Genomic DNA, 69,783 nt, shown 5'->3' with positions numbered 1-69,783 from the left:
TATTTCAGAACCTAGTCGGGTTCTAGCTTGCACAGTCGCCTGATCTTCTTTATGTGAGCGCATCAGAGAGAGGCAGTATGATGATCCTCATTTACTTGTCCTTAAGGACACGGTGCGGCATGGTAATGCTAAACAGGTTGCTGTGGGGAGAGATAGAGTTCTGCGAATGCAGGGTCGTATTTGTGTGCCTAATGTGGATAGGCTTCGTGAATTAATTCTTGAAGATGCACACAGTTCCAGGTACCGCCAAAATGTATCAAGATTTGCGGTAACATTATTGGTGGAGGAGAATGAAAAAGGATTTAGTTGCTTATGTAGCTCGGTGTCTGAATTGTCAGCAAGTTAAGTATGAGCATTAGAGACCTGGTGGTTTGCTTCAGAAGTTAGAAATCCCTGAGTGGAAGTGGGAGTGTATCACTATGGATTTTGTTGTTGGGCTCCCACGGACTTAAAGAAAATTTGACGCAGTTTGGGTCATTGTGGACAGGTTGATCAAGTCAGCACATTTCATTCCAGTGGCAGTTACCTATTCTTCGGAGAGGTTAGTTGAAATTTACATTCGTGAGATTGTCCACCTTCACAGGGTGATTATTTTAGATCGAGGTACGCAGTTTACCTCACATTTCTGGAGGGCTGTACAGTGTGAGTTAGGCACGCGGGTGGAGTTGAATACAACATTTCATCCACAGACAGACGGACAGTCAGAGCGCACTATTCAGATATTGAAAAATATGCTTCGCGCTTGTGTTATAGACTTTGGAGCTTCTTGGGATCATTTCTTGCCACTTGCGGAGTTTGCTTATAATAATAGCTACCAGTCGAGCATTCAGATGGCTCCATATGAGGCATTATAGGGAAGGCGATGCCGATCGCCAGTTGGTTGGTTTGAACCGGGAGAGGCTCGATTGTTGGGTACCGATTTGGTACAGGATGCCTTGGACAAGGTCAAGATTATTCAGGATCGACTTCGCACAGCTCAGTCCAGACAGAAGAGGTTTGCCGACCGTAGAGTTCTTGAGGTTGCATTCATGGTCGGAGAGAGAGTGTTACTTCGGGTATCACCCATGCAGGGTGTAATGAGGTTCGGAAAGAAGGGCAAGTTTAGCCCTAGGTATATCGGACCTTTTGAGATTCTGGAGAGAGTGGGAGAGGTGGCTTACAGGCTTGCGTTGCCACCTAGTTTAGCAGCTGTTCATCCGGTATTCCGTGTGTCCATGCTTCGAAAGTATCACGGCAATCCGTCCCATGTGTTATATTTCAACTCTGTCCAGTTGGACAAGGATTTGACTTACGAGGAGGAGCCGATGGCAATTCTAGCCCGACAAGTTCGCCAGTTGAGATCAAAGAGTTACCCTTCAGTTCGAGTGCAGTGGAGAGGTCAGCCTATTGAGGCAGCTACTTGGGAGTTCGAGTCCGATATACGGAGTAGATATCCCCACCTTTTCACCAGCCCAGGTACTTTTCTATGTCCGTTCGAGGACGAACGGTTATTTTAGAAGTGGAGAATGTGATGACCCAAAAGGTCATCTTATATTTTAGAACTCGAAACTACACTTTTAAGCAGTAAAAAAACTCATTTTTACCCTTCTCGATTTGCGTGCGCAGTCTGGACAGGTTTCCAGAAGGCTTTTATGTTGAAACCTAATGAAAATAAGAACTTTTATCTTAAATGTTGATTTTAGTTGACTTCGGTCAATATTTTTGGTAAACAGGCCTGGATCCGTGCTTTGACGGTCCCGGTAGGTCCGTATCGAATTATGGGACCTGGGCGTATGCCCGGAATTAAATTCGGAGGTCCCTAGCTTGAGCTATGAATTTTTGATGAAAATTAAAAGTCTGAAAATTATTTATTTTTAAGAATTGATTGATATTTGGCATTGTTAGTATCAGGTCCGTATTTTGGTTCCGGAGCCCGGTACAAGCTCATTATGATATTTAAGACTTGTCTGTGAAATTTGATGAGAAACGGAGTTGATTTGACGTGATTCGGACGTCCAGTTGAGAAGATATGAGTTTTAAAGTGTTCTTGAGAATTTCATTTGATTTGGTGCTAAATTCGTAGTTCTAGGTGTTATTTTGGCGATTTGATCGCGCAAGCAAGTCTGTATGATGTTTTTAGACTTGTGGGCATGTTCGGTTTGGAGCCCCGAGGGCTCGAGTGAGTTTCAGATAGGCTACAGAGTAAGATTTGGCTTGGAAAACACTCCTGGTGCATCTGATATTATTGCAGGCCTCTTATCTCTCATTTGCAAGATCAGGCATCGCAATTGCGACCTCTGAGAGGTTCGCATTTGCGAGTTTTTCATTGCAAATGCGAAGAGAAGCTGGGCCAATAGATTTCGCAATTGCGAGTTTTCTTTTGCAATTGCGAAGGGAGTCGGGGAAGGGCAGTGATCGCAAATGCGATCATTTAGTCGCATTTGCGAAGATGGGTTGGGACTGGGATTCTCGCATTTGCGATGGTTCAATGTTCGCAATTGCGAACAAATGGTTTGCATTTGCGAAGGCAGTAGAGATGCGAGGAGTTCGCATTTGCGATACTTTTCTCGCATTTGCGGGCTTCGCAATTGCGAAGCCCAGGTCGCAAATGCGACATCTGCAGCTGATCAAAATGACTTTTGGACGAGAATTTTCATTCATTTCCCAAATTTTCAAGACCTAAAACACAAGAGGCGATTTTTCCAAAGACCATTTCTTCCCCAAATCATAGGTACGTGATTCTAAACTGGTTTCTTTCAATTTTTCACTATATTTTACAAGATTTCAACCTAAAATATAAGGTTTTCATGGTAGAATTAGGGGTTTTGGGTGTAAACTAGGGATTTCAAAATTTGGGGATTTAGGCCTCGAATTGAGGTCGGATTCCAAAACCAATTGTATATCCAGGCTCGAGGGAGAATGGGTAAATGGATTTTGGTCCGAACCTCGAGTTTGGACCAAGCGGGCCCGGGGTCGATTTTTGACTTTTGTTGGGAAAACTGTAATTTTGCATTAAAGTTGATTCCTTTAGCGATAATTGATGATATTAAACTAATTATGATTAGATACGAGTGGGTTGGAGGTGAATTCTAAAGGGAAAGCGATACTTGAGTAGTGAGCGGCTTGCGAAATTGAGGTAAGTGTTGTGTCTAACTTTGGCTTGAGGGAATAGGTATTGTGTGAGTATTTGCTACGTGTTTTGTTATTGAATACGATGTATAGTTGAGGTGACGAGCATCTATACGTTGTGGTCTAGTCATCGCATGTGAAATTCCATTCTTGCAAATTTATAGTCTTAAATCTTGTTATCCATGCTTATTGTTGTTGTTGAAATGTTGGGAGACTTGTATCCGATTCCACCAAGGTCTATAAAATTGTGAATATTGATTCGAGGTTGAGATGTTAAATTGTGAAAGTAATCATTGATGAAATATTGATTTCTTTGTGAGACTTCTCTCTATCCGTTGTTATTGATTCTGTGAATTGTGAGGAAGAGTGTATAGCACGAAGGGTGATTCCGTGCATGATTTATTTATATTGTGAGGAAGAATGTAAAGCCCGAAGGGTGATGCCGTGCATGATTTATATTTATTGTGAGTAAGAGTGTAAAGCACGAAGGGTGATGCCGTGCATGATTTATTTATATTGTGAGGAAGCGTGTAAAGCACGAAGGGTGATGTTGTGCATGATTTATTTATATTGTGAGGAAGAGAGTAAAAGCACGAAGGGTGATGCCGTGCAGTTTTCTTTGCTGTCTTAATTGCTCAATTCGTTTAAGGATTTCCGGTTTAATTCTGTCTTTTCAGTTAATACAGTTTTATGATATTTCGCACTTATTGTATTTTATCTTAGTTAATTATTGTTAATTACTGAATGGAAATAAGGAATTGGTTAATGATTCTATAACGTTGGCTTGCCTAGCAAGTGAAATGTTAGGCGCCATCACGGTCCCCGTCGGTGGGAAAGTTTGGGTCGTGACAATAAATCCCAGCCAACCGTTCTGAAGAATAATTAGTACCGACTGGAATAAAATGCGCAGATTTGGTCAACCGATCTACTATCACCCAAACAACATCAAACTTTCTCATAGTCCGTGGGAGCCCAACTACGAAGTCCATGGTAATACGCTACCACTTCCTCTCCGGAATTTTAAGTCTCTAAAGCAATCCTTCTGGCCTCTGATGTTCATACTTTACCTATTGACAATTTAGACACCGAGCTACAAATCCAACTATATCTTTCTTCATTCACCTCCATCAATAGTGTTGCCTCAAATCCCGATACATCTTCGCGGTGCCTGGATGAATAGAGTTCTGTGAACTGTGAGTTTCCTGGAGAATCAGCTCACGCAAACCATCTACATTAGGCACACATAGCCTACCCTGCATCCGTAATACACCGTCATCTCCAATAGTGACTTCCTTGGCATCATCGTGCTGAACCGTGTCCTTAAGGACAAGCAAATAGGGATCATCATATTGGCGCTCCCTCATGCGATCATATAAAGAAGACCGAGAAACCACACAAGCCAAAACTCGATTCGGCTCGAAAACATCCAATCTAACAAACTGGTTGGCCAAGGCCTGAACATCCATGGCTAAAGGTCTCTCTGCTACCGGTAAGTATGCTAAGCTGCCCAAACTATCTGCCTTACGACTCAAGGCATCGGCCACCACATTGGCCTTTCCGGGATGATAGAGAATGGTAATGTCATAATCCTTAAGCAACTCTAACCACCTCCGCTGCCGCAAATTAAGATCCTTCTGTTTAAACAAATGTTGTAGACTCCGATGGGCGGTATATACCTCACACTGGACACCGTACAAGTAATGCCGCCAAATTTTTAAGGCATGAACAATAGCTGCTAACTCAAGATCGTGGACTGGATAATTCTTCTCATGTACCTTTAACTGTCTTGATGCATAGGCAATCACTCTCGCGTCACAATACAGAGTATAAGACTCTGAACCTGTAGGAAACACCAATACTAGAGTTGTAGTCAAAGTTGTCTTGAGCTTCTGAAAGCTCTCTTCACATTCATCCGACCACCTGAATGGAGCACCCTTCTGGGTCAATTTAGTCATAGGCGATGAAATAGATGAGAAACCCTCCACGAAGCGACGATAATAATCGGCCAAGCCGAGAAAACTCTGAATCTCTATAACTGAAGATGGTCTGGGCCAATTCTGAACTGCCTCTATTTTCTTCGGATCCACCTTAATTCCTTCACTGGACACTATATATCCCAAGAATGCCATCGAACTAAGCCAGAACTCACACTTAGAGAATTTGGCATAAAGTCTCTCCTCTCTCAGCCTCTGTAATACAATACCTAAGAGTTGTGCATGCTCCTTATGGCTACGTGAGTACACCGAAATATCATCAATAAATACCACTACAAATATATCAAGATACGGCTGGAACACACTATTCATCAAATGCATAAATGCTGCTGGGGCATTGGTTAGCCCAAAAGACATCATAAGAAATTCATAGTGGCCATAACGAGTTCTGAATGTCGTCTTTAGAATATTCGAATCCCGAATTTTCAACTGGTGATTCCTCATAATTATATTTATTCATTTGCTATGCTTCCGGATTTTTTCGTAAAAGCGCACTTCGGGGCCATCAAGGTCGAGACCAGAAAGTCAGACCTTTTCAAAGTAAAACGGAAGGATAACGAGATGCTCAGAGAGTTCGTGTCCCGGTTTCAAATGGAACGAATGGACCTGCCACCGGTCGCTGATGATTGGGTTGTTCAGGCTTTCACCCAAGGGCTCAATGTTCAAAGCTCGGTGGCTTAAAAACAGTTGAAATAAAACATGATAGAATATCCGGCCGTTACTTATGACGACGTGAATAACCGGTATCAATCGAAGATCAGTGGAAGATGATCAACTCGGGGCCCCTTCGGGGTGTGTTTATCCTGTCAGAACCATCGATAGGGTCAAGAGAGACATCGATCGTAAATCGAGACCAAACAGGGATCAATATTAGTCGTATAATGGAGACCGAAGAAGCACTGGGTCCAGGAAGAACTCTATGAGAAAAAAAATGAGAAGTGATCGAGGTCAGAGCAATCGGGGACTCATGAGCAAAAACAGTTTCGACAGGCCCATCGGGCCTAAAGAAATACCGAGGCTTTCAGAATACAACTTTAATGTCGATGTTACCGCCATTATATCAGCTATCGGACGCATCAAAGATACCAAATGGCCACGACCTCTACAATCTGATCCAACCTAAAGGGACCCTAACCAGATGTGTAAATATTACGGCACTTACGGCCACAGAATGGAAGATTGCCTACAGTTGAGAGAGGAAGTAGCCCGACTATTCAATAACGGGCATCTTCGAGAATTCTTGAGCAACCAAGCCAAGAATCATTTCAGGAATAAGGATTCTAACAAAGAGACAGAACAAGAAAAACCTCAACACGTCATTAACCTGATCATCGGTGGGGTCGATATCCCTCAAGGGCCGATGTTGAAGCGCACCAAAGTGTCCATCACAAGGGAGAAACGAACTCGAGAGTAAGTACCAGAAGGAACCCTGTCTTTCAATGACGAGGACGCAGAAGGGATCGTGCATCCCCACAATGATGTACTGGGAATATCTGCACTCATAAATAAAATTCGAGTTAAGCGTGTGTTAATTGATCCAGGTAGCTCGACCAACATCATCCGATCGAGGGTCATAGAGTAACTCGGTCTACAAGATCAAATCGTGCCTGCAGTCCAAGTTCTAAACTGATTCAACATGGCATGTGAAACCACTAAGGGTGAGATAACATTACCGGTGAACACCAGCGGGACTATCCGCGAAACTAAGTTTTATGTGATCGAAGGAGACATGAGGTACAACGCTTTGTTCGGGATGCCATGGATCCACAACATGAGAGCAATACCCTTGATGTTGCACCAGGTGCTGAAATTCCCAACTCCTAGTGGAATCAAAACAGTTTATGGGGAACAACCGGCCGCTAAGAAAATGTTCGCGGTCGATGAAGTGATCCCAACATCCACAATCTCAACATCGGAGGATCCGAACCAGATGGTCAAAAATGGGGCCAAATAGAAATCACTGATACCGGCCTCGATAGAATTAGAGGAACAAAGGGTAGACGAGGGTGATGACTACGGGGTCCCCAGATCTTTCATAGCCCCCGATGACTCTGACGCTACAAAATCATTGGTCGAAGAATTGGAACAAGTCATATTGAGTGAACACCTACCCAATCAAAAGGTATACCTGGGCACGGGGTTAAGCTCTGAGCTCAGGAAAAAACTCATTCAATTTCTTATAGCTAATGAAGATTATTTCGCTTTTTCCCACCTTGATATGGCAGGGATCCCGCCGGAGATAACTACTCACAAACTGAGCCTACCCAAAGTTCCATCCGGTCAAGCAGAAGAGGAGATCCCAATCCATGGTAAAACATGCTTTCATCAAGGACGAGGTATATAAACTCCTTAAAATAGGGTCCATTCGGGAGGTTAAACACACAGATTGGTTAGCAAACGTAATAGTAGTCCCTAAAAAAGGGAACAAATTAAGAATGTGTGTAGACTATAAGGATTTGAATAAGGCATGTCCCAAGGACTCTTTCCCTTTGCCCAACATCGATGCCACGACCGGCCACGAGATCCACAATTTTCTCGATGCCTACTCCGGGTACAACCAAATACGGATGATCCCAGGTGATCAGGAAAAAACCTCCCTCATCACTAAATACGACACATATTGCTATAACGTCATGCCATTCAGGTTAAAAAATGCCAGTTCCACTTATCAACACCTAGTAAACCGGATGTTCAAGAAACAAATAGGAAAATCAATGGAGGTTTACATTGATGATATGTTGGTTAAGTCCCTGCGAGAAGAGGACCATTTAAAATATTTGCAGGAAACCTTAAGCATATTGAAGAAATACAATATGAAGCTGAACCCGAAGAAATGTGCGTTTGGTGTTGGGTCAGGTAAATTCCTCGGATTCATGGTATTTAACCGAGGAATCGAGATCAACCCCGACAAAATCAAAGTCATCGAAGATATCACGATTGTGGACAACGTGAAGGCCGTGAAACGATTAACCGGGCGCATAGACACTTTGGGGCGATTCATCTCAAGGTCCTCCGACAAAAGCCACCGGTTCTTCACACTATTGAAGAACAAGAATAACTTCTCATGGACCCCGGAGTGCCAACGGGCCTTGGAGGAACTCAAGCAGTATCTATCGAGCCCACCACTACTTCACACGCTGAAGATAAACGAACAACTATACTTGTACTTGGTAGTATCAGAGATATCAGTAAGTGGAGTCCTGGTCCGGTAAGATCAAGGTACGCAATTTCTAATTTACTATGTTAGCAGGACCCTAGGTGAGGCCGAAACTAGGTACCCTCACCTAGAAAAGTTGGCGCTCGCTTTGCTAAGCGCCTCTAGAAAACTAAAACCATACTTCTAGTGTCACCCTATATATGTCGTGACTACTTACCCATTGAGGAATGTTATGCATAAGCCCGAGCTCTCGGGCCGGTTAGCCAAATGGACCGTGGAAATCAATGGGTACGATTTTGAATATCGACCCCGAACCGCCATTAAATCTCAAATTTTTGCAGACTTTGTGGCTGACTTTATGCCAGCCCACATCCCCGAGGTCAAAATAGAGTTATTAATCAACTCAGGGACCTCATTAGGGATATGGACCCTCTTTACGGATGGCGCCTCGAACACAAAAGGGTCAGGACTTGGTATCCTATTGAAGCCACCGACAGGAAATATAGTTAGACAATCTATTAGGATTGTGAAATTGACTAACAACGAAGCCAAATATGAGGCCATGATTGCAGGTCTCGAACTAACCAAAAGCTTGGGGTAGAGGTGATCGAAGCCAAGTGCGACTCCCTTATTGCGGTGAACCAAGTTAATGGGACGTTCGAGGTCAGAGAAGAACGAATGCAAAAGTACCTGGATAAGTTGCAGGTAACATTACATCGGTTCAAAGAATGGACTTTTCAACACGTACCCCGGGAACAAAACAGTGAGCCCGATGCCCTCGCTAACTTAAGATCATCATTCGAAGACGACGAGTTTAACTCATGGGCAGTCGTACAACTTATGAGATATGTAACGAAAGAAGGTCATGCCGAGATTAATTCGATGAGCCTAACTTGGGACTGGAGAAACAAATATATAGAGTATTCGAAGATCGAAAAATTGCCCTCGGATTTGAAGGACTCGAGGACCTTGCGTATAAAGGCAGCCCGGTTCAGCCTGTCCGAAGATGGAACCCTGTTCAGAAGAACATTCGATGACCCACTCGCAATATGTCTAGGACCAGGGGATATCAAGTATATTTTGAGGGAAATCCATGAAGGTACATGTGGAAATCATTCAGTCACCGAATCATTGGTTCGAAAAGTAATCAGAGCCGGCTATTACTAGATTGATATGGAAAAGGATGCGAAAGAGTTCGTACAAAAATGTGATGAATGTCAAAGATAGGCTCCAATGATTCATTAGCACGGGGAGCTGTAACATTCAGTTTTGTCACCATGGCCGTTCATGAAGTGGGGATGGATATTTTTGCCCCCTTCCATGGGCACCTGGTAAGGCTCAATTTATATTGTTTATGACTGACTATTTTTTTAAGTGGGTGGAAGCCCAGGCATATGAAAAGGTCATGGAGAAAGAAGTCATCGATTTCATTTGGGACCATATCATATGCCGCTTTGGAATGCCGACCGAGATAGTGTGCAATAATGGAAAACAATTCATTGGTAGCAAAGTAAGTAAGTTTCTCGAATATCATAAGATCAAAAGGATCCTATCAACACCTACCACCCTAGTGGGAACATACATGCAAAATCGACTAACAAAACCATATTCCAAAACCTCAAAAAGAGGTAAGCTGACACCAATGGAAAATGGAAGGAAATCCTACTCGAAGTCTTATGGGCATACCGAACGACCTCGAAGTCCAGTACCGGGGCCACCTCGTTCTCACTGGTCTACGACGCCGAAGCTCTAATACCGGTCAAAGTCGGAGAACCAAGTCTTAGGTTCTGATATGCAACCGAGGAATCAAATGACGAGGCTATGAACACAAGCCTAGATCTATTGGATGAAAGGCTCGAAACAGCCCTTGTCCGGTTGGCTGCCCAAAAGTAGCGGATCAAGAGATATTACAATCAAAGGGCCAACCTTCCACACTTCAATGTCAGGGACTTGGTACTAAGGAAGGTTACGCTAAACACCCGAAACCCGAACGAAGGGATGTTGGGACTGAACTGGGAAGGCCCTTATCAAATTATCGAGATCACCGATAAATGATCGTACAAACTCGGGACAATGAACGGTGAGCAACTACCGAACATCTGGAATATAGCTCACTTGAAGCGATACTACTATTATGGTATGACCCCATTCATTTCCTTTTATTTATTTGCATTAAAAACTAACACATGCAGGCAATCATCAAAGAACGATACAATCTTTAGGCTTGAAAGCACTCGTTGCACTCTTTTTCCCTTGAACTGTTTTTGTCCCAAATGGGTTTTCCAGCAAGGTTTTTAACGGGACAATAGTAAATCGTGCTAACTTAGAATTGAAGGCCGATTATGAGCCGGTATCGAAGATTACAACAACAGTACTCGAGGCCTCTATATGCTCGACCCTGAACACCGGGGGGCATCACCCTCGGTTAATGACTTTAGCAAGAAAAGAAACTTTATGATTGAATGGTCTCATCACGATCAATAAGATTTACTATAAGGGCCAAACGGTCACATGAGACGTGCCCGCATAGACTACTCGAGCCCTGACACAAAACTTGTACACATGTGTAACTATTACGTACAAGAATAAAAAGAAGTTTCTACCTTGCGAATAAACATCTTATCCTTTAAGAATTTCTCTTTTTTTGAAGTAATTTCTTACATTCGATCCCCTAAAGGTATTAAGCCCAAGGGACGCCTTTATCTGGGTTCAAACAATCACTCACAATCGGGGGCTATTGTCCAAAATCAAACTCAGATGGCTCGGGCTATCGGAGCTCGAGGGCACAAGACCTATTAGGCAAACTCCCGTGCCTTATAGGCTACGACCACCGCCATTCAGGGACTGCTATCTTAGGCAAGCCCAGATAACTCGGGAATCGGGATAACAATCCCACTAGGCAACACCCGAACTAAAGGCTACGGCCATATTAAAATGGCTCGGAGACTTCCGATACCCATAGCAAAAAACAAGGTTTTCAAAATTTCATAACTGGTTCTAAAGGCTACCTTCGGCAAACTATATCTAAAAAATCATTAAGTATTCTAGGGAAAAATTTTCTGGTCATACCGAACCCCTACCATGCCTTAAATAAAATAATGTTAAAGGCAAGGTCCGAACATGACCTAACCATTTTATGCTAAGGCATTTCGATCTTTGAAAACATAAATAATAAAGCAAAGGAAACTATTTTATGCTAAGTCATTTCGATCCTTGCAAACATAAAGAATAAAGCGAAGGAAAACAAAATTCTTAAACTGTCGAAGGGAAAAACAAGCCTTGTATATTATATATTCTTTACAAAGGCTAGGTAGACTTAACAAAAATACAAAAGTACACAAGAAAAACAAGAAAGCAAAAAATTTCTACAAAGGCATCTAAACAGCCTGGTCTTCTCCGCTCCCAAGTCTATCGGAACCCTCAAAGTCTTCTTCTTCTTCTTCTTCTTCTGGGTAGGTCAACTTCTTGGCCTCGGCCTCGAGCCCCTTAGCGGTTTCGATCTAGGCTGATAGATCGAAACCCCGATCATGAATCTCCTCGAGCGCCTCTCTTCGCGACTGCCACTTCTCATAATTAACAATGTCCTTCAAACGGTCCTGGGCCGCCTCAGCATCAGCCTTATATTGGGCCACTATCTTTTCGGCGTCGGTTTTAACCACCACGGCCGCTGACTTGTCCGTTTCAAGTTCGTTGGCCATAATTTTTTGAACAGAGGCAACCGAACTTAGTCGATGCTGGAGCTCTTAAACCTTTTTGGCCCGCACCTCGGTCTTTTCCTTTGTTGCTCGAAGCTGGACCTCAACCGAAGTTAGTTGAGCCCGAGCAGCCTTTTTTCCAAGGCCAGACGATCCATCCTGCCTCTCCATTCGTCGGTCTCGGCCTTGACAATGTCCATCTCAACCCGAAGTTGGGCGACCTGGTCAATTTTCTGTTGGACTTATGAATTCCGATGATTAGTCACTGATCCTAGATCATCGTTACTAACTTGAAATATTTTTACCTGCTCGATCAGATCGGCATGCTCCTTCCGAGCCACCTCGAGTTCAGCTCGGAGGCTCTTAGCCTCCCCCTCACACTGCTCACTAAGAAGTTTGCAGGAATCTCTCATATCAGTGAGCCCTCGAACCTCGGCCTCAAACTATTTCAGTTCATCCCGGTATCGGAGAAAAGTCTTGTGGTGAAGCACCGAGGCCTACAAACACAAAGAGAAAATGTTAGAGTTATCTACAAAATATCCTAAGTACAAATTGAGAACCATTGAGGAATATTTAAAGTTACTTTGTTTAACGCCTGTTGCGCTTCGTTGAACAGATAGGGTGCATCCACCTCATTCATCTTGTCCTGATCATTCTCGGTCACCAGACACCGAAGATAATTAGCCACCCTTACAGGGGCAGAGAGGATTCAGGAGTCTTCTGAAAGGGAGAAAGTGATGAATCTCTTCCGGCCAGGATCCACACGCGGGGTAGGGAATCGATTAACCAGTTTGGGACTCGAGGAAGGTCCGCCTTCTCACTAAGATGGGATTTTTCTCGGTATCGCTAAATCACCTAACCCGGTGACATCCTCCGTGGAAGTAGAGTCCACTCTATAAAATAAGTCGCGGAACGGATCGTCCGCTCCGAGGACTCCCTCGTTGGGATGTTCTTTCACCGTCCGAGCCTCATTGTACATGGACTCAATGAACGAAGGTGACTCGGTGATCTCTATCCAACCGAGAGCTTCCTTCGGTGCACTGCCCATGTCCCGGGAAGCTTCGGTATCGGCCTTCTCCTCAACCTCCCTAGCTCGATGAAGATCGACATCGTCTCCCTCGGGTTTAGAGGCCCCTTGCCCTTCGAGTCGTGTCGACACTCAGGCCACCCGATTGAAGGTTTCTTCCTCTTGTTCCTCTTCGGGTTCATCCCTCAGCTGATAAAGAGAACTCGAAGGTGGTGCTCGAGCGTTGGTTCTTTCTTTGGACTTACGCACCAGCCTTCTCTTTGCCTTTTTCTTCTCCGAGCTCGGAGAACTCGGGGCTCTTTTTATTTTCTTCTCTTCACCCTGTCTCGGAGTAGGGGGCTCGGTGCGGACATCATCACTACCAGATGGGGGCCTCATTTGGACGTCCTTGGATAAACCTACAAAAGGGAATAAAGCAAGTGAGAATTTTGCATAAGGAAAACCAAATATTACCCATGAAGAAGATCTCACCATGTGATCGGGCCTCCCATCGGCCCTTTGAAAGCTCGCACCACGAGCGCTCAGAATAGGGCCTTTGTGATACGATGCCCTCGACCCACTCCTTGAGTGGAGGAACTGCATTCGAGACCCGAGCAACAGCTGCACCACCACTGAACACCGATAAGAAGGAAGGAAAAAAGGTGATAAATTAAAATTTTGGAAGCTAAATTATACTTACGTGACATGTTCCACTTCTCTAGGAACGACAAATGCTTGGCTGGGATCAAGTTTGAGGTCCTCGCTCGGACGAAACGGACTAGCCAACCTTGATCCATATCCTCGTCGATACTCGAGAACGGGGCCTTAATGGCCCAACGGGCGAGCTTGATCAGTCCTACCTGTAGAGTCGAGGACTGTACAAACGCATGAGGTGGTCGATGGTGAAAGGGTGCCCTTCGATCTTGCTTACAAAGAAGCGAAGGAGGATTACGATCCTCTAAAAAAAGGTAGATTTGACCGAGGGTTATCTTATATCTTTTGCAAAAGTCGATGATAACCGGGTCCAAGGGACCCAACGTGAAGGGATAAGTGTAAACACTTAAAAATCCCTCAACGTGGCTGGTGATGACTTCATCAGGTTCGGGAACCACCACATGTTTGTCAACCCAGTTACAATCCTTCTTGACTTCGAAGAGAATATCCTCGGTGATCGAGCAGATGTACCTCGTGACCTCCTCACACCGGCCTGGTACGGATGGGGGCTTTTTGACTTTAAAATCAGCATTGACCCCCCCACCCGGGATGAACATTTTTAGAGGAGGTTCCGGTGCTGGTTCCTCGGCAGCAGTACGTGAAGCGGTCTCTTTGGTAGCCGGACGCGAGGTAGAAGGCTTTTTGGGGAATAGTTTTGGAAGTTTTCGCCATTTCTTTATAGAGAAGAAATAAGGAAAAATAAAGAGTACACTCGGAGGTTTGAGAAAAAGATGAATGAGAGTTCTTATCAAAGATCTCAAAGTAAATAGAATATAAGTGCTTGGAAGTATTGAAATTTCTTAGGAACGAGGGCAGAAAATTTGAATGTAAAGTTTGAATGAACAAGTGAGGGGGTATTTATAGTTTCCAGCAACGGTTCACATATGGAAGTGGCCGACTAGCAACTGCCGAGCATTTAATGCTATTAAGACTTGACTGACAAGACGTTTCGACTGTTTTGTTGTTTCTGTCATGTGGTGCCGAAGAAAGAATCAAAAGGTCATTTCATTTCTCGTTGTCTACTCTCCAAAAAATGAGGGGACTATCTGTATATGGCCGGAATCGAGCTCGCCTACGACATGACAGGTTAGGCTCGGAATATGATAACCAAAGACTGAAGATCGACCCCGAGTCCCACCGAGCTAGAACTCGGGGTCACAACGTCTGTCTTCAAGAACATTAAGTTCATAATCTCAGAGTCGACCTTAGCCCCGATCGAGCTCGAAGAAACATTGTTATCATAACCAACATAAGACCGAAATATGCATGACCGGTCGGATATTATGGCAAAAATCTCGGCACGAATCAATAAGGAACCAGCAATCGGCGAATCCAGAGATCTTTTACCTTTTATAAAATTGTACCTAAACTATGACTCCTCTACTATATAAAGGGGGGTCTGATGATTTATTGGACACAATATAACACGCATCCCAAAGCAATACATTATTACTCTCTTTAAGTTCTTACTACTCTATTTGAAGCTCTCATTTCTTCTGTCTTGATATCGATCGAGGTACCTAGTTCGAGGGTGGATAATTCCCCAGGGCTAATACTGTTCAGTTTGTGTGATTTGTATTTACTTTTCTATTACTTATTTCAATTGCAATCTAATTTATCGTTTTGTATCAAGTTAAATCACGTGTCCTTAACACCACTTACAAATTCAATTGTTATCTGATTTTGAGGGTAAACAAGTATCACCAACAATAAAGATGAAAAAATTTCATAAAACAAATATTACTAACGAGCCATTATGAAAATGAACATTAGTTTAAAAGTAAAAAGTAATGCTAAAATAAGTTATACTAATAAGTATTAATTACATGACTAAAAACAAAAACTAATATATGTATTTTCACGGTCTAAACAAATACAAAACCAAAAAAGAATATCTAATACTATTGTCGTTAGTGTTGAATGTAATTTCTTTTGTTAGTATTACTATTGATTTGGTTTTGGTTTGTGCTTTATTTGAGTTGCTGACATATATAAGGGAAAGTGGAGATAAAACTTGCTTGTTGGGTCACCATCGAACTTATCTGGCATTGCATAAAAATTTATTAACCTTGCTCACTTTAGGATAAACTTCAGACATTGCGTCTAAAATTTCAAAAATTTGCGTATGAAGTAAGAAATTTCCGATAGTTTTTGCGTCTAAAGTTCTCCTCGTGACAATATAAACTTAACACATGAAGTTACATAATTCTAATAATATTCTCGTCTGAAGTTCTCCTCTCGGTTGCCAAATATTTGCATGCACTTAATAACGAATTAGTCTAAATAGCAAAAATTATACTTAAGATGCACTTAAGACTAATTAGTCTAAAGTGTAGCTAAATTTTCACGGGCCGTTAAGACTAATTACTTTGAAATGCAATTAAAAATTAAAACTTATTTTTCGAATTTTAACAATCTAACACACGATTTAACACTCAAATCTACTCCAAATGAGCTCAATATTAAAATATAACTTTCAAATATTATAAAGAACACATCTCAATTATCAATTTATTACAAGAACAATAAATCTAACAAATTTATTTTGCACCTAAGAAGAAGAAGAAGGAAAAGAACCTTAAGCAGTGACAAAGAAAAGTGTAAAGCCCCATAATTTTTTCTAACAAGATTACGCCTAATTCTAGCTCAAGAGAATAATTAGCGGGACCTCAAAATGTGTGCGGTCTCACACAAGGGTATTGGGATCATCGCAATATTTGGACATGAAGGTCATGAGGGCCGGAAGTCCCTAAGATAAGTGTCTAAGAATATAATTTTAGAAAATTGAATAAAGAAGATTAGAAAAATCACTGAAGCTTTGCGTGACCAACGCATGCTACATGACCCATTCTAGAAGAAGGGAGTAAGGGGGAAGAGAAGGCTCAAGTTGCGTGGCCAGGTTACGGGGCCCACGTAGGCAACCCATGCAAACCCTTGTGCTATAAAATAGAGAGAGTTAGGGAATAGAGAAAAGAAGAGGATTTTGAAGGCTTGTGATTCTAGAGAGAGAATTTCTTTACCATAAGCATTCCACATACTCCAAGATGAGTTTGTATCCATATTTTATGCTAATTAATGTTGAGCAACACTAGTATTAACATTGCAACATCCTTGGTTTTGCTAGATTTCATCGAATCAACCAAGAACACCAAAATATGATTTTTCTAGGGTTTGCTTTCAAAGGTAATCCCCACCACTTGAAACCTATTTATAGAGTATAAATGAGTATTTTAATATTATTTATGAGTTGAAAAAGTAGTTGAAAGAGTGGAATAGATGAACCCTAGCTTTGATATTGAAAATCTTGATGGTAGGGAAGATGAATAGTGTTGGGTTTATTTGAACGACGTTTTTTTTGAGTTTCTAATGGAACAACTAGATTCCATATCACATTTAATGGATGAATTGGATTTAACATTCAATGATTGGCCTTTAAATGATGAAATAAGGATTTTTTTGAAAGTTGTGAAGTTGAACCTAAGTGCTAGGCACTTAGTTGATTTAATTGGTATTATTGTGACACAGTAATAATATAAATAAACTCATAAATGTAGATATCGGCTTGTTGACGACGTTTGAGCATTTTAAACAAATTTAAGCGTTGTAGTACTAGTTTGAAGCTTGGACTTGAGATAAGTTGATTAAAACTTACTCGTCTTGAGAAATCTTCTCTAAAATCATGTTTGAGTTAATACATGAGTTTATTTGTAAATGTGCATCCGTACTTGTGGGGACAAGCGAGAAAGGATGTCACTATCAGTTGCGTATAAATGATCTTTTTCGTTTATAAAGTGAAAATCCTTTTTTTAGACTTGATGGAAAATAATGCTTAAGGCAAATTTTATAAGTTTTATTTAACCTTATGCATTAGAAAGAATATAAAATATTTAAGTGCTAAGGATGTATTTTTTATGAAAAGTATGACTTTTGAAACTTGCTTAAGGTATCTCATTGTTATATCTTTAAAAGATGGTGTTTAATTGCTAACGACTTTAACATGAAAAGATTTTGTGTTTGATTTTTATTCAAATGGTTTAGTTTGGTCATAGGCTATGATTTTATAAAAATAGATCCTTTGAGACTATTAAGCTATGAATTTATTTTTGGAATATTAAATATTTTGGGAGTTACTAGTGGAGACCACTGCGATTGGTTCGAATATTGACTTTGTTACCATGGAACTACACATGCAGGTATAGGGACACATTCTAAGACTAAGCCGAAGTTTGTGAGATAAAGTACCGCTAGATTGATCATCTAATGGTTGTTTATTATGTCGGTATCGGTATAGTACTCCTTGTGAAAAGATAAAAGATAATTTTGTTATGTTTAGGCCTAAGGAGCCGAATGTGATTTCAATGACTTAACGAAGTTGAAAATAGCTTTGCATGATTCTTATTAGGATCATGGATTAATATAAATGTTTGAAGAGTTTGTTATCATGATTTACATTTTTCTAGTCTTTTATTCATTTAAAATGATAAAGAGCATGTATTAATATAATTGTTATTATTCTATATCAAATATTGATTGTATTATTTTTGTAAATCCTTGTCCCAGGAACTTGAGTTAGAGAGAGTCTATGATACTTATTGAGTACCGTTATGGTATACTCAGCCCTCAGGGGCCTCTTTCCAGGGTCCCGCTTACTTTACATATTTTCAGGATGAGATGTGGAATGTGATGAGCAGATGAGGTTAGGATGACTCTCTTTCTGAAGCATATAGAAAGGCACCACTTCTATTTTGTGGTAGCCTTCATGTTAATCTTACTTACTTTAGGTTGAGTTTGTGTAACGACCTGGCCGGTCGTTTTGACTATTGCAGTCCCGTTTTCTCATTTACTGCTCAAATTGTGAATTACAGTTATTATTTGGCTTGCCGGGGTAATTGGTTTGGGTCCGGTGAGTTTTTGAAATGATATAGAGTACTTAGTTCTAAGGTTTAGAATTTAAGTTAAAAAGGTTGACCGGATGTTGACTTATGTGTAACGACCCCGGAGAAATTTTACTAGGGAAATTAAGGTTTGGTGGTGCCAAGATACATCAATTAGTACAAAGATTATAGAAAACTCGCCGCGACTCGAACTTTTTGGATTGAGCAATGCACCGATGTGTAAAGAAAAATTTTGTCAGAAAAAGTTCATTTCTGCGACCACTATGCGGTCGCAGAATCACTCTGCGGACCGCATAATGGCCGCAAAGTGGATCAGGAGAGGGGAAAGATTTGAGGCAAATCTGCGGTGCACTATGCGACCGCAGAACAAGTATGCAGACCGCATAATGATCGCAGACCGGGTCAGTAACGCCCAGCTTTGTAGGCCAAATTATGCGGTCGGTATGCGGACCGCATACCTGTTATGCGATCGCATAACTGTGTCGAAGCTTCTATTTTTTCTAATTTTTGACCCGACCCAACTTTGATTTATAGCCCTTGAAGCTTATTTTTGAGCCAAAATCTGATATTTTAGAGAGAGGTGAGAGCATTTTAGAGAGAGAAAGTGAAGACTTAGTCATTTATCCATCAATTCTTGTTCAAGGTTTGAAGATTTCGAAAAGGTTCTTGCTAGGGCTTCAAAGAGGTAAGAATTTCTTTCCTCAATCCTTCAATTTTGGGTTTGGAGTAAAAATGGGTGATTTATAGTATGATTCTTGGGTGTAAGAGTATTATGTATACGTACCAATAAGGTTGTGGAAAGATTGTTAAGTTCAAATGGGTAAGGATTGGGTTGAAAATGGTAGAAATCTTCATAGATTTTAATTGAAGATTTGAGGGTCGAGTTGGTGTCAGATTTTGGTGAAATTTGTATGGTTGGACTCGTGGTTGGAGGAGCGTTCATATTCTGTAACTTTTGTCGGGTTCTGAGACGTGGGTCTTACGAACGATTTTTGAGTTAATTTCGGATTTTATTGGAAAGAAATTAGTATTTCCTTATGGAATTAATTACAATAATTTGTATTGACTGAATCGAATTAATTGAGGCTAGATACGAGGCTTTCGGAGACCAATTCTTTTGGAAAGGGCATAGCGGAATAAATAATTATACGGGTCGAGGTAACTAACAATTATAAATCTGGTCTTGAGGATATGAAACCCCAGATTTTGGTATCATGGGATTATTTTGGAGGTGACGCACATGCTAGGTGACAGGCGTGTGGGCGTGCACCGAGGGGATTGTGACTTGGTCCGTTCCGGGAAACTGTAAAGTTGAATAATTTATTGTTAGCTATATGATCTCTATGTGTTGAAGAAATTTGACTATAAATCATGTTAGAAATCATGCTTAGGCTATGTTATAGTACTGTTGAGACCCGTAGAGGTCGCATACTTGTTGAATTATTTGCTAATTGCTGTCTTGTACTCAATCATGATTTTTCTTGCGTATTATACCTCAGTCTTTCTGGATATTTATTGATATACTATGTTATCTTTGTTTGGGCTGATCTTTGTGATTTCTGAGAGCCCGAGAGACTTAAGAGGTTGAGAACTGAGTAAGGCCGAGGGCCTGTCGGTGAGGTAAGGATATTATGGCACTAATTTGTCTGTGCAGGATATTATAGCACGTGAGTTATCCGTGCAGAACGTGAGTTGTCCGTGCAGATTATGGCGCTTGGGCTGTAGGAGCCCTTCCAGAGTCTGTACACACCCCCAGTGAGCGCGGGTACCCATTGAGTATGAGTGCTGAGGGCTGAGAGCCGAGTGATTGAGCTGTTGTGATAAATTGAGTGACTGTTGCCTGAGAGGCTGTACTTGCTTTGCATTTGTTGTTGCACTTGGTTGCTATCTGTCATTGTTGTAAAATCTCTGAAAGAATTTATATCCGAATTACTTGAAATTGAACTGTATAAAATTAATTTGACTTAAACTGCCGGGTTTAAAAGTATGTCTATTCTTTGCTGGAACTACTGAAAGTGAACTATGACTGTGTAGATCGTCATTATCTTCAGTTCCTTAGTTATTATTGTTACTTGCTGAGTTGGTTATACTTATGCTACACCCTGCACTTCAGATCCAGGTGTTCCTGAACATAGCGGGTGTTGATCATTTCACGCAGTTGATTTTCAGGAGATTTTGAGGTAGCTTCCGTGTTCCGCAGACCTTGTCTCTCCTTCTCTATCTCCTTGTTTACTGTATTTGGTCTCAGACTATTATAGACCGTATTTTTCAAACTTGTACTCATATTAGATGCTCTATTACTCAGTGACACCAGAGTTTGGGAGTGTTGTATCGGAAATTGCTAGATTTTTGGTATTGTATTAAACATTAAATTTAAAGGAAATCGTGGGTTATTGATGTTGTCGGCTTGCCTAGTACTAAGATAGGCGCCATCATGACATGTTAGGATTTTGGGTCGTGACAGTTTGTCCCAAGTATGTTGATCTTAGAGATTCTATAGGCAATTGTTATTCTTTTGGAGTTGTAATCGAGAGTTATTTATATGGCATGCATGAAAGAAATATTGTTATTCTTTTGTATTTTTCAATTATTGAAAAATGATGGATTTAAAGATTTTATTTTATATATGGTTTTAATTATTTAAAATGATTGTATTTTCAAAAAGTCTTCTGCATGTATATATTTTTTGTATGTATGGGCATTATTGTATGGTTTGATTCTCTCGGGTTGGATAGTGTGCGGGGTGCCGGTCACGTGGTTTGGGCCGTGACAAAAAGAGTGCCGTAGTAGCTCACCGCCATTAAAATGCCTTAAAACTTGCTCAAAATCTACTTCACAAATGCCATGTAAATCCATCACCACCTCTATTTTCACAGCAACTAAGAAGAAGAAGGAGAAAAAGAAGAAGGCGAAGAAAAAGGAGGAGAAGGAGAATAGGGAGAAGGAGAAGGAGAAGGAGAAGGAGATGGAGAAGGAGAAAAGGAGAAGGAGAAGGAGAAGGAGAAGGAGAAAAGGAGAAAGAGAAGGAGAAGGAGAAGGAAAAGGAGAAAAGGAGAATGAGAAGAAGAATGAGAAGGAGAAGAAGGAGGAGGAGGTAAAGTAGAGAAGCGACTTGTTTGAAGTTATCTTATTTTTGGTACTAGTTAAACTTTTTTAAAAAAAGTGGGCACAGGTTAAATGAGGGGCGACCAAATAAGGCGCCCCGTAAAAATTTTACCATCTATATGAGCTATAAAATTTATTAGACTATTCAAAAATTATAGAAATTTAAGAAATATTTGTAAATTACATATAATAAATATCTTTATATATAAACTTTAAATAATTTGTATACATGCGTTCGAATTAGTTTGGTATTGATTTTATTTTTTAGTTAATACCAATTAAAACAATTATGATTACGTTTATTTTTCAGTATCAAATCCAACCATACCAAACCACTCTCAGTTTTTGTCACGACCCAGTTTCTCCTATAGGCCGTGATTGTACCCAATATTACCGCTTGGCAAGCCAACAATGAGTTAACCATGTGACTATTTCTTTCAACAATTTAGAAATAGTTGATCTTTAATTATTGAATAAATAAGTAGCAAAACATTTAATAAAATGAGGAATACACAATTTTAAGATTAAGTGAGGTGAAATAAATAATCAAAATCATCAAGTGTCTACTAGAATAATTTTCAAGACCTGGTGTCACGAGTGTATGAGCTACTAGTAGAATATACAAAAATGCTAAACTACTGTATGAAATAAAGTAGACAGAAAGTAAATGCTAAGAAAGACTTCGGGTGCTGCAGAACGGGCTTAGAGGGCAGCTCACCGCAAAGTATCGGGGTATAAGGAGTGTGCGCCGGGATGATAACCAGATGCACCTACCTTAGATCCTGCACGGTTAGTGTAGAAGTGTAGCGTGAGTACATAAACAACATGTACCCAATAAGTATCTAGTCTAACCTCGAAAAAATAGTGACGAGGGATCGACTTCGACACTTACTATGGGCCGACAATAAAATACTGAGATTCTAAATAAACATTGGCTATGAAAATGATAATGAAAACTCAATAACAAGAAATAAATAAACAATTCTTTCACCGATAGTAAATCCCAAATTCATTTCCATCATTTAACAATTTAACCTCTCAAGCCAATAAAACAATATCAAGTATAATTTGGCTCCAAGTATTATTGTGCACGAATTATGCCGAGGTCGTACGACCCAATCCAAAATACATATACATATACTGTGTGCACTGTCGAGGGTCGAACGACACAAACCATAGATGCATCTATTAACCTGCCGAGGCGAACGACCCGCTCTCATGAGAGTAGAGGAATTTACCTCAGTCACGGAAATGCTTGCGACGCGAGTGATTCATAGATTTCTTAAGTTATTATAAAATTCTTCAATTCTTTCCGAAAATAAGAAGTCTAAACTGGAAACTTTAAATCTTAACATCTTCAATCTCATCTCTATTTAAGATAATTAGTATGCAAAATCAAATAACGGTGCCAACAAAGCATGATGTAAATCTAAGACTACCCGGTCATCACATGGAATATAGCTACGCACGGACTCTCGTCACCTAGTGCATACGTAGCTCCCCACACAAGTAATTTACAATAAAACACACCTAAGGGGATGAGTTCCTCGTTCTCACTTTCGATCCACAAATATTCTTTAAATCCTCAACTCGGTTCCAAACGGCTCGAAACTAGTCAAATATTATATAAATTAATCAATACAATGTTCAAAAGTTTATACTCTAACTATTAAAGTGATTACCCAACCCCAATTGAAAAATTTCTGAAATTCATTCCCGGGACCACGCGCCCAAATTCCAGAATGTTTCGAAGATAATTGTTACTCGTAACCTCACGAACTCAAATATATAATTTTTACTATATTCCATAACCATTTTCGTAGTTAAATTCTATTTTTATCAAAACCTAGGTTTTTCATCTAAACCGATGATTTCACAAATTTTACATGTTAAATCTACCCATAACCTATGTAATGAACTCACATTGTGTAGAAATTAGTTGCCTCAAAGTGTTAGGTGAAAACTCCTCTCCAAGAACTCCAAAAATCGCGCAAGGAATGAAATAAATGAGCTCAAAATGCTTAAGTCCCGACTTAAATGAAGGTTCTGCCTTCTGCGATTTTCGCATCTGCGGTCAGTGGGCCGCATTTGCGGTACCGCTTCTGCGGCGCCAAGCCCGCTTCTGCAGAATTTCACAAGATCAACACTGGCCGCATCTGCGGACGTGTTTCCGCTTTTGCGGTCTCGCTTCTGCGGCTTCTCATCGCAGAAGCGGGGTCACTTCTGCGCAAACCCCTTTGCTTCTGCGGACCATTGGCCAAGGTTCCAAGCCGTTTATGCGGCCAAAATGGCGCATCTGCAGGCTTGCACCTGCGGCCAAAAGCTCGCAGGTACGGGCATACCAGAACTGGTGCACCAGCATCCGGGGTCCCTAAGGCCCCGTCCAAATATACCAACAAGTACGGAATCATAAAACGGACTCGCTCGCGCTCTCGGAACGCGAAAACAACGTCAAAACTAAGAATCACACCCCAAACAAAATTGAATCAACTTATGAACTTCAGGTTCTTCCAACTTACTCCGAACGCGTCGAAACACACTTAAACTACTCGTAATGACATCAAATTTTGCGTGCAAGCCTTAAATCACCATACAGAATTATTCCCAATCTCGAAATCCCGATTGGACCTCGATAACACCAAATCTTATTTCAAACCAAATTTAAAGAACTTTAAAACCTTCAAGGTGCAAACTATCAATATTAAGCGCTGAACCACTCCCGAGTCATCCAAAAACCGATCCGAATATACACCCAAGTCTGAAATCACCATACGAACCTATTGAAACTGTCAAATCCCGGTTCCGAGGCCTTTTACTCAAAATGTTGACCAAAGTCAAACTTAACTCTTTTTGCTAACCTTAAGGAACCAAGTGTTCCGATTTCAACCCGAACCCTTCCAAATCCCGAACTAACCGTCCCCGTAAGTCATAAAACAGCAAATGCACATATATAAAGTTTTATTTAGGGGAACGAGATTCTAGAAAGTAAATCGACCGGTCGGGTCATTACAGTTTTTCTTCCCGGTGTTTATTCAAATTATCCGTCTAATACGATTTATCGGTTTTTTTTAAACACCCTCAACTGAGACTATCATTTGTTTTTCCTTTTAAAAAGAAAACGCAGGGAAACCAAAAAGGAAATAAAGAGGGGGCCCAATTATCCACGTAAGCAAAATTGAAAGGGTTCTTTACATAACTAAATAATATTAAAAAAATTATAATACATCTGGGTAGCAGCAAACTTAATATATCAATAGTAGCAACAAAAATATTTCTTCTATAGCATATCCTAACCAAAACCAAAACTCCAATAATATGCCTAAGATCTCGCACCTTTGTAACATAAGGATTTGTCCCTTATTTATTTCCTAAACTTCCTTAATCCCCAACACTATCGATTTCATTCCTTATTTATATTATTTGATTTTTGATTCTTTCATGTTTGTATATTTAAATCTTAATGATATATAACAAGTATATTAATTGACACTGTAAATATTTTACAAATACATTAATTATATATCGTATATTTAGAGTAATTAAGTTTTATACTGTAAATATTCTACAAATATACTAGTACATGCATAGGTTTTTTCTTGAAGATTTTCATATTAATGGTATATTTCTAGTATAAAATATTTTATATCTTAAACATACCATGAACAACAACAACAACAACAACAACAACAACAACAACAACAACAACCCAGTATAATCTTACTAGTGGGGTCTGGTGAGGGTAGTTTGTACGCAGACCTTACCCCTATCCTTGGGTAGAGAGGTTGTTTCCGATAGACCCTCGGCTCCCTCCCTCCAAGAACTCCCCCTTGCTTTTGGGGTGACTCGAACTCACAACCTCTTAGTTGAAAGTGGAGGGTGCTCACCACTAGAGCAACCCACTCTTGTCAAACATACCATGAACATCCCATAAAAAAATTCCAGCTAATCACATTATTAATATACAAAATGTATGCATATTTTAGTTGAAAAATAGGTAATATACATTATGAACTATTTAAATATATATATATATATATATATATATATATATATATATATATATATATATATATATATATATAAATTTTATAAAAATATATAAATTTGTTTAAATTTAAAAATATTTAAATTTGTTTTTTATATATAAGAATGGAGATTGAAGGTAGCAACAATAAAGGAAGGGGGGGTTGCTGTTACAAAGGAGTGAAAAAAGGAAGGTTTTACTATAATGATGACTGATGAGAGAGAAATGATATAAATATTATTAGAATAAAACTAACTCCTTAATCTGAGGGTCAGTTTATTTTTAAAATATGCTAGAATTGTAAAAGAAATTGTCATTTATGGAATAAATGAAGAATAATATTATTAATGAAAATAATATTAAATAAAGTATTGGGCATGTAAAAATCTCAATTTGAAAAGCCTTGGTCCAAGCCCATGATTATTTCATTAGTCTGAGCTAGCCCAAAGTGGACTTTACACAACACAAGCCCAATATCATCCCAAAAAAATCCACAAACCCTAATATAGTCTCCCCCTCTCTTTTATTTCTGCTGAAATTACACTTTGCTCAGTTGCCGCCGCACACGACTGTGGTTCATTCTCTTCAGAAATCTGTGAGTATTTAGCTTTGCATTTTAACATTATAGTATTTCTTTTATTTGCTCTGAATTACTGGAAATATTTTATATGCTTTATGTGATCACAGCTCTTTAGGTTGTTTACTTGCTAAAAGCTGTTAAAAATTCATATGTTTAAGAATCTAATTTTTCTATACATTCTCTTTGTATATATCTCCGATTTAAAAAATATTTATGAGACCATATTTCTAAGACTTGGTGACAAAATTGCCCAGTATTTGTTCTAGTTGTAAGTAGCAGTTATTTGGTGGATTAGTCGAAGTGCGCTCAATTTGGCACCGGTACAACCGTTATTGAAAAATGGAGTCTAAGATGAATCCTCTGAATACTAATTGCTAAATGACCTGAATAACGTGGGATGAATAGGAGGATTGTTGTAGCCGAACCAAACTAATTTGGAGTTAAACTGGATTTGATTAGTAGTTGATAGAAGAAGAAAGTGGAGATACTGATTTCAAGGTCAGTATTTTTTGTTATGTGCATTGTTGTTTCTGAAGTTGAAAAACTTTGAACTATTGTGTATTGGCTATTAAGGGTATTACTGAGATTAGTTCTTTAGGAAATTTTGAAACTCCACTGAGGACGTTAGTTAACTTGAAGTTTGAACAGTCTCGTTGCTAGTGGCTGTAATCAGCTCATTTGGTTTTCGGTAGAACAGAGGGCATTGTTTCTTCTAGAAATGCCTAATGATTAAGCTTAGTGAGTTACCAACAGAAGGACGGAACAGTTATAGCAGGTCAGTCTGAGGATTTAGAAGTCTCCTGTCATAATAGTCGTCTTAGGGGAGATGCCTTTTCTCGGCCTATCCCCTTTCAAATTGGTCTGGACTCTGGAGATATATTTGCTATCTCCATCTGCTGTCTGAGAACAAAAGAGAAGATGAAAACGTGTTCTTTTAGATTCAGGCACTGGTGAAAAAGGGTTTCCTTGAGCTTGAAAACTATTTGCAGACCCGAGAGCATATGTGTTTATGCCATTAAGCTGGAACGTATGTTTTCGAGTGTTTGTAGGGAATATGCTTTACAGGGACTTTGTATGTTGAGATTCAATAAGTTACAGCAATTTGATAGAAATATTCAGATTCTTACGAAAATGAAGTTTGCATCATCAAATATTCTTCTCAGTGAAAAGCAGGTTTGGTCCAAGGACAATCTGAAAGGATGGGTCGTGTACGCACCAAGACAGTGAAGAAGTCATCTCGACAGGTAATTGAGAGGTATTACTCCAAAATGACTTTGGATTTCCACACAAACAAGAAGATCCTGGAGGAAGTTGCCATAATTCCTTCCAAGCGTCTCCGCAACAAGATTGCTGGTTTCTCCACCCACCTCATGAAACGGATCCAGAAGGGACCCGTTCGAGGTATCTCCCTGAAACTGCAGGAGGAGGAGCGTGAGAGACGTATGGACTTTGTTCCTGATGAGTCTGCCATTAAAACTGACCTCATTGAAGTTGACAAGGAGACCCTTGACATGCTTTCAGCCCTCGGCATGTCTGATCTTCCTGGTGTTGTCAAGCAGGCTGCTGAGCCACAGGCAGTAGCAGCTCTTCCAACGTATGGTCGCGGTGCAGGAGGTTTTGGGAGGAAATACTAATAAGAGTATTTTCAAAGATTTGATGGACAATTGAAGAAGTTTTTGGTAGATTAAATGTGTTAGGTTTCCCTGATGTTCTTTAAGGACCCTTAGAAGCTTATAATTCCGTTTTTGAGACGTAATGCTAAACAATCCTTTTTCTCCTAAACTGCATGTGATACATTTCCTCACTTACATACAACATTTTGCTGCAGGAGAATGTGATCGCTACTTTATCCTTCGATTTTAATTTCATTATTGTTGCCGTGTGTTTGATGTGCCTAATGTTGTTTCTCATTGCTTCTGCTATTTAATTTCTTCAGGATTATGATGTTATATATCACTTTTAATCATGATGTTATTTGGATCGTGTTATAAATGTCATTGCTAAACCTATTGATGGTAAAGGTAAAATTTCAGCTTTTGAATTTTGATTATTTGAATATTGCCGCCTTGAGTACTATTTAAAGCAGGGGTTTCAATGGTTTGGTTAGGCCGGTTATTTTATAAAATTAGTACCACACAAATTTTTCGGTTATTGTTGGGACCAAACGCACACGTAAGTATATGCGGTCGTCAAGTAATAAAGTGACTAAAAGTCGGATGTCGAACCCACGAGAACTTGTAATTAACTATTAACTAAATTAGACTATCCTAACTATCTAAACAAGAATTAAAACTAGAAGTATTTGATTCTAAATTAATTAAAATAAAGAAAAAACAAATAATGAACTCTGAACAAAGGAAGAGCAGATTTTTAGGTTCTCAATGTAATGAAAACGATCCGGGGTTATGGACTATCTAACATTCCTATTGTATTCTTCAATTGAATTGACTAACTAGTTCATCTAATTTATTAGTTGACAGAGTTAATATTGCTCATAAGAATCTGTCGAGTTCTTACTCACCTATTCAAGCTAACCTAACGCCTATATGTCTATGGAGTTTGAACTAGCAAGAACGCATTTATAATTCCTGTACATCAACCAAGCAAAGCAATTAGGTATATGTCTATCCTAACCGCGAATCCGTTACCCGGGTTCAAGAAACATGCTCTACTCAATCCTATATGCAGTCTAGAATTCTCACTTTCGAGTTCAATTCTAGATTCGTAGATAGTATTTAATTAATGATCAAGCAATTAAATAATTAAGCGCAAGATTGAATAAATAAACCAATATGATAAATAAGAAATCAAAATCAATATCCGAATAACAATAGTCATGAAAGAACCACAACCCTAGAACGTAAAGTTTAGCTCCACATAGACATGGTAGCCAAACGACAAATCATACAAAGAAACATAAAAGTTACTAAGTTTGGTAGAAGAAAGATGAAACCCGGCCTCTACGACAGCTCTTTGCTTTTGTTTTCCTCTCAAAAACGTCCCCACCCCCCCAAAATAAATAGGTTTAGGTTGGCTTTTATATGAGTTGGGGGTGTCTTGGGGTCGAAATAGCCGAGTCCCGATCGATTAGGGCATGTTCACGTTTTGAGCGTCCAGGGTAGCGTGAAGCCCTGGCCCTGGTGCACAACTTTTTAGCATTATGTTTTGTGCGCCACAGGTAGCGCCCCACGCTGCCTGTGGCGCTCAACTGGGCCATTTCGCCCTTTCTTCCTATTTTCGCTCTAATTCGCGCACTTTCGTCCCAAATCGCATCCGAATGATTTCTACACATAGAAATACCATAAATTAGCACAAATCATTATATTATACATTCGAAATCTACGGGACATGAGCACCATGTGAGGTAATATACATAAAAAATATGCATACTTTAAGACAAATATCAACACCCCACACATAAACGTTGCTCGTCCTCGAGTCAACCAACAAATTACTCTATCTTTGATCACTCGACACCAATGACCATGGTTGATAGCAACCATTAAACTCTAGTATATACAATCACATATACTTCACTTTACTTATATCATTCTTCAAAAATATTCAAACAAATACAACATGCTCACAACAATCCTACCCTCAAAAACCAACTCAATGTCACAATGCACTCATGGCTTGAACACCCAACATCATAGAGAAGTCTAATAACGTTACATATCCCTCATGAAATCATGTGCCCTCACAACAAAAGCGAAGAGAGTAAGTTGAATCCACACATCCAAATCTCATGATCAAATATAGTTTAAGGACTCACTTATATATAAAAGAAATCTTTCATTCTCACAAAGAAGTCACATGCATGCAATTGGTACCATAGGCTTGCCCTTAATGTAAATATCTACTAATATAGGATCGCTCGATTTAAAATCAATTAGGACTTTCATGGTTATAATGTGGGCTAAGGGAAGGGTAGGATATATTTAGGAATAGTGGTTCACCGTTCTAAGCAATTTAACACATCACCAAATAACGTAAGTGAAAATTTCCTCAATCCAACTTCAACTTCACAAACAATATCACCCCAAAAGATATACCCCTTTTCTTTAAGTACTATCGTCATTTACACTCCACTAGCAAAAACAAGATATTTATTCATCTACATTTATTTTTTTTCCAGATTTTTTTTTTCAATTTTCGGTAGTAGTGTATTATTTTACAAAATAAAGTGCACCCTTCTTTCTGTAATTGGTTCCACTCAAAAGCCACCCTACATTCCCTCCTTACTTCTTCTAGCACTCATTTCACAATTAAAGTACCTTAAAAGATAATGGGATCAAAACAATATCAATTAAGAACAAAAAGGTTATAGGCTTGTAATATGGGTGTCAAATAAAATCTATAGGCTCAAAGGGGTTAGCTAGGGATAATTTTTATTTATGGTAAGCATTTGAGCTTAAAACAAAATCAAAGAAAGCCTAAAATCATTTTTCAAACCAAGCATCACCTAAGATTTCGCTTCGACTCACATATAGGAAAGGTTCTAGACACAAGTACAATACATGGACTATACAAAACCTCACTATACATAGCACATGACTCATTAAGGACGACCCCATTTCGACTCTCAACAAATGCAAGTATTCACGGAGCTGCAAGATATTAAGCATTAAGCACAAAGTGAACAATAGTCAAATAAATGAGACGTAGGCATCACAAGACATGCTATCCAATTTATAAAGGCATCATGATCAATTTTAGAACATAGGGAAGGTACTACACATACCAAAGCCTAAATATGCTACTATCAAACAAGTCAAGAACGCTTAGGAATCTCATCTTTCTTCCATTTATTCCCTAATCTACTCTAAAAAAAAAATTACTACCCGGTTCAAAATACATCTCATGAAAAAGAACCGAGGCACAAATAAAAATTACGGTGGATTATTGTTACCTAAGGAAAACTAACAGACATATTGTTTTTTGTGGTTTTCTATTTTTTATTTTTTATTTTTAGACTTTATTCCCTCAAAAAAATTATTTAGGAGATCCATCGTCGGGAAAAGTCAAATTTCTTTTTAATTTTTCATTTTTTTAATTAATCACCTAAAATACTACACTATTCTAAAAAAACAAAAATAAGAAACTGAAAAAAATAAGAAATTAACATACTAATATAATATTTCTAATGATCTTAAGGAATTCTCACACCCCACACTTAAAAGAGTGCAGTGTCCCTAATGCACAAATAAATCAAAAAAATAACGAGGGTGGACAAGAAACTCCCTGAAAGGCCAAAGGCTGAAGCACTAGCAGCTGACAGGGTACTCAGACTTCTCCCAAGGATGGTCCTTTGTGCGGGTACTTCACACTAGTTCCAACCATCTGGCTCTCTTTTGCACACTTGCAATGGCTTTTCTTCTTATGCTCATAATCCTACAAAATAAAAATAAATACTACAAAAATAATATAATTAAAAAAAACAACAAAAATAAAAGAAAGCAGTAAAACTGGGTTGCCTCCCAACAAGCGTCTAATTTAACGTCGCGGTACGACGTTAACCACTTTTTGCCTCCACCTTGAACTTATGAATTGTACCCCTAACATGGCATCCAGTCTGTAGCTATGCTCCTTTGGTGGGGCTACAAAGACAAACCAGGCCAAGTAATAAATATTTCACTCTACACTTCTCGGCCTTTAGATGAGAAATGTAATTTTTTTTTCTCTGGCATGACAAATCCAAAAATGTAAGCACCTTGTTCCTCTTCCGTTGACTCCTCCAAATGCTCAGATGACTCAATTTTCATATTATCATCCAAACACAATGTCGAAAAATATTTAGAATGAGGACCAACACGCCCCAACTTTGGAATTGTATTACTATTTATATCCTCATATTTACATGCACTAGAGTCTTCAAATATAACATTTTCTACTTCCTCACATGACTCTAGTGTACTTTTTTCAACATGGGCATCATAAAAAAAACATTGATCGATTGATTGGCTCTCCACTTTTACCTCCTCAATTTGGTGTATAAGTTCCTTTTCAGCTTCACATAACTCATTACTATTTTGTTGGGCGTTAGACGCATCAACCTTTGTACTCAATTGAGCTTCCAAGTTGTGAATAGCAGTGCCAAATTTATCGATCTCTTGTCCCAATTTAGCTCTTCCTTCTATAAAATATCTCATCTCATTTGTAATTTCCTCAAGTTGAGCCTCATATACTTCTAATCTTTCAGCTTGTTCCATTAGCCAAGTTTGGCTCAAAATCTTCTATTTTTCAAAATTTTCCTCTTGCTGGAACTCGCTCTCTTCATTCAATTCTTCTAGATTGGCCTTCATCCTTGTGATTGTTGCCCTCGTTCTTTTCATATCATTTTCGAGTTCATCCTATTGCTCTGCTACTTGCCTCAAAATATCCCTAATATATGCATCATGTTCCATATCCTGCACTTCATTGCCCCTATCAAGCTCACAAATACTGTAAGAAAGATCATAATAAGGGCTTAGAGAAGGATGAAAAGAATTAGAATAACCATCTCAATGACCACCTTGACCACCACACATATTACAAATATTTCACTAAAAGGATTGAGATTGTACGCACAACTCGTTTCCGGGAATATTCTGATAATTTTTCCACCAGTGGGGTTCCCCACGATATGGAAAAGTTTCATTAAAATAAGAATAACCATCATTCGAACAATTTTTATTTCAAGATGCCATGCTAAAATACATAAAAAATACTAAATAAACTAAATTTTTTTTTGAATAGACAAAAAATAATTGTCTAATCTAGAAAAATAGCTAACTCTAAGTCCCCAGCAACGGCGCCAAAAACTTGTTGCGGCTAGACGCACACGTAAGTATACGCGGCCGTCAAGTAATAAAGTGACTAAAAGTCGAAAGTCGAACCCACGAGGACTTGTGATTAACTATTAACTAAATTAGACTATCCTAACTATCTAAACAAGAATTAAAACTAGAAGTATTTGATTCTATACTAATAAAAATAAAGAAAAAACAAATAATGAACTCTGAACAAAGGAAGAGCAGATTTTTATGTTATCAATGTAATGAAAACGATTTAGGATTATGGGCTATCTAACATTCCTATTGTATTCTTCAATTGAATTGACTAACTAATTCATCTAGCTTATTGGTCGACAGGGTTAATATTGCTCATAAGAATTTATCGAGTTTTTTCTCGCATATTCAAGCTAACCTAACGTCTATATGTCTATGGAGTTAGAACTAGCAAGAACGCATTTACAATTTCTGTACATCAACCAAGCAAGGCAATGATGTATATGTCTATCCTAACCGCGAATCCGTTCCCCGATGCCCGGGTTCAAGAACTTGCTCTACTCAATTCTATATGCAATCTAGAATTCCTATTTTCTAGTTCAATTCTAGATTCGTAGATAGTATTTAATTGGTGATCAAGCAATTAAATAATTAAGTGCAAGATTGAATAAATAAACCAATATGATAAATAAGAAATCAAAATCAATACCTGAATAACAATAGTCATGAAAGAACCACAACCCTAGAACGTGAAGTTTAGCTCCACATAGACATGGTAGCCAAACGACAAAAAAAGTTACTAAGTTTGGTAGAAGAAAGATGAAACCCGGCCTCTATGGCAGCTCTGTGTTTATGTTTTCCTCTCAAAAACATCATCCCCCCCCCCCCCCCCAAAAAAAAAAAGGTTTAGGTTGGCTTTTATATGAGTTAGGGGAGTCTTGGAGTCGAAATAACCGAGTCCAGATCGAAATAGGACATGTTCACGTTTTGAGCGTCCAGGGCAGCGTGGAGCGCTAGCCCTAGCGCTCAACATTTCAATATTATGTTTTGTGAGCCACAGGTAGCGCCCCACTCTGCCTGTGGCACTCAACTGGGCCATTTCGCCTTTTCTTCTCATTTTTGCTCCAATTCACGCACTTTCGTCCCAAATCGCATCCGAATGATTCCTACATATAGAAATACCACAAATTAGCACAAATCATTATATTATACATCCGAAATCTACAAGACATGAGCACAAAGTGAGGCAATATACATAAAAAATATGCATACTTTAAGATGAATATCAACACCCCAAACTTAAATGTTGCTCGTCCTCGAGTCAACCACCAAATTACTCTATCTTTGAGCACTATACACCAATGACCATGGTTGATAACATCAATTAAACTCTAGCATATGCAATCACATACACTTCCCTTTACTTATGTCATTCTTCAAAAATATTCAAACAAATACAACATGCTCACAACAATCCTAGCCTCAAAAAATCAACTCAATGTCACAATGCACTCATGGCTTGAACACCCAACAACATAGAGAAGTCTAATAACGTTACATATCCCTCGTGAAACCATGTGCCCTCACAACAAAAGCGAAGAGAGTAAGTTGAATCCACACATCCGAATCTCATGATCAAATATAGTTTAAGGACTCACTTATATATAAAAGAAATCTTTCACTCTCACAAAGAAGTCACATGCATGCAATTGGTACCATAGGCTTGCCCTTAATTTAAATCTCTACTAATGTAGGATCGCTCGATCTAAAATCAATTAAGACTTTTCATCTTTGTAATGTGGGCTATGAGACGGGTAGGATATATTTAGCAATAGTGGTTCACCCTCCTAAGCACTTTAACACATTACCAAATAACTTAAGTGCAAATTTCCTCAATCCAACTTCGATTTCACAAACAATATCACCCCAAAAAATATACCCTTTTTCTTTAGGGACTATCGTCATTTACACTCCATTAGCAAAAATAAGATATTTATTCATCTACATTTATTTTTCTTCTTCTTTTTTTCAAGGTTTTTCTTTTCTTTTTCTTTTCTTTTTCAATTTCCGGTAGTGGTGTATTATTTTACAAAACAAAGTGCAACCTTCTTTCTGTCATTGGTTCCACTCAAAAGCCACCACACATTCCCTCCTTATTTCTTCTAGCGCTCATTTCACAATTAAAGTGCCTTAAAAAGTAATGAGATCAAAACAATATCAATTAAGAATCAAAAGGGTATAGGCTTGTAATGTGGATGCCAAATAAAATCTATAGGCTCAAAGAGGTTAACTAGGGATAATTGTTATTTATGGTAAGCATTTGAGCTCAAAAAAAATCAAATAAAGCCGAAAATTATTTTTCAAACCAAGCATCACCTAAAATTTTGCTCCAACTCACATATATGGCAAGTTTTAGACACAAGTACAATACATGGACTACACAAAACCTCACTACACATGGCATATGACTCACTAAGGATGACCCCATTTCGACTCTCAACAAATGCAAGTATTCACGGAGCTGCAAAATATTAGCATTAAGCACAAAGTGAACAATAGTTAAATAAATGAGACGTAGGCGTCACAAGACATGCTATCCAATTTATAAAGGCATCATGATCAATTTTAAAACATAGGGAAGGTACTACACATGCCAAAGCCTAAATATGCTACTATCAAACAAGTCAAGAGCGCTTAGAATCTCATCTTTCTTCCATTTATTCCATAAAGTTTAATCTACTCTAAAAATAAAATTACTACACGGTTCGAAATACATCCCATGGAAAAGAATCGAGGCACAAAGAAAAACCACGGGGGATTATTCCTATCTAAGAAAAACTAAAAGACATATTTTTTGTGTGTTTTTTTATTTTTTATTTTTTATTTTTTGTTTAGACTTTAATCTCTCAAGAAAACTGTCTAGGAGATCCATCGTCGGGAAAAGTCCAATTTTTTTTTAATTTTTCATTTTTTTTAATTTATCACCTAAAATACAACACTATTCGAAAAGGAATTCTCGAATTCTCCCACCCAACACTTAAAAGAGTGCAGTGTCCCTAATGTACAAATAAAGCAAAAAAATAACGAGGGTGGACAAGAAACTTCCTGAAAGGCCAAAGGCCGAAGCACTAGCCGCTCACGGGGTACTCAGACTTCTCCCAAGGATGATCCTTTGTGCGGGTACCTCACACTAGTTCCAACCATCTGGATCGCTTTTGCACACTTTCAGTGGCTTTTCTTCTTATGCTCATAATCCTACAAAATAAAAATAAATACTACAAAAATAATATAATAAAAACAAAAAAAAACAAAAATAAAAGAAAGCAATAAAGTTGGGTTGCCTACCAACAAGTGCCTAATTTAACGTCGCGGCACGACGTTAACCACTTTTTGCCTCCACCTTGAATTTATGAATTGTACCCCTAACATGGCATCAAGTCTGTGACTAGGCTCCTTTGGTGGGGCTACAAAAATAACCAGGCCAAGTAATAAATTTTTCACTCTACACTTCTCGGCCTTTAGATGAGGAGTGTAATTTTTTCTCTCTGGCATGACAAATCCAAAAATGTAAGCACCTTGTTCCTCTTCCGTTGACTCCTCCAAAGGCTCAGATGACTCGATTTTCATGTCATCATTCAAACACAAAGTCGAAAAATATTTAGATTGAGGACCAACACGCCCCAACTCTAGAATTGTATTACTATTTAAATCCTCATATTTACATGCACTAGAGTCTTCAAATATAACATTATCTGCTTCCTCACATAACTCTAGTGTACTTTTATCAATATTGGCATCATCAACAAAAATTTGATCGATTGATTGGCTCTCTACTTTTAGCTCCTTAATTTGGCGTATACGCTCCTTTTCAGCTTCACATAACTCATTACTATTTTGTTGGGCATTAGACGCATCAACCTTTGTATTCAATTTAGCTTCCAAGTCGTGAATAACAGTGCCAAATCTATCGAACTCCTATCCCAATTCAGCTATTCCTTCTATAAAGTATCTCATCTCATTTGTAATTTCCTCACGTTGAGCCTCATATACTTCTAATCTTTCATCTTGTTCAATTACCCAAGTTTGGCTCAAAATCTCCTCTTTTTCAAAATTTTCCTCTTGCTGGAACTCGCTCTCTTTATTCAATTCTTCCAGATTGGCCGTCATCCTTGTGATTGTTGCCCTCATTCTTTTCATATATTTTTTGAGTTTATCCTGTTGCTCTGCTACTTTCCTCAAAATATCCCTAATATATGCATCATGTTTCATATCATGCACTTCATTGTCCCTATCAAACTCACAAACACTGTTAGAAAGATCATAATAAGGGCTTAGAGAAGGATGAAAAGAATTAGAACAACTATCCCAATGACCACCTTGACCACTACACATATTATAAATATTCCACTCAAATGATTGAGATAGTGCGCACAACTTGCTTCCGGGAATATTCTACCAATTTTTTCACCAGTGGGGTTCTCCACAATATGGACTAGGATCATCAAAATAAGAATAACCATCATTTGAACAATTTTATTCCAAGATGCCATGCTAAAATAAATAAAAAATACTAACTAAACTAAAAAAAAATAAAATTGAATAGACAAAAAATAATTGTCTAATCTAGAAAATAGCTATTTCTAAGTCCACGACAACGACGCCAAAAACTTGTTGCGGCCAGATGCACACGCAAGTATACGCGGTCGTCAAGTAACAATGTGATTAACTATTAACTAAATTAGACTATCTTAATTATCTAAACAAGAATTAAAACTAGAAGTATTTGATTCTAAACTAACTAAAGTAAAGAAAATACAAATGATGAGCTCTAAACAAAGAAAGAGCAGATTTTTATGTTATCAATGTAATGAAAACGATCTAGGGTTATGGGCTATCTAACATTCCAATTGTATTCTTCAATTGAATTGACTAACTAATTCATCTAGCTTATTGGTTGACAAGGTTAATATTACTCATAAGAATCTGTCGAGTTCTTACTCGCCTATTTAAGCTAATCTAACGCCTATATGTCTATGGAGTTAGAACTAGCAAGAACGCATTTATAATTTCTGTACATCAACCAAGCAAGGCAATTAGGTATATGTCTGTCCTAATCGCGAATCCGTTACCCGGGTTCAAGAAACTTGCTCTACTCAATCCTATATGCAGTCTAGAATTCTCACTTTTGAGTTCAATTCTAGATTCGTAGATAGTATTTAATTGGCGATCAAGCAATTAAATAATTAATCGCAAGATTGAATAAATAAATCAATATGATAAATAAGAAATCAAAATCAATATCCAAATAATAATAGTCATGAAAGAACCATAACTCTAGAACGTGAAGTTTAGCGCCACACAGACATGGTAGCCAAACGATAAATCATACAAAGAAACATAAAAATTACTAAATTTGGTAGAAGAAAGATAAAATCCGGCCTCTACGGCGGCTCTGTGCTTAAGTTTTCTTCACAAAAATGTCCCCCCCAAATAGGTTTAGGTTGGCTTTTATATGAGTTGGGGGCGTCTTGGGGTCGAAATAGCTGAGTCCCGATCGATTAGGACATGTTCACGTTTTGAGCGTCCAGGGCAGCGTGGGGCCCTGGCCCTGGCGCTCAACTTTTCAGCATTATGTTTTGTGCACCACAGGTAGCGCCCCACGCTGCATGTGGCGCTCAACTGGGCCATTTCGCCCTTTCTTCCCATTTTCGCTCTAATTCGCGTACTTTCGTCCCAAATCGCATCCGAATGATTCCTACATATAGAAATACCACAAATTAGCACAAATTATTATATTATACATTCGAAATCTACGAGACATGAGCACCATGTGAGGTAATATACATAAAAAATATGCATACTTTAAGACAAATATCAACACCCCACACATAAACGTCACTCGTCCTCGAGTCAACCAACAAATTACTCTATCTTTGATCACTCTACACCAATGACCATGGTTGATAGCAACCATTAAACTCTAGTATATACAATCACATACACTTCACTTTACTTATGTCATTCTTCAAAAATATTCAAACAAATACAACATGCTCACAACAATCCTAGCCTCAAAAACCAACTCAATGTCATAATGCAGTCATGGCTTGAATACCCAACATCATAGAGAAGTCTAATAACGTTACATATCCCTCGTGAAATCATGTGCCCTCACAACAAAAGCGAAGAGAGTAAGTTGAATCCATACATTCAAATCTCATGATCAAATATAGTTTAAAGACTCACTTATATATAAAAGAAATCTTTCATTCTCACAAATAAGTCACATGCATGCAATTGGTACCATAGGCTTGCCCTTAATGTAAATATCTACTAATATAGGATCGCTCGATTTAAAATCAATTAGGACTTTCATGGTTGTAATGTGGGCTAAGGGAAGGGTAGGATATATTTAGGAATAGTGGTTCACCCTTCTAAGCAATTTAACACATCACCAAATAACGTAAGTGAAAATTTCCTCAATCCAACTTCAACTTCACAAACAATATCACCCCAAAAGATATACCCCTTTTCTTTAAGCACTATCGTCATTTACACTCCACTAGCAAAAACAAGATATTTATTCATCTACATTTATTTTTTTTCCAGATTTTTCTTCTTTTCTTTTTCTTTTTCAATTTTCAGTAGTGGTGTATTATTTTACAAAATAAAGTGCACCCTTCTTTCTGTAATTGGTTCCACTCAAAAGCCACCCTACATTCTCTCCTTACTTCTTCTAGCGCTCATTTCACAATTAAAGTGCCTTAAAAGGTAATGGGATAAAAACAATATCAATTAAGAACAAAAAGGGTATAGGCTTGTAATGTGGATGCCAGATAAAATCTATAGGCTCAAAGGGGTTAACTAGGGATAATTATTATTTAAGGTAAGCATTTGAGCTCAAAACAAATCTAAGAAAGCCTAAAATTATTTTTCAAACCAAGCATCACCTAAAATTTTGCTCCGACTCACATATAGGGCAAGTTTTAGACACAAGTACAATACATGGACTACACAAAAACTTACTATACATGGCACATGACTCACTAAGGACGACCCCATTTCGACTCTCAACAAATGCAAGTATTCACAGAGCTGCAAGATATTAAGCATTAAGCACAAAGTGAACAATAGTCAAATAAATAAGACGTAGGCGTCACAAGACATGCTATCCAATTTATAAAGGCATCATGATCAATTTTAAAACATAGGGAAGGTACTACACATACCAAAGCCTAAATATGCTACAATCAAACAAGTCAAGAGCGCTTAGGAATCTCATCTTTCTTCCATTTGTTCCCTAAAGTCTAATCTACTCTAAAAAAAATTACTACCCGGTTCAAAATATATACCATGAAAAAGAACCGTGGCACAAAGAAAAATCACGGGGGATTATTGCTACATAAGGAAAACTAAAAGACATATATATATATATATATATATATATATATATATATATATATATATATATATATATATATATTTGCGTTTTTGTGTTTTTTAATTTTTTTGTTTAGACTTTAATCCCTCAAAAAAACTGTCTAGGAGATCCATCGTCGGGAAATGTACAATTTCTTTTCAATTTTTTTAATTAATCACAAAAAAATACTACACTACTCTAAAAAACAAAAATATGAAACTGAAAAAAATAAGAAATTAACATACTAATATAATACTTCTAATGATCTAAAGGAATTCTCCCACCCCACACTTAAAAGAGTGCAGTGTCCCTAATACACAAATAAAGCAAAAAAATAACGAGGGTGGACAAGAAACTTCCTGAAAGGCCAAAGGCCGAAGCATTAGCCGCTCACGGGGTACTCAGACTTCTCCCAAGGATGGTCCTTTGTGCGAGTACCTCACACTAGTTCCAACCATCTGGCTCTCTTTTGCACACTTTCAGTGGTTTTTATTCCTATGCTCATAATCCTACAAAATAAAAATAAATACTACAAAAATAATATAATAAAAAAAAAACAACAAAAATAAAAGAAAGCAGTAAATGTGGGTTGCCTACCAACAAGCGCCTAATTTAACGTCGCGGCACGACGTTAACCACTTTTTGCCTCCACCTTGAACTTATGAATTGTACTCCTAACATGGCATCAAGTCTGTGACTAGGCTCCTTTGGTGGGACTACAAAGACAACCAGGCCAAGTAATAAATTTTTCACTCTACACTTCTCGGCCTTTAGATGAGGAGTGTAATGTTTTCTCTGTGGCATGACAAATCCGAAAATGTAAGCACCTTGTTCCTCTTCCATTGACTCCTCCCAAGATAGATGACTCGATTTTAATGTCATGATCTAAACACAATATCGAGAAATATTTAGAATGAGGACCAACACGTCCCAACTCTGGAATTGTATTACTATTTACATCATCATATTTACATGCACTAGAGTCTTCAAATATAACATTATCTACTTCCTCACATGACTCTAGTGTACTTTTTTCAACATGGGCATCATCAACAAAAAATTGAATGATTGACTGGCTCTCCACTTTTAGCTTCTCAATTTGGCGTATAAGCTCCTTTTCAACTTCACATAAATCATTACTATTTTGTTGGGTGTTAGACGCATCAACCTTTGTACTCAATTGAGCTTCTAAGTCGTGAATAACCGTACCAAATTTATCGATCTCTTGTCCTAGTTCAGCTCTTCCTTCTATAAAGTATCTTATCTCATTTGTAATTTCCTCACGTTGAGTCTCATATACTTTTAATCTTTTATCTTGTTCCATTATCCAAGTTTGCCTCAAAATCTCCTCTTTTTCAAAATTTTCCTCTTGCTAGAACTCGCTCTCTTCATTAAATTCTTCCAGATTGGCCTTCATCCTTGTGATTGTTGCCCTCATTATTTTCATATCTTTTTTGAGTTCATGTTGTTGCTTTGCTACTTGCCTCAAAATATCCCTATTACATGCATCATGTTCCATATCCTGCACTTCATTGCCCCTATCAAACTCACAAACATTGTTAGAAAGATCATAATAAGGGCTCAGAGAAGGATGAAAAGAATTAGAACAACCATCCCAATGACCACCTTGACCACCACACATATTACAAATATTATACTCAAAGGATTGAGATTGTGCGCACAACTCGCTTCCGAGAATATTCTGACAATTTTTTCACCAGTGGGGTCATCCACAATATGGACAAGGATCATCAAAATAAGAATAACTATCATTCGAACAATTTTTATTCTAAGATGCCATGCTAAAATAAATAAAAATACTAACTAAACTAAAAAAACAAAAATTGAATAGACAAAAAATAATTGTCTAATCTAGAAAAATAGCTAATTTTAAGTCCCCGGCAACGACGCCAAAAACTTGTTGCGGCCAGACGCACACGCATGTATACGCAGTCGTCAAGTAATAAAGTAACTAAAAGTCGGTTATCAAACCCACGAGGACTTGTGATTAACTATTAACTAAATTAGACTATCCTAACTATATAAACAAGAATTAAAACTAGACGTATTTGATTCTAAACTAATTAAAATATAAAAAAAACAAATAATGAACTCTGAACAAAGGAAGAGCAGATTTTTATGTTACCAATGTAATAAAAACGATCCAGGGTTATGAGCTATCTAACATTTCTATTGTATTCTTCAATTGAATTAACTAACTAACTCATCTAGCTTATTGGTCGACAGGGTTAATATTGCTTATAAGAATCTGTCGAGTTCTTACTCGCCTATTCAAGCTAACCTAATGCCTTATGTCTATGGAGTTAGAACTAGCAAGAACTCATTTATAATTTCTGTACATCAACCAAGAAAGACAATTAGGTATATGTCTATCCTAACCGTGAATCCGTTCCCCGATGCCAGGGTTCAAGAACTTGCTCTACTCAATCCTATATGCAATCTTGAATTCCCACTTTCGAGTTCAATTCTAGATTCGTAGATAGTATTTAATTAGTGATCTAACAATTAAATAATTAAGCGCATGATTGAATAAATAAAATAATATGATAAATAAGAAATCAAAATCAATATCTGAATAACAATAGTCATGAAAGAACCACAACCCTAGAACGTGAAGTTTAACTCCACATAGACATGGTAGCCAAACGGCAAATTATACAAAGAAACATAAAAATTACTAAGTCTGGTAGAAGAAAGATGAAACCCGGCCTCCACGACGGCTCTATGCTTATGGTTTCCTCTCAAAAACGTCCTCCCCCTAAAATAGGTTTAGGTTGGCTTTTATATGAGTTGGGGGCGTCTTGGGGTCGAAATAACCTAGTCCCGATCGAAATAGGACATAATAGGAATCATCCTAATCGTGTGGGGTTAAGGGATGAATTTAAAGAAAGGGTTGCTAGATTTATTGATAAGGCACGGACACTTGATAATTTTCGCATTGAAGGAATGATTAGGTGCCCTTGTGTGAAATGCAAGTGTGTTAAGTTATATGGAGAAGATGTTGTTACATATCATCTTTTTAAAAAGGGATTTATGAAAAATTATTATGTATGGACTACTCTTGGGGAGAATCTTGGTAGTGTAAATGATGTTGATTTTCATAATTCTTTTGGTGGTGAGAAGGGTAGTCCCGTAGTGGAGGATAATGTAAAAATTCTAGATTCAATGACATGATGAGGGATGCCTTTGAGATGTTCCCGAGGGCTCAATCTGAACCAAATGATGAGGCTAAAAAGTTCTTCAAAGAGTTAGAGGAAGCTAGTTGTCCATTGTATGAAGGCTCAATGCCTTCTAAGTTGTTTGTTGCTATTCAATTACTTCATATTAAGTCGGATAATTTTATTTCTCAATCGGTCATGAATTCTATCATTGGGCTTATGAATGAACTTAATCCGAGTAACATTGACCTACGCAAAGATTTCTACACGGCAAAAAAATTGGTTTTCAAATTGGGTCTTTCATCGGAGAGGATTCATTGCTGTGAGAATGGTTGCTTGTTATTCTATAAGGATGATGCATCTCTAGAGAGTAATTAAGCTATTTGTGTGTTTTATGACTTGTTCAGTACTTATATGTTATGTGATTCATTGTAATATGTAATAAAATTACGTTAAATTATTAATGACATCTTCATTTTTTTATCAGGTTTTTATACATAGCTTAACTCAGGTAGAACTATTTCGCCTAGGGGGATCCAACTCATATTTCTGGGTAGAAGTACTCTTCGCTCAGGTTTTTATACATAGCTTAACTCAGATAGAACTATTTCGCTTAGGGGTGCCCATCTCATATTTTTGGGTAGAATCACTTTTCGCCCAGGCTTGCTTTTTGTAGCTTAACCGAGGTAGAACATTTTTACCTAGGGGGATCCAGCTCATATTTTTGGGGAGAAGTACTCTTCGCCCATGTTTGCTTTTTATAGCTTAATCCGGGTAGAAGTACTCTTTGTCCAGGCTTGCTTTTCATAGTTTAACCCATATAGAACCTTTTCGCCTAGGGATTCAGTATTTCCTTTTCAGTAAAACAGGGCGCCAACCCTTTGTTACATTTTCCTTTTTAGTAATACAGGGCACCATCCCCTGGTTACATTTCCTTTTCAGTAATACAAGGTGCCAACCCCTCGTTACATTTCCTTTTTAGTGATACAGGGCACCAACCCCTGGTTACATTTCCTTTTCAGTAATACAGGGCGCCAACCCCTGGTTATATTTCCTTTTCAGTAATACAGGGCGCCAACCCTTGGTTACATTTCCTTTTCAGTAATACAGGGCACCAACCCTTGGTTACATTTTCTTTTCGGTAATACAGGGCGCCAACCCCTGGTTACATTTCCTTTTCAGTAATACAGGGCGCCAACCCCTGGTTATATTTCCTTTTCAGTAATACAGGGCGCCAACCCTTGGTTACATTTCCTTTTCAGTAATACAGGGCGCCAACCCTGGTTATATTTCCTTTTCAGTAATATAGGGCGCCAACCCCTGGTTACATTTTCCTTTCAGTAATACAGGATGCCAACCCCTGGTTACATTTCCTTTTCAGTAATACAGGGCACCAACCCCTGATTACATTTCCTTTTCAGTAATACATGGCGCCAACCCCTTATTACATTTCATTTTCAGTAATACAGAGCGCCAACTCTTTCTTACATTTCCTTTTCAGTAATACAGGGCGCCAATCCCTGATTACATTTTTTTTCCAGTAATACAGGGCACCAACCCCTGGTTACATTTCCTTTTCAGTAAACCAGTATAGGGTGCCAAACCCCGATTATATTTTCTTACCAGTATAGGATATACCAATCCCTGATCTCCTTACCAGTATAGGGTACACCAATCCCTATCTGTGTTCTCCAACATAGGGTACACCACTCCCTAGTTGATTTGATCTTAAATGCAGGGTACACTACTCCCTGATATCATTTCTAATATAGGGTATACCATTCCCTGGCCACAATTTTTTCCAACATAAGTTACACCAATCCTTACTTGAGACATTCTTTTGGACAAAAAGGAACACCATCCAAAAAAAAAATACAAAAAAATCATCATGATCTTTTCAGGGTACACCATTCCCGATTTATTTTAATTATTTATTTCTTTCAATAAAGAAGTAGTTTAGAATTTTATTGCAATAACTCACGAAATTTTTTTAGTGAAAATTGGGGCAGAAAAATTTTGTTCGTTTGTTTGTTCTGGTGTCTGAGTAGGTTTTATCTCGAGGCACAAGGTTCAAGATGACCAAAAGAAGAATTCACAATCCAAAATAAAGAAAAGAAAAGGAAAAGAAGTGAATCCAAATGCAAAAGCAGATAGAAAAGATGTGGATTGTTCAAGACATGACTGAAGTCACGAGCATTGCACTTCCCGTTTTTATTAGAAGAAGCCGTAGAAGAATGAACTAGCACCTGCAGCTAGCAAGTATCAAGGTTCAGATCAAAGTCTGCATGAACAACCAGTCAAGACTCAAGATCAAGCTTCAAAAGACTTATAGATAGGAATCTTGAAACTCATAGCTGATAGGCTTGTTTAGTTTCTTTTGATTTTGATGTAATAGCAGGACAACGGACCGGAGCCTCGACAGAACCTCACTCGACTCTTCAACTCATAATTTCATCATATTTCTTGAACTACACACGGCCTGATTCCCCTATAACTCGGGATAAATAGGCTGTCTAAAATCAGGACTCGGTTGCACTCTTTTCTCTTATCTTTTCCCTTTTGAATAATGGTATGGCCAAAAATTAGTCATATCGCTTATTTTTTCTTTGCCTGAAAACTCTTCATGTTTTCAAGCAAAGAGAGGCATGCTGTGAACATCTAATTTTTTATCATGCTTGGATTTTTCCCAATTCCCTCACATCACTTAACACACACCTTACCACCAACACAATTATTCCCTCATAACTCACACTCCCACTCTTTATCTTTAACAACTCACACTCCACTCTTCCTCTTTAACAACTCACACAAGTACTTCCCTCACATGATCCCTCCACAAATACACATCGACACTCACAAAAAAAGGAGCTTCATCTCCACCCTAAAGACCAACAAAACCCTCTATATAATTGCTGCAAAAATCAGCCATGAAGGAGAGGAAAACCAGCAAGAAAAAAGATAGCCCGAAATTATAGCAAAAGCTGTCCAAACAAATGCAGCAAAATAGCTGCAAAACTTACCTCCATTAACGCCAAAAAACAGCTCCAAAGGCAACTGAAAAACAGCTCTTAAACCCAATGAAATCCAGCTGAAACAGTCCCCATTTCTACCCAAATACAGTCCCAAAAATCAACACACAAAACTCCATTGAAATCACCTTAAAACAATCCACTTTTTCACGTGAAACAGCAGCATTTTTCAAGTCGAAGTTCCATCGCTTGAGGTCGTCGCCGTCCAAGGTTTTCCGCTCACTTTCCTTATCTTTGTTGGAAGGTTTATTGAGGTCCATTTAATTTATTATTTCCATTGTTCTTCTTGTGTTGCAAATGAGAATAAAGCTTTGTTTCTAAGCATGAGCATGTTAGTTAGTTTAATTTAATTTTCTTTATTTGTGTGCTTACGTCTCTCTCATCATTGAGTTAGTATATTAAATTTTGTTTCTTAAACTTGGAATTTAGTCTATCTAGAAAGTGTACAATGGGCCATGTGACTGTTGGTTGTAATTTATTGAGGTTCTGGATTTCTTAAAAATAAATTTCAAAGCAAATAATAGAATAAACACAATAGATTTTAAACACACGCAACATGTCATTAATTTTGAAGTTTTCATTTCTTTCTTTTTTTTTTTTTTTTTTTTTTTTTGTCATTTTAGTCATTTAGGCCATGTATTTGGGTTGAATTTAGTTGACCCTGCTTTTCCTCCCCTTAAAATCTAGCATATAGGATAATTCTTCATGGAATAACTCACATATCGTTAGTAAGTTTTAGGTGTGTATTAATAAATTAATTATCGCGATTACGTATACGTTCGCATGACATAATTTTAATTTTTAAAAATTAAAACTGAAGTACGCGTTCGCGCACCTTTGGGCAAAACAATCTTAATATAATAAAATGCTATTAATTGTGTACACGTACTCGTGATATGATTTTGGCACAATATACAAAACGGTTTCAGACACGTGATTCGTTTCAAAGATAATTTTATATTTTAATAATTAAAAGCGGATGGATAAAACATGGAAATCAATAAATCATAATTTATTCAACATTATTTCAAGCCAAGTTGTAGTCAATAAAGCGACCGTGCTAGAACCACGAGACTCGGGGAATGCCTTACACCTTCTCCCCGATCAACAGAATTTCTTACCCGGACTTTGTTTTCGCAGACTAATAATAATAGAGTTAAACCTTCCTTTGACTAGGGATTCAACTAAAAGGTGACTTGGAACATCCCAAAACTCAATTTCAAGTGGCAACTCCGTAAGTAAAATAATCCCTACTTAAATTTGTCACTTTAATTGGAAAAACTCTTTAACCCAACTCATATGACACACATATCTTTTGGGGTAGAAAAGGGGTGTTACAACAAATTTCCTACATATGTTTTATGGGTTAAACACTTGACAACAATAGCTAATAATTGTACTGGCAATAAGATGCTTCCTTCTTTTGCCCTGTCAGCCTATTCAAAATGTTATTTTGTAGTGAAAGTTGGCATCAATATCTCACACGTTATTACCATAGAAAGTGCGTATGCAAAAAACTTCCAAACAGTGTCAGGCTATTGAAGGGGAGTCTGTTGTCTCCGTGTGACCTATAAGTTACGAGTTCGAGTCGTGAAATCAACCACTGATACTTGTATCAAAATAGGCAGTAGGCTGCCTTTATTATACCCCTGAAATACGGCCCTTCTCCGGATCCTGCATGAATACAGAATGCTTTATGCACCGGGTTATCCTTTAGTGTAGGCTATTATATATAAAACATATATATATATATATATATATATATATATATATATATATAAAAGAGGAAACTTTAATATATGAATCAGTGTTGGATGTCACTTTTTACTAAAGGGTGTCTCCGCCACTGTCTAAGATGTTAGTTGAAAGGTTGAGAGTGCACCTAAAAGTAGCTTTTGGGTTCTACAACCGAATCAACCTTCTTCCCTCGGTCACGGAGTTAGGGTATGCAGGTGATAACTGTTCATGTTACTCTGTTCGACTCTCGGACTATGACATTTTTTAGCATTTTTTTGAATTTCTTTTATTTCAATCTTGCCTCTGTGTTGTACAATGCATGTTTCCCGTTCTCAGAGGATTTCAAACATTATGACTAAACAGTCCCTACTCACAACACAAAATTTGTACAAATATTTTTTCTACCGAATTTTTGAACGCAATTTTGGAAGACTATTATTGGAGCAGTCATTTCGTGTCTGTTCTATGGCCTTATTTTGGTGTTGCCCAACTTCCAAGCATGTGAGGATGTGTACAATTATACAGCAGTAGGGCTAAGTTTGTGATGTTCTAAAAGACAAAATTAAGACTCGTTTATGCGTTAGGTTCGATTAATACATATTCGCATCCTGTAGCGCCTACAGGGGAGAAGCGCTCTCTATCAAAAACTATTTTTCATTCTCGGACTCGAACTTAAAATTTTTGGTTAAGAATAAAGAGATCTCATCCATCCCACCATATCTCTTGGTCTTGGTGATAGACGCGCGTGAGCTAACGTCCCAATAGAGAATGTCTCGTCACCCTATACACCTTGAGTTTTTTTAGCCGTATCGGACCTCATATGCTTTTCAATTTGTAATTTAAAATTTGGTGACTTAATATTCAATTATGCACCAATGGCGTTATGCATAAATCTCGAATTAGTTTTTGTACAATTTGCTGCTTTTGAATTTTTACAATTTTCATACAAATTTTTACACCGTGGTGTTTACCCGAAAAACGGATAGAGTTGAATTTATACGTAGTTCTAAAGATACGTGATATAACTCGGTACAAATTAGAAAAATAAGTAGGGATATATTGAATATTGAATGTAAAAAGAAATGAATACAAACCCTAATTGAGTAGAATGATTGATAAATGAACAAGATGAATCAATATCAAAAGCTCAAAAAGGGGATAATATTTGCTAGATGTTATGTGAATCTCAATAATCTCTAAATGTGTGAATGTATCTCAATCTGCCCTTTACAAATGTTAGCCACTTTTAATATAGTGGAGGAATCCTACTTTGGATATAATTAAAGATACATAGTGGGGATCCCATGATAGATTAGTTAATTGGCTTTTCCTTGATTCAAGCCATGATTTCAGCCGAGATTCTCTCCCCAAATGCGGCTATAACGACTTTGTTGTTCCTTGGCTCGGTCTCGATCTTGGTTGGTCTCTGGGTCTCGAGCTCGACTTTGACTTGATCTCGGTATTTGATCGGTCTCTGGATCTCGAGCTCGACCTTCACTCGATCTCGGTATTTGATTGGTCTCTAGGTCTCGAGATCGACCTTGACTCGATCTCGATACTGATCGGTCTCTAGGTCTCGAGCTCGACCTTTCAACTTCACATCACAGTTCGATAATATAATGACGAACCTCGGTCCATCATGCTCCAATCTTGATTAGTCGCACGAAGGGCAAACTCGGTTTTGACCGTATACAGATAGTCCCCTCGTTTCTCGGAAAGAAGGTGGCGAGAAACAATATGATTTTTCGACCTCTGACTAGATACATACTGACGTCTGCGACGAGCCTGATTGTGACGTATATGACAAATATCCCGTCGGTCCAGTTACCAAGGCATTAAATGCGCGTCAGTCGATGGTTGGCCACTGCCAATTTTGAACTGTCACTGTGAAATCTATAAATAGCTCCTTCTTCATTATTTCAAACTTTTACCTTCAAATCTCTTTTCATTCCAATCTTCACAGTTTTTCGACTTCCCCAAAGCTCTCTATTTCCAGGTTTTGGAATTTCTTCGCTTGTTCTTCTCAAAACACCAAATACTTCATTCTCCCTTCTTCTTTGTTCATAAAAATTTAGATGGCAAAAATATCTAAAACTGTTCTGCAGAAAGAGGCTGCTTCCTCATCTTGGCCGGCCGACGAGAAAACAGTGGTGGAGCCACGCCTTGAAGAGCTTATTCCCGCGGGGTGTGTTATTGATTCCGATTTTAAGGTCGAGAAGCCCTCCTCGGTTGCTGGTCGATGCGAGACGGTATCGATATATATATATGCTCGATACGAAAAAGACTTCTTGACCTGGTGAAAAAAGACTTCCATTGGGAAAATAAAGAGGTTGTGATACCAGCACCGGAGGAGGCGATCACTACCCACGTGGAAGGATACGTGAGTGTTTACACTTATCCTTTTATGCTGGGTCCCCTCGATTCAGTCATCATCGATTTTTGCATGAAATACCAGGTGACCCTCGGTCAAATTCACCCTTCTTTCTGGAGGATTATGATACTGCTTTGTTTCTTTGTGAGAAAAATCGACGGGCTTCCCTTCACCCTCGACCACCTCGTAAGATTATATAGCTCTCGACTTTACCGAGGTGGACTGATAAAGCTTCAACGCCGGGCTACCAAGGCATTCGCCAAGAGCATAGATGAAGACAAAGATCGAGGTTGGATGGGCCGATTCATTTGAGTGAAGACCTCGGACCTAATCCTTGTTGAGAGTATGCCATTTCCTGAGAAATGGAATATGAACTGTAAGTGTGAGCCCGTTTTTAGTTTTTGTTGTTTTTACTTCTATATCCTTTCTTATTAGTGTTTTTCTTGACGTAGCCATTGCTTGTATGCCGATACGGTTCCCCATCTCGAGAACTGGGTCAGGAGTCTATTTTCAACGTCAACATATGCCGAGCGCGCATGGCACGGTTTGTCAAAGGGCTGGTGGGAGGCTCGTACTCATGGTAAACCTTCTTCTTGGCTCACCGATTTGCTTACCGTTCAAGTATTTTTTCAGGCATAAGTTTTACTTACTTTTCTTTCTTTGTAGGTTTCGGAAAAGATGCGTTTATGAGATCCCCATCAGGTGATGAAGAAGCTTTACCACCTATCTCAAAACCGGAGAAGGTGATTAAGAGAAAAAGGGCCTCGGACTCCGAGGGTCAAAAACCCAATAAGAGAGCGGCTCGTAAACCAAAGGTGAACATAATCCCTTTGACTATGGAGTCGGTCCTGAATCTAAGGGATGAAGAAGAAGAAGAAGAAATTGATTCCGGGTCGGTGGCCCGTGCACGGGCTGTCCCCGATACTCAAAATACTTCGGTATCGGTAGAAGTTGATACTGCTCCGTCCAGGCTTGATGAGGTCGAGGAGGAGACTTTGACCCAAGTTCCCGAGCCGAGGGGGACCGAGGATGTTTTACCTCGAGGCAAAGAGACCGTCGAAGAAGTTGTGGATGCCGGTGTGCAAACCGAGCTTGAGTCTCCCCAAGACGGAGGCGGCTCCCAAAAAGACCTACTCAGGGCAATAGAGATCGGGGATTCAACCTCTTTCCCTTCATTTTCCCAGTTGATGATACGTGACGCTCAAGCCGTAGAGACTTGTCGTGGAGAGGGAGCCTATGGAGAGGAGGACCCTTTCCGTGGTTATTTTATCGGGGTAGAAAATGTCACCTGTCCGAGTGACTTGGAGGCTCCGAAAAAGAGCTCGAGCGAGGTGAGAGCGCCTTACCTTTTCAACGAAGCCCAACATGCTCTGAATCGGGTATGTTCATACTTTCTTTGCCAATTTTCATACTTGTGTTTTTCTTTCCTTGTATAATCCCTTCTTTTTATTTTTGTAGGCTTTTGTGCTTCATCATGAGGTATTTTTTCAATCCCGAAGGGAGCTGAGCCAGTACGAAGCCGAAGTTCGAAGGCTTACTGAGGAGAGAGATGCCTTCAAGCTTCTCAGTGAGCAGAGAGAAGGAGAAGTAAAAAGACTTAGGGTTGAGCTAAAAGCATCTCGGAAAGAACAAGCTGAGCTGGCCGAGCAAGTAAAAAGAATCTTTGAATTTAATGATATTGACTCGGGAGTAATGGCTAACAGTTCGGTCCCGCAGATCGAACAAAATTTCAATGTGATCAGGCAGCTTCGTGTTGAAGTGGACGTAGTGAAATCAGAGGCCGAGGAATGGAAGAAGAACATGGACTGCCTCGCCTCAGAAAAGGAGACTGCCCGAACTCAACTGGCTTCGGCTATGGCCCAACTCTGAAGTTTGAAAGAGAAGTCTTGGTGCAAGCAGAGAAAATCGAAGAGTTCCAGTCTCAGTTGAGCTCAGCAAATTCTGATCGAGAGAGACTGTCCACAGAACTTGAAGCGGCCAAATCGGAGGTCGAGAAAGCCGTGGCCAATGCTGATGCAATGGTGGCCGTTTATCGATCTGATGTCGAAGCTGCTCAGGTTCGAGCAAAGGAGGTTGCTGAGGCTGCTCAGGCTCAAGCAATCTGGGTTGTCGAGCATGCTAAATGCTGGTCTTGAAGGGAGACTCTCGAAGAGATCCATGCTCGTGGCTTCATTCTTACAGCCGAGATCGAGAAAGCTAAGGAGCTTGAAGCCGAAACCAGAGTATTGGCTGTTGATAGCCAATTTTGCCCTCATATTTTCTCAAATAGTATATATACTTTCAAAACATCATTTTTTAGTTTACAAATCTATACAAGCATTTTCTATAATTTGTTATAATTTTTAGAGCTTTAAAATTAATTTTCTTGCATTTAAATCACATAAATATTTAGTAATTATTTCTTTAAATTATCGGTGATGACTTAATCATCCAAAATTACCATTTTTGCATCCCTATATATGTCTCATAATATTTTCACTTCATTTTTATATAATTACATTAGCATTTTAAAGCTATTTGCATAATTTTGGAATAATAGTCTATATTCATATACAAATGCTCCTTATTTATATTATTTGCATCAAAATAACATATTTATATTTTTATAATGATGAATTATTATTTTTAATTATTTTAGTGCATAAATAATATTTTTATTTATTAATTAATCATTTGTATAAATTGTTTTTGATAAATTTGGTGTATTTAAATAGTAGCCCAACCTCTAAACCAATTTTTAGACCTAATTGGCCCAATGACCTAAGCCCAATGACCCCAAACCCAACCCGGTCGGACCCCTCTAAAATGACCCGCCCAAGTCCCTTTTTAAAATTCTGGTCGTTGATCTCTAAGATCAAAGGCCCACGATTAACCCCCCACTTTCTTACCTTATTGGCCTCCTCTCACTCTGGTCGTCCATTTGTGGCGTTACTTAGGTGCTTGCCTAAGTTTGGCAAGTGAAATCTTCTGAGATCGGACTAAAGTGGCTTGAACCCTTGATTCTGAGCATTATTTCATCTATATACACTCAGTACCATGCTATGTGAGTCCGATTCAGTGAGATCTCTGTCGATTTGTGTTCTCCCTCTTAAACTAGGGTTTACCCGTTTTCTCTCCTAAATTGATCTGAATCGATTTTGCATGCTTTCTTTCCTTATTTTTGGTTTTATTTACTTTGATTCCCTAATTCTCTTGTTCTGTACTTTGTTCTTGGCCGGCTGAAAGCCAAGGCCACTGAGATTCTATTGTTCGAACTTTCTCTTGGTGCGAGCATTGCCCGGGGTTCTTTTGAAGCTCTTGGGAACTTTGACGCATTGAGATTCTGGGTTCTTGTGGATCTTTTATTCTTTATTATTTTCCGTTTAACTGGTAAGTCGCTTGACCTTTTGCAATTTCATTTTATGTGTCTCTGATTTGCATGTGTTCTTACTTTTGAAATCTATGGCTTAATGTGTCTCTGGGTTAATTTTATGCACAACTCTGTTAACGTTACACTCGTTTTAAGTCTCTTTCGCATTTAACGTCTCCTAATGCTGCTAGTTCTGAGATTGTCTATGTCTAACTTGGATAACCTGAACCTTTCTAAGCTCATTTAGCTAGTGTATTGATGCCTTAGTGTTCATGGATATGCTTACCTACTTTGTACTGAACCTCTATAGTGAATGGCTCATATTTGTAATAACTTGTAACTTGTTTCTCTTATATTTTTGTCACTCAGTATGCTCACTTGATCCCATACCCCTTTAGTGATTGTTTGAGGTTTTAGAACAGTTATCTCAACTTGTTTTCCCTACCATATTTTGAATTATTTCATGATATTAGGATGAATCCCTGACATAACTTGGACCTTTTTAATTAAATAATTAGTCTACTATGTGAATACCTGAATGCCTACATTTTCTATTTGACATGAAGTTTACTCTATTCTGAATCTTTGCAATGATAGTCTTGAATATGTAATGTATTCTAATCTGTGCTAAGACCTTTTCGATCAACTATGATCTACTCCCTCACATCATGTTTCTGTTTTGCTTAGTCTTATATCCTTAATGACAGTTTGAAACCTTGGCCATCTTAGCTTGTGTTTGCATACCATGTTTGACATAATTTAGACCTTTAGGCTTCAAGTCTCTAAGTCAATGCCTTATTTAAACTTGTTGGTATTATGCACTTGTGTATGATAACTTATGTCAATCTCGCAAACTTATTTCTTCCCTAACTTTTTCAATATGTGGTTGTTTTTTTGTTATTTTGCTAAGTGTTGAAATCCTGCTAAACTTGTTTCTAAGTCGTGTGACCTGTTTGATTAGCTGCTCTGTATGCTCAGCTTTGTTATGTCTACTTTAATCTATAAGTGCATTTCTTCAACTCCTGTCCCTCAACCATTGTCCACTCTCCCTCATCTATTACCTTTGCTATTCTGAACCTCTCATTCTTAGCCGGCTGAAAGCCAAGGCTGCCAAGGCTCTTACTATTGATCTCCCTAGTGCGAGCACTACTCGGGGTCCATTTGAGACCCTTGTGAACTTTGACACATTAGGATTTGGGTCTTTAGTCACTTTCTCTACTACTGAAACCTGAATTATCCCAATTCCTTCTTCCTATTGTCTAATGAACATGTAAGCTGGTTGGGTAATATGGTTGCTCTATGGTTGTGTAATTTGTCTTTGAGCTCTTCTATGGATTCTGAGTTGTGCTGAGGAACATAGTTCCTTGTTGAAAATCTGGGTATACCACGAGAGAATTATTGAAGGCCCAGACAGTGCTGGGTATTTCTTTTGGGCACGTTGTGGGCCTACTGTCATTATTTGTATAATATTTATAATCTTATTCATTATTGGGCCTGTAATAACTTTATAATAAACAATTGGGGTGTTAGTAAAAAATGGGAATGGGTAAATTCTGATGTTTGAATGCGAGAGTAGAGAAACATGCTTATATGATTCAATAATTTATTTGCTATATATGCCTTTCACTCTCTTTGTGCACTGTAGAAATCATGTCATTAGGAAAGCACACACTCACACTACTTGTCTACTAGCAAAGCATGAGCTCAAATGCTTCAATAATCCTTGTTGCTACATGTTATTAGAAAACTTGCCCATAGGAAATAAATATAGTTGAACTTTCCTTCAATTTGCATTGCTGCAGCATCTCCACTAGAAATCATGCCTATAGGATTTCAATCATTTTATTTGTTACTGTATCGTACTGTTCACCTAGAAAACATGCCTATAAGGTTAAGGTATAACAATAATATCGGTTCCAAGTGCCAATCGTTAGAGATCCTCTCTATAAGATATAACTATTCACCTTAATAATTGTTAATGCTGCACTTCTCGACACTGTTTATTGCTCATTTAGGACGATGTCAAAAGCATGAGTAATTCTGGGCTTTCTCCAATAGATATCACTTTCACTTAGCACGTAAATCACTTAGACACAATATTTGTAGGTTAAATAGCTGGAAATCTGCAACCTCAAATCAGCATGCAACAATCGTGTAATTATTTGGAGATGAGCAGCACCTTGCATATGAAATTGTCTGCATGTTTTAATTCAAAGTCACATAGAGATCATGTCTATAGGGCTTAAGGTTCTTAATTCTAAACAGCCTAACATGAAAACATGTTTCGCGTGCATTTGTTGCTTAAGTGTGGAGGCTAACTTGAGCCCTCAACTGTCCATATTTGCAGTCCAATATGTGTTTTGTATGTCGCCTAGTCTTAGCATTTCTGAGCAGCCTAAGTAAGGTTTAGAACCACCAAGTAGAGGTCCCATACCTCCTGGACCATAGGTATGGGGCGAGTAGTGCACGCATAGAGCACGCCATAGAATTGAATTAGAACGCTTTTAGGTAAACAACTTTAACATAGTAATTAGGTAGTAGAAGATGATAGTATGTGCCCGCTAAATAATATGAGTAACTCCCTACCTTAAGAGAGTTACGAAGTATTATTTATATTGCACAGGGTGATCCTTTAGGCTAAAAAACTTAGACCCCCCCCCCCCTCCTTTCTATGTTTGCTATTAGAATGGGAATAGTTGTATCTCTATATTCATATTAAGATTTTTGTAATAAACTTCTCTGACCTTTATATTCTCTTTGCTTATTTGATCACTTAGCCTAATCCATATAATTTTAAGTTCGGTCGGGACCCACAGTTGTGGACCTCGGAGAGTGCCTAACACCTTCTCTTTGAGGTAATTTGAGCCCTTACCCGATCTTTGGTGGCGTTGACTAGTCAAATAGAGTTATCTGCACAATAGGTGCCCTGACGCACCTTAAAAATTATTAGGTAGCGACTCTTCTTTTAGCACTCTAAAAAATGAGTTGTCACACGTCGAGGCCCGCTTTCGCGAGAAAATGGGGCGTGACACTGGCCTTTCCCGATGATAATGTGTCACGACCCAAACCGATGGGCCATGACGAGTGCCCGAGTTCTATCTATCGAACACCCCTAAGCATTCGTCTAAGATATAAACATGAAATAAGTGTAGGTCATGCATAAAGTCTGGAAATAAACTACTAATTCATATGAACAACCTACATGAGAAAACATGCCCAAAAGACATATATACATACATATATATATGGAATACGGTAGGGCTAGCCGACAAGGCCACATACTATCTAACTATACATGACTGTCTATAGACCTCTATTAGAGTGTACAACTGTATAAAGGATGGGACTGGGCCCCATCGTACCCATATATATATATATGTAAACATATCGTACCAAAACTCAAAGCAGCTCTGGATCAAATGGAGCACACCAACTCTCGTTGATCAAGGATCCTAAGAAAGGGGACCGTCAGCCTGTCTACTTGCACCTGCGGGCATGAAACACAGCATCCTCAGACATAAAGGGACGTCAGCACAAATAATGTACTGAGTATGTAAAGCATGAAAATCAGTACATAAAGGACATAGATGAAACATGGGGTAAAGAATTCCACCTGTGAGTCTAAATAACTTTGTGAATTCGGAAATATTTATAATATCATGCATGACAGCACGTGCGTGTAAATGTCGTATCATGCATAGGTATAGGTGTACATAACATCATCAAGCCTCTGAGGGCATCCCATCATATCATCTCGGCCACTGTGGGCAAATCATCAACGTATACCAGCTGATCAGGTGGTGGTGCATATATAACGCCTTAACCTTTTTCCATATCCCATATACATATAATATATGCGTATATAACGCCTTCTGGTCATGGGTCAATATACATGTATAAATGCATGAAATGCATAAGAAATACGTTAATAAGATTTCTTGAATATCATAAAATCAATATGCCTTTCGGACAAACTTTATCAAATACGTATTTATTTAGACCTATGAATAGATGATATAATAATAATTCACATAGGGAATCAAGAATATAGACAGCCCTATATCGCCTCTCTTTTTCTTTGTAGTTTGAGTGTTGGAATGTATTTAATAGTTAATCTCGGCCTATATCGTTCTGATGTTAATCAAGAATATAGATACCCCTATATCTCTTCTCGATTTCGTACCCGGGATGTTAGTATTATTTGAAGCTATTAGAGAGCTCAAGGATCATTTTTTATGGTGCCTCTGGTCAGATTCTAAGTAAAATGAAGAGAGAGAGAGATGAGTTAAAACATATTTATCAAACTTTTGAAAAGTCAAAAGGTGCTAGCTTGGCACCCTCTCATTCGTCCATCTTCTGACGCTTATATCTTTTTATCCGGATGTCGTATGAATGAACGGTTAAGAGTGTTGGAAACTATATTCCAAGACCTTCAATTTGGTATATAATATGTCCGAAAATACCTCATATAGTACACAAAATTTATTTATCAAAAAGCTCTGTTATAGGGCAAATTCTTAGTTGGTTTTTCCGCAACTTTAATCCGATTTTTTCCAAACTTTATGTGTTTTATCCAAACATCATGTATAGTCATATTATGACTTTAAACTCATTTAAATCATAATTAACAAGTCTCATATTTACTATACGTCACCTTGGGACGTACATGATGTAACATAATGATACCGGGAGTACGAGCGGATCTGAAAGTGAAGGGGGCCTCGAGGGTGAAGATGCTACTCCTGGATAGGAGTAAGTCCTTTATTATTTTCTGTGTTTCTTATAAGACCGTTTTAGTCTTTTGTAGAGAAATTTGATCGGGCTATGTTGCCCTTGTAAATGATTTTTGACATGTATAAAAAACTTTCTTCCTTTCTGCCTTATAGAATTGTGAAGTTGTATTCTAAGGTCAGGGTTCAGATAATTTGATCAAAACCGATCTAGTGTAGACCTTAGGCCTTTTGATCGAGTGAGTGCTTGCTCGAACTCGAAGTAAAGTAACCCTTGGTGTTTTAGTTGAGCGAAGACGGTCTCTCAAACTCAAAGCAGAAAACAACCCTTAGGTTTTATGGTCGAGTGAGTGTTTGCTCGAACTCGAAGTAAAAAATAGCCCTTAGGTTTGCTCGAACTCGAAGTAAAAAATAGCCCTTAGGCTTTATGGTCGAGTGAGTGTTTGCTCGAACTCGAAGTAAAAAAAAGCCCTTAGGCTTTATGGTCAAGTGAGTGTTTGCTCGAACTCGAAGTAAACAATAGCCCTTAGGCTTTATGGTCGAGTGAGTGTTTGCTCGAACTCGAAGTAAAAAAATAGCCGTTAGGCCTTATGGTCGAGTGAGTGTTTGCTCGTACTCGAAGTAAAAAATAGCCCTTAGGCCTTATGGTCGAGTGAGTGTTTGCTCGAACTCGAAGTAAAGTAACCCTTAGGTTTTTGTAAAAAGGATTGTTTATGGACTTGTCCCCTTTCCGGCTTGAAAGAGTTTCTTATCATTCGTATTTGCGAAACTTGTAATGCCTTAACATGAAATAGGGACTTGTTTGAGAGTTCGAATAATTTTGTACTCATTAGAGTTTTCGAGGCATGATATTATTGAAGCCTTTTATGATTTTGCCGGGGGGTAGCCTTTCTGACCCTGTTTTGTTACGAAATTTGGATGTCTCCGATTCGTGTTAATTCGGCCGTAGCCTCTTTAGTCTGGGATTTGCGTCTTGGGCTTATTTCCCATTTTACTTCGAGCTTGCCCAAAGTATCAGTCCCCGAGTAGGGTGGCCGTGGCCTATAAAAATCCTTCTTTAGTTCGGGATTTTCTTCTTGGGCTTATGATCTTCGGAGTTTATATAATTTAATCTCGTCGATTTTTCGGATGGCAGTCCTCGATTTGTGGGGGGTAATCATTCGAACTCTGGTCATGGTCGGCCCTTTTATGCATGTTTGCATAACACAAGTAGAAGAACCTTTCTGAGGTATGAGATATCGGTAAAGAAGGAATTTCTCTTTATAAGTCATTATATATGCGTACATTTTTTGAGCCAGGGCTGGAGCAAACTATGCGGGCATGGTTCGTTTTGACCATTTGGCCCTTACAAATTTTTCCCATCGAGACCCTATTGCCATGAAGTAATTTCCTTTCATCGAACTTGATATATTCTAGGGAAATGCCCCCCCCCAGTATTCGAGGTTGATTGTCAAGAGGCCTCAGATACTGTTGAATTTGTTCTAAGTTATCACGATCAATGGTTGCCTCATTAAAAATCTCGCCGGAAAACCCATTTGGGACAAAACCGGTCCAAGAAAAAAAGACTGCAACACGTGCTTTCAGATCTAAAGGCTTCGTGTTGAATAATCCATCCTTGTTTCTGATCGAACACCTACAAGGGTTAGTTTCGAAATACAAATGAACATGGGAGGGTCGTACCTTAGCAGTAGTATCATTTTAGGTGCAATAAGTTCCAATTACTCGGTAGTCGTTTGCCATTTATCACACCGAGCTTGTAGGATCCTTTTCCGACGATCCTGAGAACCTGATACGGTCCTTCCCAGTTTGGACCCAGTTTCCCTTCATTCAGATTTTGGGTGTTGAGGGTGACTTTTCTTAGCACCAAGTCCCCAATTTTAAAATGTCTAAGATTAGTTCTTCGATTGTAGTACCTCTCGATTTGCTATTTTAGGGCGGCCAATCGGACAAGAGCGGCTTCTCATCTTTCGTCCAACAATTCTAGGCTCGTATTCATGGTCTCGTTATTCGACTCCTCTGTTGCATATAGAAACCTGATGCTAGGTTCTCCGACCTCGGTCAGGATCAGGGTTTCGGCTCCATAAACCAACGAGAATGGTGTTGCTCCAGTATTAGATTTCGATGTTGTGCAGTATGCCCACAGGACCTCGGGTAGTATTTCTCTCCATTTTCCTTTGGCGTCAGTCAATCTCTTCTTAAGATTTTGGATGATGGTTTAGTTGGTCGATTCGGCTTGTCCGTTCCCTCTGGGATGATACGGTGTTGATAGGATCCTTTTGATCTTGTGATCCTCGAGAAATTTAGTTATTTTGTTGCCGACGAATTGTTATCCATTATCACATACAGTCTTGGATGGCATTCCGAATCGACATATAATGTGGTCCCAAATGAAGTCTATCACTTTTTTTTCTCTGACTTTCTCGAAAGTCTGTGCTTCAACCCATTTAGAGAAATAATCAGTCATAAACAAAATAAACCGAGCCTTACCAGGGGCCGATGGGAGGGGGCCAACGATGTCCATTCCCCATTTCATGAAAGGCCATGGAGATAGGACCGAGTGGAGTAGCTCCCCGAGTTGAGGAATCATGGGCGCATGTCTTTGGCATTTGTCGCTTTTCGAACGGACTCCCTTGCATCCTTGCCCATATAGATCCAATAATACCATACTCTGATTACTTTGTGGACCAGCGAATCGGCACCGGAATGGTTTACATAAGTACCCTCGAGAATTTCCCATAGAACGTAATCGGTATCTCTTGGTCCCAAACATATTGCCAATGGTCCATCGAACGTCCTTCTAAACAGCGTTCCGTCTTCGGACAAGGTGAACCGTGCTGCCTTCATGCGCAGAGCTCTCGATTCCTTTGGATCTGATGGAAGCTTCCCATTCTTGAAGTACTTTATATATTTGTTTCTCCAATCCCAGGTTAAACTTGTGGAGTTTATCTCGGCGTGACCTTCTTCAATTACCGATCTCATGATTTGTACTACAGTCCTCGAGTTGAGTTTGTCATCTTCGACCGATGAACCTAAGTTTGCAAGAGCGTCGGCCTCGCTATTCTGTTCTCGGGGTACATGTTGCAAAGTCCATTCCTTAAATTGATGTAGAGTCACATGTAGTTTATCCAAGTACCTCTACATTTAATCTTCTCGGACTTCGAAAGTCCTGTTAACTTGGTTTACCACGAGGAGGGAACCACACTTTGCCTCTACGAATTCCACTCCCAAGCTCCTAGCTAGTTAAAGACCTGCAATCATGGCCTCATACTCGGCCTCATTGTTAGTCAGTTTTGTAGTTCTGATAGATTGTCTAACTACATAACCTGTGGGTGATTTTAGTATGATGCCTAGTCCAAACCCCTTCGCGTTCGAGGCACCGTCCGTAAAGAGGGTCCAGACTCCCGAAGAGGTACCCGATTTTATCAGTAGTTCTTTTTCAATCTCGGGTACGAAGGCCGGCGTAAAGTCAACCATGAAGTCTGCCAAGATTTGAGATTTGATAGCGGTTCGGGGTCGATACTCAATATCGTACCCGCTGATTTCTATCGCCCATTTGGCCAATCGACCCGAAAGCTTGGGTTTGTGCAAAATATTTCGAAGAGGATAAGTTGTTACAATATGTATCGGATGACACTGAAAATATGATTTTAGTTTCCTAGAGGCGCTTATTAAAGCAAGCGCTAATTTTTCTAAAGTGTGGATATCTAGTTTCGGCCTCGCCTAAGGTCCAACTGACATAATAAATAGGGAATTGTGTACCTCGTTCTTCTCGAACCAGAACTTCACTTACCGCTATCTTTAAGACAGCTAAGAACAGGTAAAGCTGTTCATTCACTTTCGAGGTATGAAGCAGCGGCGGGCTCGATAAATACTGCTTTAGTTCTTCCAAAGCCTGCTGGCATTCCGTAGTCCATGCAAAGTTACTTTTCTTCTTAAGAAGTGAGAAAAATCGGTGGCTCCTATCTGAGGATCTCGAAATGAATCGTCCTAGGGCGGCTATCCGTCCTATTTGCCTCTGCACGGCCTTTACATTATCTACTACCGTGATGTCCTCGATAGCTTTGCTTTTATCGGGGTTGATCTCGATTCCTCGATTGAACACCATGAAACCAAGAAACTTGCCCGAGCCAACCCCGAATGCATCTTTTTCGGGGTTGAGCTTCATATTGTACTCCCTCAGTATGTCGAAAGTTTCCTGCAAATGCTTTAAATGGTCCTCTGCTCGTAGGGACTTAACTAACATGTCATCAATATAAACTTTCATTGATTTTCCTATTTATTTTTTGAACATTCGATTTACTAGGCATTGATAAGTTGCACCAACATTTTTTAGACAGAATGGCATTACGTTATAGCAGTAGGTACCGTACTTAGTGATAAACGAGGTCTTTTCTTGATCTTCCGGGTTCATCTGTATCTGGTTGTACTCGGAGTAGGTCGTGGCATCGATCATACGATCGATATTAGGCAAAGAAAAAGAATCCTTAGGGCATGCTTTGTTCAGGTCTTTATAATCTATACACATTCTAAGTTTGTTTCCCTTCTTAGGGACTACCACCACATTTTCTAGCCATTCGGAGTATTTTACTTCTCGAATGGATCCTATTTTAAGAAGTTTGGTTACCTCGTCCTTGATGAAGGCTTGTTTGACCTTGGACTGGGGCCTTTTTTTTTGCTTTACCAGATGGAATTTCGGATCCAAGCTTAGTCTATGAGTGGTTATTTCTAGTGGGATCCCTGTCATGTCAAGATAGGACCAAGCAAAACAGTTCATATTAGCTATAAGAAATTGAATAAGTTTTTTCCTGAGCTCGGGATCTAACCTCGTGCCCAGGTATACCTTTCGCTCGGGCATATGTTCGATTAGCATGATTTGCTCCAGTTCTTCGGCCATTGATTTGGTAGCGTCGTAATCATCGAGGACCAAGAAGGATCGAGGGATCCCATAATCATCATCTTCGTCAGTCTTCTGATTCTCTAGTTGGGTCGAGGCTGACGTTTGTGATTGCTATTTGGGATCATGTTCCTCCTTCGAATCTGATCCCTTTTTCGATGATAGTGAAGATATCAAACATTTCCTTTGCGGTCGGTTGCTCCCCGTAGACCGTTTTGATTCCCTCCAATGTCGGGAATTTTAGAGCCTAGTAAAGGGTTGAGGGCACTACTCCCATGTTGTGGATCCATGGCCTCCTAAACAGGGTGTTATATCTCATATCACCCTCGATCACGTGGAACTTCATTTCTTGGATGGTCCCAGCCACGTTTACTGGCAAAATTATCTCGCCCTTAGTAGTTTCACACACCATATTGAATTCGTTTAGTACCAGGGTTGCGGGCATGACCTGGTCCTGTAGACCGAGTTGCTCTATGACCCTTGATTGAATGATGTTGGCCGAGCTACCTGGATCAATTAACGCACGCTTAACTTGAGTTTTATTCATAAGTACAGATATTACCAGTGCACCGATATGGGGTTGCATGATTCCTTCCACGTCTCGTCACTAAAGGACAAGATTCGTTTTGGTGTGTAATCCTGAGTCTGAGATAACATCTCTCTTACAATCGACATCTTAGTGTGTTTAAGCACCGGCCCTTAGGGGACATCGATCCCTCCGATGATCATGTGGATGATGTGTTGTGGCTCTTCTTTTTTCATTTTTTCTATTGAAATCTCTATTTTTGAAATGGTTTTTGGCCCGGTTACTTAAACATTCTCGAAGGTGCCCTTCATTGAATAACCGGGCTACCTCCTATCTCAACTTCCTACAGTCTTCAGTTCTGTGGCCATGGGTGCTATGATACTTGCACATTTGATTGGGATTTCTCTAGGCTGGATTGGACTGTAGAGGTCGAGGCCACTTAGTATCTTTGATGCGTCCGATAGTTGACACGATGGTGGATGCATCGATGTTGAAGTTATATTCTGATAATCGTGGTACTTTCTTAGCTCTGGTATGCCTGTCGAACTCATTCTTATTCATCATCCCCCGAGACCCTTGGCCTCGATCACTTCTCCTTTCGCCTCGTACGAAGTTGCATGCAGGTTCGCTACCCCTACAATCTTCGTTATACGGCCAATATCAGTCCTTGCTTGACCTTGGTTCACGATCGATGTCCTTTTTAATAACGGACCCAGAACCCAACTGTTCATCTTAGACTCTAATCTTCAATTGATATCGATTATGTACATTGGCCCAGTTAACAATCGGGTACTCGATCAAGTTTTGCTTCAACTGTCGTGAATCCATCGAGCTTCGTTCATTCAGTCCTTGTGTGAAAGCTTCAACAGCCCAATCGTCTGTGACCGGTGGTAGATCTATTCGTTCCATTTGGAAACGAGATACGAACTCTCTTAGCATCTCGTTATCTTTCGGCCTTACCTTGAAAAGGTCTGACTTCCTGGTCTCGACCTTTATGGCTCTGGCATGTGCTTTTACGAAAGAATCTGCAAGCATAGCAAAAGAATTGATAGAGTTAGGCGGTAAATTATGATACCATACCATTGCCCCTTTTGACAGGGTTTCCCCGAACTTCTTCAATAATACGGATTCGATCTCGTCGTCTTCTAGATTGTGTCCCTTTAATGGCACATGTGTAATAGGTGACATGTTCGTTGGGGTCAGTCGTCCCATTATATTTAGGAATTTTGGACATGCGAAACTTCTTGGGGATCGGTGTGGGAGCTGCGCTCGGGGGGAAAGACTTTTGTACGAATTTTTTGGAGTCCAAGCCCTTCAATATAGGTGGTGCCCCCGGGATTTGATCAACCCTGAGTTATAAGTTTCTATTTTTTTGTCGTTTTCTTCAATCCACTTTTCTCCTGACTCAATTTGTTTTGTAAGCTCCTCGAGCATCCTAATAATTTCTTGATTAGTCCCTGATTCTTGTTCATATGATCTTACTATAGCTGGCCCCTTTTTGTGGGTGACTTCTCGGGATGGACCGGGCTCGGCCCTGCTCGGTGTCTGGATTTGGCTCTGCAACTGAGTTATTGCTACTTGTTGAGCTTGCAACATTTCAAAAACCATACGCAGTCTGATCCCGTCTTCTCCAACATTTCGGGTATTTCGAACTACAGATCGAGTTCCACCATGAATGCTGTTTTCGGGGTCGGAACGTTGGTTCGCCTCGATGTCCACATGTGAATTAACGTCAATCGGATCTACGGTCCGAGCTCCAACAGGATCGACGGGTGGCCTTTTATCCCCGGTCGTCAGATTGTTTTTCTCATCTTGAAGGCCAGCTTCGTTGTCGATAGGTAGGGCCATTAATTGAGAGTTCATCGTTTTAAACCTGAAATCAAAGATACTTCCAAGAGCAAGTGTAAAATGGTATGTTTTGCAGATATTCGTACCAAATAACCACTGTTATCCTTAGCCCTACGGTGGGCGTCAAATTGTTTACCCGAAAAACAGATAGAGTTGAATTTATACGTAGTTCTAAAGATATGTGGTATAACTCGGCACAAATTGGAAAAATAAGTAGGGATATATTGAATATTGACTGTAAAAAGGAATGAATACAAACCCTAATTGAGTAGAGAATGATTGATAAATAAACAAGATGAATCAATATTAAAAGCCCAAAAAAGAATAATATTTACTAGATGTTATGTAAATCTCAATAATCTCTAAATGTGAGAATGTGTGAATGTATCTCAATCTGCCCTTTGCAAATGTTAGCCACTCCTAATATAGTGGAGGAATCCTACTTTGGATATGATTAAAAATACATAGTGGGGATCCCATGATAGATTAATTAATTGACTTTTCCTTGATTCAAGCCGTGATTTCAGCCGAGATTCTCTCCCCAAATACGGCTATAACGGCTTTGTTGTTCCTTGGCTCGATCTCAATCTCGGTCGGTCTCTGGGTCTCGAGCTCGACCTTGACGTGATCTCAGTATTTGATCGTCTCTGGATCTCGAGCTCGACCTTGACTCGAACTCGATATTTGATCGGTCTCTGGGTCTCGAGCTCGACCTTGACTCAATCTCGGTACTGATCGGTCTCTGGGTCTCGAGCTCGACCTTCCAACTTCACATCATAACTCGATATTATAATGATGAACCTCGATCCATCATGCTCCAATCTTGATTAGTCGCACGAAGGACAAACTCGATTTTGACCGTATACACATGGTATTCTATACAAAAATCAGCTCATAGATCTCATGTAAAATTCATGCATATAGAAGATAATGGTCCAAAGGATGGTGGGGAGAGTTTAGGCAGACACTGTGTGAGATGATCGATGGTCCTAACTCCTATATATAATTTTGTCATTCCAGGCTGTTACTCTTTTCTATCTGTCTTCAGCAACCCTTAAAAAGATAACTACTTTAAACTTCTTTTTTTTATTTTACAAACACTATTATTACTCTCCTTCACAGTTCACACCACATGATCATGTGATGACTACTTCTAATTGCTGCAAATAAATGAAACACGTGATGCTTCTCCTATCCATTGCTGCAAATTACCTTGTATTTTTGCCTGTGTTGGAATTTCAATTATGATCTTTCATAATTTTTACTCTATTTCTATTTCATTGACCAGAAATAGACCATTAGGTCAAATCCTTGGGCGCCGAATAACTTATTCTTCGCTGCCTTACTAGCTCAGCTCCATTCTGCGTCTTAACATCATCATCTTATTAGTTTGTTAGTTGCACCCCTATATTATAAAATCAAATATTTACACCCCCTATGCTATGAAAATTCTATACTTGCACCTCTTATGAGGTAATGTTCGAAACTAAGTATATTAAAATATAATTATAAAATATAAATTAAAATTATAAATCAAAAAGTTTTACGTATTTACTTTTATGAAATTATAAAAAGAATATAAAATTTAAAAACACTTATCCACGCCTTTGATTAAAAAATAGAATAAATATTTTTTGAAACATGTAACTTCGAAACTCAATAAGAAATGAACAAATTACTTAATAAGATGACAAAAAATATGCAAAATATTGAGTAACTTGTGTTCATTTCCTATGTAAGATTTTCAAAAGATACATTTTAAACAAAATAGTTATTTTCATTTTTAACCAAAAGCGTGAATAAAGATTTTCAACCAAAATATTTTTTTGTTAAATATATAAAAACTTTTTATTTATGATTTTTATTTATTTTATAACAATTATATTATAATATAATTAGTTATGGATATACTCATAAGGGGTGTACGTATAGGATTTTCATAGTATAAGGGTATAAGTGTTTGATTTTAAAATATAGGGGGTGTATCCGAAACTGAGTCATATTACAGGAGTGTTTAATGTAATTAACTCTAATGATAATGTAAGGCGAGTTTCTTCAAAAGAAGGAAAAGAAACTTACGAATTATGAAATTCCGTATATATGATATAGTAGCTATAAAGAGAGGCGGATTCAGGATTTAAATTCTATGGGTTCAAGTTTTAAAATTTTTAACATTGAACCCATTATATATTTAAAGTATAGGTTTAAATCTATTATTTTTGTAATTTTAATGAATTTTTACACATAATTTTCTATTCCACGTCAAAAGTTATGGGTTCAATTGAACCCATAACTCTCACACTTGATCCGCCTCTGGCTATAAACAAATAACAAAATCAGTATAATCTCATAAGTAAGATATAAAGAGAATAGTGTGTACGCAGACCTTACTCTTTCCTTCACGATAGAGGGGTCGACTCAAGATACACGAAAAGTATAGTAGATAATAAAGCTCAAATTATTCAAACAGAATGAATTTTTTTTTTCTGATTATATCACTGGCCATGTAAATATGCAACTATGACCTTTTTGAGGAATGCATAACTTTTTTCCGTCTCTATTGAAAAGGGTAAGAGCGATTGTCTTATTCTCAGACAAGAAGGTGACCTCAAAACTCTTACGTTTTCACTAATAAGGTCAATCACCTTTTAATGCCAAAAAAACAGGAGGAAAAAAAAAAACCACCTATTATATTGTGACTGCATTTATTCCAAAGTTATGACTTTTCAAGTATGCTCTTGAATATTTTTGTTTCCTTTTATTTATTTTCATGAAGTAGGATAGCGTAAAAAAAGAAAAAAACTGATGACCCTTGTTTGTAACATATATAATAGAAAAATATATATTTGTTTCCATTAAACTAAGTAATTTAGTATATACAAAATGAAACCACACTATTACCAAGCAGTATATTGGAATGATTTTGATCTCTCCATTTATTTACACGGTCTCGGACATCTCGGAAATGAAAAATTCTTTCGATAGAGAATAGAACTATTCTGCATGAATCTGAAGTAGTCGGATCAGCAGATTTCGTATGCTGAACAATCAAACCAAAAAAAATAAAATCACACTGGAGCCTAAGGGACTTCTCCATTTTCTTGCTCCTCAATCTCCTTATGTCCAACAAGAGACAAAGGAGAAGAAGGGCAAGAGAAAGCTGAAGAAGCAACAGAAGAATAAGAAGTAATAGAATTATCAGAAGTAGTAGGATCAGTAGGGGCAGCAAGTTCAATAAGCAAATCCACAAAAGCACTCAAAATAAATCCATGATTTACTTTCCCATTCATCTTCAAATACCATGCTAATAACTCTTGTAAATCTTCCCAATCTTTAATCCCTTGACTTTCCACCATTTCTTTCATTGACTTCTTGAAATCCAAATAAGGATCCTCTGATTCCATAGCCAAAACTATACTCTCTTTAAATGGCAAATCATCTTCTTTATTTTCTTCTTCATCTTCCTGTTCTTGATTTTTACATGGTTTTAGTTCTTGAAATATTGAACTTGTATTACCAGGCTCAAAAAATAGTCTTTCTGATCTAACCCCTTTTATGATCATTTCCAAAGGTTGATCTCCTCTTAAGCATTCTTCATTAGATTCTGTTGAAATGCTAGCTGATTCTGATGAGGAATTTGTGAACCAAGATT

At 38.6% G+C, this 69,783-nt stretch overlaps 3 protein-coding genes across 3 annotated transcripts in view; 2 read left to right on the top strand and 1 right to left on the bottom strand.

Moving 5' to 3' along the window:
* The first annotated feature begins 26,166 nt into the window (after positions 1–26,166).
* On the top strand, positions 26,167–28,111 carry LOC104087840 (small ribosomal subunit protein eS17). Its single transcript, XM_009592402.3, has 2 exons — positions 26,167–26,293; positions 27,442–28,111. The coding sequence occupies exon 2, from the start codon at positions 27,478–27,480 to the stop codon at positions 27,910–27,912; it is 435 nt and encodes a 144-aa protein (XP_009590697.1). The 5' UTR covers positions 26,167–26,293; positions 27,442–27,477; the 3' UTR covers positions 27,913–28,111.
* Positions 28,112–50,488: 22,377 nt separating this feature from the next.
* Positions 50,489–52,919, top strand: LOC138892027 (uncharacterized). The gene is made up of 5 exons (XM_070175718.1): positions 50,489–50,598; positions 51,237–51,364; positions 51,451–52,163; positions 52,243–52,430; positions 52,544–52,919. Exons 1-5 carry the CDS (start codon positions 50,489–50,491, stop codon positions 52,917–52,919), a joined length of 1,515 nt encoding a protein of 504 aa, XP_070031819.1.
* Positions 52,920–68,959: 16,040 nt separating this feature from the next.
* Positions 68,960–69,783, bottom strand: part of LOC104092585 (transcription repressor OFP13-like) — a 1,230-nt gene continuing 406 nt past the window's right edge. The window contains exon 1 of the mRNA XM_009598215.4: positions 68,960–69,783. This exon is cut by the window's right edge and continues 406 nt beyond it. Coding sequence (XP_009596510.1) covers positions 69,212–69,783 — 572 coding nt within the window. The 3' untranslated portion in view covers positions 68,960–69,211.

Source organism: Nicotiana tomentosiformis, chromosome 5 (assembly GCF_000390325.3).
Source record: "Nicotiana tomentosiformis chromosome 5, ASM39032v3, whole genome shotgun sequence".
Lineage (NCBI taxonomy): Eukaryota > Viridiplantae > Streptophyta > Magnoliopsida > Solanales > Solanaceae > Nicotiana > Nicotiana tomentosiformis.
This window is presented reverse-complemented; position numbering and strand designations above follow the sequence as displayed.

Excerpts from the sequence above, each read along its gene's own strand:
- LOC104087840 (XM_009592402.3), top strand. The coding sequence starts at position 27,478 with ATGGGTCGTGTACGCACCAAGACAGTGAAGAAGTCATCTCGACAGGTA.
- LOC138892027 (XM_070175718.1), top strand. The coding sequence starts at position 50,489 with ATGGCAAAAATATCTAAAACTGTTCTGCAGAAAGAGGCTGCTTCCTCA. Across the intron at positions 50,599-51,236 it reads GAAGAGCTTATTCCCGCGGG|CCATTGCTTGTATGCCGATA; the intron begins GTGTGTTATTGA and ends TTCTTGACGTAG. Across the intron at positions 51,365-51,450 it reads GTGGGAGGCTCGTACTCATG|GTTTCGGAAAAGATGCGTTT; the intron begins GTAAACCTTCTT and ends CTTTCTTTGTAG.